The following is a 72,089-nucleotide window of genomic DNA, read 5'->3' as shown; positions in this document are numbered from 1 at the left end:
CTCGGACAGAGCCCAAAAAATGTTTCCCAGGTTTCCCCGGCCGAAAAAGGAGCGGTTGGGTGTCCCGCCCTGACCTCCGGGCGCCCTTTCAATTGCATTTTTTCGGGTGACTAGGTTGCCGTTTAAAATGCAGAGGTTGCCCTTTACAAAGAAAGAAAAAGACACTAACCGGCGGGAGCACGCGCTCTCGGTTGACGCCGGGTGAAGGCAATTGACACTTCCCCATGATATTTTCAGACAGGAAAAGTGTTTCGATCTCTTTGGGGGAGAATTCAGGAGCTGGTTTTAAGGCAGGACGGGGAGTGATGCTTAAAGGAGTTGGAGACAATCTTGAGCTTTCCAAGAATCACAGTGTTAATTAGTGCCGGTGGCGCATCGTAGGTCCTGAATAAATTAGAGAATGAATGAATATTTGGAGGAGGGATTTAAATGGTTGTCTGTAAACCAATGCTTTCATTTTGCAGATGAGGAAATCTAGAGGTTAAGTGATTTGCCCAAGGTCATCTACCAATTAGTGGTGGAAAGCAGTAAAAGAAACTGTCTCAATGTTTCAACTCCAATGCTTGTAATTATGAGATGGGTGTATTTTTCCTTCTTTATGAAAATAAAATGCCTTCTGCCGTAATATCTGCAAAGTCTTACTCCAGGCCCTCTTACTCCAGCCATCTAAAACAAAACAAAACGAAACAAAACAAAAATCTCCAAATTCAATACATACATGCAAAAGGTTAAATGTGACAATGCCAAAGGCATATGTGAGAGGCATTTTTGTCTTATTCCCATAAGCTAAGAGCAGTTCTTAATCACACAAAATATGCCAACAAACACAAACAAACAAACAAAACAGTGCTTCTGGGACTTCCCTGGTGGCACAGTGGTTAAGACTCTGTGCTCCCACTGCAGGGGGCCCTGGGTTCCATCCCTGGTCAGGGAACTAGATCCCACATGCATGCTGCAACTAAGAGTTCACATGCCACACCTAAGGAGCCGGCGAGCCACAACTAAGACCAGGCGCAACCAAATAAATAAACAAACAGTACTTCTCCAAGATGGTGTGGAAGACACCAGGTTTCCACTAACCTTACTTTTCTAAGTACAGTGTTTTGGTGTTTCGAATGGGAACTGCTAGACCCATGAGTGACCATCGTTGTTGCTCTGAGATTGGTCAGTTGGTTTACTCAGGCTTGGAATAGATTTGTTGCTCATCTTTCAAAGTAGACAAGCTGCAATTTGTGAGAACACAAGGGACTTCAATGACAGTCTTGCAGATGGCTGGACAGCTTGTTGTCTTTGAAGTTTCAAGGCTGACCAAGTATACCAAATGTCTAATTTAGGGACCAGAATTGCCCAACAAGTAGATGCGAAGATCAAAGGAATCAAAACTATAAGTGGCAATCATGAGTAAAACTTGATTCTTTTGTGGGTTGTCAAAAATGGTTTCCACAATGATGATTATGATGTCCTTATAGTAATACAATTTGAGTGCAAATTCTTATCCAAGAAAATGCTGGGTTTTCCAGTGATGGACACAACAGCAGATCAAACTATGAAATGTCTCATTTTTTAGGTCAGCCAGATACACTCTGAAATGGAGTAAACTTCTTCTGTAACTTTGCTCTTTTATCTACCCTTCTCTACATCTGATATCTTGAAGGTAGGAACAAATACAAATTGCTAGAAAAATGTGAAATTCTAGACTGCTAGGTAAAATATATTAATTCCGGTTTGATAATCCTACACAATGTTCATGAAATCAAAGCATTATCTCCTAAAATTCTAATAAGCCATTCTATTCTTCAGTAATAAAAATGTTGAACCTTAAAAAAAAAATCATCTCCTATATTTTTCCCATATAGCAATTTCTGATTTGCCATTTTACCAGACTATAAAACCTGAACTCTAGAAACACAAATTGTTGGCCCCTATTATTGCCCTGCTTCGCTGCTTGAGAAAAGATATCTGATCAAACAAAAAAACACATCTTTTCCAAGTCAGATCTTACCAATAACAACTTTGGATGCAAATGATACTTTTTAATATATTATGTATTTCTTTCAATACCATTACATAACTGGTGTTGAATTTTTTTGCAAAGAAAATATCTCAGAACAATTTCAATTGTTATCAACATTAATTAGTTTAACTATAAGATGATATTTATCAGTTATGGTACAGCATTTTGGAATTGGTTGGGTCATTAGAGAAAATGCAATTATATTCCTCCTTTTTACAGATGAGAAACTGAAGGCTACTGAAATTAAGCAATATATGGAGTTCCTGACGGTCAAAAACAGAACTGAGGATTCTGATTTGCCATGTGTTTTACAAAATCATCACCATAGCCTTCATTTCATAAGTGTGTGGTTCATACCATGTGTAAGGCATGGTGCTTAAAGCTGCGGATATGAAAAGGTATAAGAAGCTCTCAAAGATTTTTTTTTTTTTTTTTTTTTTTTGCGGTACGCAGGCCTCTCACTGTTGTGGCCTCTCCTGTTGCGGAGCACAGGCTCCGGACGCGCAGGCTCAGCGGCAATGGCTCACGGGCCTAGCCGCTCCACGGCATGTGGGATCTTCCCGGACCTGGGCACGAACCCGCGTCCCCTGCATCGGCAGGCAGACTCTCAACCACTGCACCACCAGGGAAGCCCTCAAAGATTTTTTATAATCTAATTGGTGATCTAGGCCAATGCTTCTCAAACTTTAATGTTCATAGGAATCACACAGGGATCTTGCTAAAATGCAGATTCTGATTCACTGGTTCTGGAATGGGGCCTGAGATTGTTTTGCCACTGATATGCCCCAAGGAGATGCCAATTCTGCTGGTTCACAGACCACACTTTGAGTAGTGAAGTGTAGGAAATATAAATAGAAAGATAATTAACAGTCTAGTAACCTGAAATTTTTGTAACACAAAATTTTGTAACACAAAATGATAAAAGCTTCTTAGCATCAGAAAATGGATGTTACAAAACTCATGCTGGTTACTTCTAGGAATGTCCCTCAGACACTCAGAGCATATTTACTGTTACAAAATAATAATCTATTTTTGTCTCTGAGAGCAAAACATACTAGAAATAACATAAATAGTGGAGCAAAGAGAAAGAAAGGAAAAAAGTGATGGCAAGAAATAACATCAAAGGAAGAGAGAGAAACAACATAAATTTTTTTCAAAAGAATTTAAAACCACCACAGCCAACTATCAGTACTTCTTGAGAATATCAATGAAAATGTGGTGCTGTACAATGGATATGAAGTCAGGAAGTCTTGATGAGTTCTGGTCTGCCATTTAGTGGCTATATAATCTTTAGATTTATATGTAAGTTGTTTAGCTTCATTTTCCCTATCAGAAAAAAGAAAAAAAAAAGAGATAAATGCTTCCAATCCCCCTGGACTGAATAATTAAATGCATTGAGTAAGATGATAATGCACTTGACACAGAACTTCAGAAGAATGTACAAACTTCAAAATGCATTTTAGGGCTTCCCTGGTGGCGCAGTGGTTGAGAGTCCGCCTGCCGATGCAGGGAACACGGATTCGTGCCCCGGTCTGGGAGGATCCCACATGCCGCGGCGTGGCTGGGCCCGTGAGCCATGGCCGCTGAGCCTGCGCGTCCGGAGCCGGTGCTCCGCAATGGGAGAGGCCACAACAGTGAGAGGCCCGTGTACCGAAAAAAAAATAAATAAATAAAATGCATTTTAGGTTTAGAAAATGTAAGCAATCTTATTAAAACCACTGCAGTGACAAATAGTTCTAATCTTACACAAACTATTTGAGAGAACAGAAAAAGCAGGTACCCTCTGTGACTAATTTTATGAGGCTGTTATAACCTAGGTATTATAACCTAATAAGGACAATGCATACAAAAAAGGAAAATAAAAGGCCCATATCCCTCATTAGCATAACTACTAAAATGCATGACTAAGTTTGGTTTTTCTCAGAAGTGGAGGTTGACTGAACATTAGAAAATCATTAATATAATTAATGATATGGACACATTAAAGGAGAAAATCATATGATAATCTCAATTTCAGAAGAAAAAAGTCTACAGCAAATATTATGCATAATGGTGAAATGCTGAACGTATTCCATCTGAGAGCAGAAACCATATAGGATTGCCTGATATAACCCATCCTATTGAACATTATACTGGAGGTCCTAGCCATTTTTTAATTTTTCCAGCCATTCTTTTTATTGTACCTTGGCCTTAAAGGTGGGGGAAAAGATACACACACACACACTAATTGGAAAGGACAAAAGTGTCATTATTTACAAATGATTTGATTGTATATGTAGAAAATCTAAAAGAACCTGTAGATAAATTACAAGAATTCATAAGAGATGTTAGTAAGATTGCAAGATACAAAATCAATAATACCATAGTAGACAGAATGATGCCCCCTACCCCCGCAAAGATGTCTAGATATTAATCCCTGAAATTTGTGAATATATTGCCTTACATGGCAAAAGTGACTTTGCAGATATGATTAATTTAGGGATTTGAGATGGGCAGATCATCCTGGATTATTTGAATGTAATCACAAGTGTACTTAAAAGTGAAAGAGGGCAACAGAAAAGGCAAGGTAATGTACTATAAGAAGTACATTACTTCCCTGGTGGCACAGTGGTTGGGAATCTGCCTGCCAATGCAAGGGATACAGGTTCATGCCCTGGTCCGGGATGATCCCACATGCCACACAGCAACTAAGCCCGTGCGCCACAACTACTGAGCCTGCACTCTAGAGATCGTGAGCCACAACTACTGAGCCTGAGTGCCACAACTACTGAAGCCCGCATGCCTAGAGCCCATGCTCTGCAATAAGAGAAGCCACTGCAATGAGAAGCCCATGCACTGCAACGAAGAGTAGCCCCCGCTCGCCGCAACTAGAGAAAGCCCTCACGCAGCAACGAAGACCCAACACAGACAAAAATAAATAAGTTAATTAATTAATTAAAAAAAAAGAAGAAGAACTTGACCTGCTGTTGCTGGCTTTGAAGATGCAAAAAGGGGGCCACAAGCTAAGGCATGTAAGCAGCTCTAAAAACTGGAAAGGGGGACTTCCCTGGTGACACAGTAGCTAAGAACCTGCCTGCCTGTGTGGGGAACCCGAGTTCGATCCCTGGTCCTGGAAGATCCCACATGTCGGAGGGTGACTGGGCCCGTGCACCACAACTACTGAGCCTGCGCTCTAGAGCCCACGAGCCACAACTACAGAGCCCACACACCGCAACTACTGAAGCCCACGTGCCTAGAGCTGGTGCTCCGCAACAAGAGAAGCCACCACAATAAGAAGCCAGCACACCACAACCAAGGGTAGCCCCCACTCTCTGCAGCTAGAGAATGCCTGTGAGCAGCAACAAAGACCCAACACAGCCAAAAAAAAAAAAAACAAAACTGTAAAGGGCAAGGAATAGATTCTCCCCTAGAGCCTCCAGAAACGAACACAGTCTTTCTAACACCTTGATTTTAGCCCAATGAGACCCATTTCTGTCTTCTAAACTATAGAAATGCAAGATATTAAACTTCTGTTGTTTTATGGCACTACGTTTGTGGCAATTTTTTACAGGAGCCTTAGAAAATAATACAATTATAAAACCATTGATTTCTAAATACCAGCTCATAAATGAAAATTAAGAAGATAATATCTATGACATTTGTGGTAGCATCCAAATTTATTTTAAAAATCCAGGAATAAATCTAACAAAATATATGCAAGAAAATTATAAAACTTTATTGAGTGTTGTTAAAGAGAATGTAAGTAAATGGAGATATACTATGTTCATGGATTGGAAGACTTAACATTTAAGGATGTGAATTCTCCCAAATTGATCTATAGATTCAATTGCAATTCCAATCAAAATCCCAATAGACACTTTTTCGGTGAAACTTGACAACTTGATTCTAAAATTTATATGTAAGTGCAAAAGGCCAAAAATAGCCAAGACACTCTTGATGAAGAAGAATAAGACAGAGGACTTGCTACCAGATATTAAAATTTATAAAGTCATAATAATTAAGATAGTATGACATTGGTCCAAGGATAGAAGAATACAACAATGAATTTGTAGAGAGAGCCCAGATCTAGATTAATATGGACAAAGAGGCACTACAGAATAAAGGAGAAATGACAGACCTTTCAGTAAATGGTGCTGGAATGTTTCGGTATTCATTACAAAAATGAAATTGGACACTTACTTCATACCATACAAAAAAATAATTTCTAGGTGAATTAAAAATCTACTGTAAAAGGCAAAACTATAAACATTAAAAATATATATATAGGAGAAAATATTCATGACCCTATGGTAGGGAAAGTTTTCTTAAGACATAAAACATATAAACCATAAGAGAAAAGATTGGTAAATTGGACTGTATTAAAATTGAGAACATTTTTCCATCAAAAGACTTCATAAAATACCTACCATCAACTGGCAGAAGAAACATTTGCAACACATTTAAGTGATAAAAGAGTAGCATAAAAATCAAAACTACAATGAGGTTCCACCTCACACTGGTCAGAATGGCCATTATTAAAAAGTCTACAAATAACAAATGCTGGAGAGGGTGTGGAGAAAAGGGAACCCTGCTACACTGTTGGTGGGAATGTAAGTTAGTGTAGCCACTATGGAAAACAGTATGAAGGTTCCTCAAAAAAACTAAAAATGGAGATGCCATATGATCCAGCCATCCCACTCCTGGGCATATATCTGGACAAAACTATAATTCAAAAGGATACATGCATCCCTATATTCCTAGCAGCACTATTTACAATAGCCAAGACATGGAAACAACCTAAATGTCCATCGACAGATGAATGGATAAAGAAGATGTGGTACACATATACAATGGAATATTACTCAGCCATTAAAAAGGTTGAAATAATGCCATTTGCAGCAACATGGATGCAACTAGATAATATCATACTAAGCAAAGTAAGTCAGAAAGAGAAAGACAAATGCCATATGATATCACATATGTGGAATCTAAAATATGACACAAATGAACTTATCTATGAAACAGAAACAGACTCACAGACATAGAGAACAGACTTGTGGCTCCCAAGGAGGAGGGGGTTGGGGGAGGGATGGAGTAGGAGTTTGGGGTGAGCAGATGCAACCTCTTACATACAGAATGAATAAACAGTAAGGTCCTACTGTATAGCACAGGGAACTATATTCAATATCGTGTGGTAAACCATAATGGAAAAGGCTATGAAAAAGAATGCATATACATATAACTGAATCACTTTGCTGTACAGCAGAAATTAACCCAACATTGTAAATCAACTATACTTCAATAAAAAAATGGAACAAAAAGAAGAACATAAAAAATATACGAAGTATAGTTATGAATTAGTAACAAACAGACAAACACAAAATAGGAGAATGGGCAAAAGACTATCAAACAGATACCTCATGAAAGGGGAAACTCAAATAGCCACTAAACACATGAAAAGATGTGCAACCTGACAAGTAAGGAGGAAAATGCAAAGTAAAACCACATTGAAGGGACTTCCCTGGTGGTGCAGTGGTTAAGAATCTGTTTGCCAATGCAGGGGACACGGGTCCAAGCCCTGGTCTGGGAAGATCCCACATGCCACAGAGCAATTAAACCTGTGTGCCACAACTACTGAGCCTGTGCTCTACAGCCTGTGCTCCGCAACAAGAGAAGCCACCGCAATGAGAAGCCCACGCACAGCAACGAAGAGTAGCCTCGGCTCTCCGCAACTACAGAAAGCCCACGCACAGCAATGAAGACTGAACGCAGCCAAAAAAAAATACATAAAATAAATAAATTTAAAAAAAAAACAAAACCACATTGAAATATTTTTACATACCCACCAGACTGATAAAAAATAAGTCTGACCATTCCAAATGAGATGCTGTGGAACAATGGGAACTCTTATTCACTGCAGATAAGAGCGTAAATTTGTACAAGCACTTTCAAAGAGAGTTTTGCATTACCTCCTAAGACTGAATATGTACAATCCTATGATGCTAAAATTCTGCTCCCAGTTATGTACCCTAGTCTAGAAACTCTGGCACTAGGAAACATGTACATGCGTGTTTAGAGCAGCATTGTTCATAATGATAAAAAACTGGAAGCAATCCAAATATCCACTAGGGTAGAATATATAATTATTATTGTATATTTATAAAAGGAACTACCATACAGCGATGACAACAATGAGCTAACAGCTACACACATCGACACTGATAACACAAACACAATGTGCAAGCCCCAGAAGAAAACATACAATATGATTTTATTTATACTAAGCTCAAAACAGATAAAACTAAATACTATTTTATTTAAGGATGCACAAAGGAAACTAAAGAAAACCAAGGGAATGATTATCCTAAAAATCAGGACTTTGGTATTACCCCAGTGATGTAGGGAGGGAGAAGCAATTGAAGAGGCCTATAAGGGGAGTTTTCTTCCACAAGGTCAAAGCTCTTTTCCTTTTTTAATTTAATTAATTTATTTATTTTGGTTGTGCTGGGTCTTTGTTGCAGCAGGCGGGCTCCTTAGTTGCGGCTCACCGGTTTCTTTAGTTGCGGCACATGTGCTCCTTGGTTGAGGCCAGTGGGCTCCTTAGTTGTGCCATACAAACTTTTAGTTGCATCATGCATGTGGGATCTAGTTCCCTGACCAGGGATTGAACCTGCGTACCCTGCATTGGAAGCCAGATGCTTAACCACTTCGCCACCAGGGAAGTCTCTCAAAGCTCTTTTCTTAACCTGGGGAAGGTTAGACAGAATGCTCACTTTATTTTATTCTTCAGAATGTACATTTACGTCTTATACATTCTCATATGAGTATGATTAATTTTTTAAAAAATACTCAATTAAAAATAAAACAAATTAAAAAAAATCACACTGGAAATTCTGTAGGTGGAAACAAGGGGCTTAGCTCTAAACCAAAACAAACAAAATAAGATCATCATAAGTTTAACAGTAAATATTATTTACAAACTCTCTTGATTGGACACCAGCTATACTCATTTTAGGACACCCCACAACTAATATTTCACCAACCTTGATGTGCATACTAACACAGAGGTAAACAATGAGTATGGGCTTTCTAGCAAGAGAGATACATATATACATATCATATATGTCTGATACATATATCAGACAGATATATCTGTCTGAAATATTTCAGACAGACTGGAATATTTTACAGTATAGCATCTGAATTTGAAAATATCTTTAGGCCTAGGTGGTTTGCTTTATAGCTTTTCTTTAATTAAAACAGTTTCCATTTTGAAAGAGAGACTCATATCTGATATCATATTTTCCTTTTCAAAGAGGGGGCTTCTTTTATTCTGTTTTAGTAGCAGGTGCTCATTATGTCAGTTGAACATGTAGACTTACTGAACTATGCCTGTGTATAAAATGTTTGATCTTTATAATCTTTACATTGAATCATCCAGAAATGATGAAATAGTAATGCACTCAATTTAATAAGCTAGGTAATTTTTGTCATCTGCCTTAAAAAGATGCATCCAAGATGATTAAAAGTTTAAAAAAGGAAAGATATTGACTTTTATCGTCCTTACCTAGAATTCTTCTTTGCACAGTAATGTTAGATACTCATGATTTTGAAACAAATTGGCCAAAATAACTGGTGTAAGTTCCAAGTGAGTGGACCTAACGGCCAATGCCTACAGGTTCAGGCTAGGGCTAGGGTGGTCAAGGAAGTCCTCTGATATCAGAGTAACTGGGGCTCGATCTTGAAGGAAGATACAATGGGACCCATGTTTATGAATATAAATAGGGAAAAACCAGCTCTAGCAGGCCCAGTATCTAGCAGAATCCAAGGCAGGAATGTAACTTGGTCCCTGAAAGGAAGATCCAGGTACCATCTTGGGAAAATACCCAGACTCTGTCTCTCATCTCCTCTCTGTAGGTCTGTCTCATTCTTTTGTCTCTGCCAGCCAACTGTGGCTGCACTTCTGGCCCTCATGGATCAGATAACCATCCCATAGCTCCATAGTGACCCAAGTCTGGCTGCCTGGAGAGAGTCACCCTCACTTTTGGCCCCAATTCCAAGTTCCCACAGGAGAGACTATGATTCGCACAACTTGGGACTGGTGCCAACTCCCAGTCCAAAGAATTGTGATCAGGGAAGGAAACCAGGAAGCCACCCCCATAGGAGGGACAGATCACCCAATGGTCACCCACAGCTGTACAGGTTCAATGAGTGTAACAGTTCTTAATCAAAAATATTTATATTCATGAAGTCTTTGAAGGTTAGAAAGTCTGTTTAAAAGTTTATACTTATTATACAACTGTTTATAATAGTAAAAAGTTGGAAACAACATGGATGTCCATTAACAGAAGAATGGTTAGAGAATTGATGGTATATCTATCCTATAAAATTTAACATAGTCATTAAAAAGAATGATATAAAGCTATAGTCACAAACATGAAAAGATCTATTAAATTATTAACAGTAAAATTATTAACAGAAAAAAGCAAGTAAAGTACCAGATATGTATGATTCCATTTATATTAAACTATTTTTAAAATACATAGCTTTTAAATAGAAAATTCTGAAAGAACGTTCATGAAACTGTTAAAGTGGTTTCCTCTAGGGAAGGAAGTGGGACTGATGAGTGGGTAAGGGTGGAGGTGAAGAGTGACATTCACATTTTACTACACATTGTATGCTTAAAAAGAAACAAAGTAGAAATATATCATTACAAATTAAATCTTTTTTAAAAAGTTAATTTCATTTTCAGTTAGATAGGCATAAGGATATATACCTATCTCAGAAATTAGAATAATAATTCCCTTCATTTCTGAAGCAGCCTGCAGTTTACAACCGTGGTAACTAAATCTTGCTATGTTCCAGGCACCTTTTAAGACTTTTCCAAACGTTAACTTATTTAATGCTCACAAGGATCTTATGAATTGAGTACTGTTACTCTCCCACCTTACTGATGAGGAAACTGAGGCACAGAGAAGATGAGTTAGTGGCCCATGGTCAACTGGCCAGTAAGTGGCAGAGCTGGGATTTGAATGTAGACCTTCTGGCTCTTGAATCTCAGCTCTTGATCACTTTGCTAAACTATACTTACACAAAAGCATTTTCACATGTATTGACTCATGCGCCCCCAAGCACCTATTGTCCCCCATGTCACATGGGAGAAAACTAGGACTCACAGCTCAGTGTACAGTAATTGCTTGTTTTCAGGTTCACATACCCACTAGACTTTCAGCTCCATTATGTAAGAAAAATATCTCTGTTTTGTTGTTGATTTTTACACTCTGCACATAGGAAGTGGGAAATAAATGATTTTAATGTTTCGGTGGTTTACAACATCCACACATTCTTTGTCACTACCTTTAAGAGGTGGAGCCTAATTCCCCTTTCCTTGGGTATGAGCTGGACTTAGTCACTCATTTCCAATGACTAGAATAAAGCAATGGCAGTGGTGACCAGAGACTAAGACATAACAGGCATGACGACTTCCTGCTCTCTCTCTCTGATTACTTGCTCTGAGGGAAGCCAGTTGCCATGTCATGAGGAGAGACCCATGTGGTGAGAAACAGAGGCCTCTAGCCAACAGCCAGCAAGGAGCAGTAGCCTCCTGCTAGTAGCTATGTAAGTGAACTTGGACGTTGACCTCTGCCTCAGTCAAGCCTTCAGATGACTGCAGCGCTCATCTGGTCTGTAACCTCCTGAGAGGCCCTGAGCCAGAATCACCAAGCTAAGCTGCTTCCAAAATTCATGATCTATAGAAACTGTGAAATATTAAGTATTCATTGTTTTAAGCCACTAAAGATTGGTATAATTTATTACACAGCAATAGATAATTAACACAAATGCTTTTGATTAAAAAACAATATACATATATATATATGTAACTTGGATATTTATGGAACATATTAATATGCTTTTCTCTTTTGCATTTTCATGAATATGATCTCTTCTTTGGTTGGCCTCAAGCCTCCATGTGCCTAAGGGTGGTATGTGGAGGGTGGGGTTAAGACTGTTAAAGCAGGAATTAATTTTTTAAAGGGTTAAAAATTAGCTTTTGACATAAAAAATAAGATTTTTGATCAAAATAGTTATCTAGAAAGCCAAAAAAAAAAAGAGGCAAGAGAGAAGGTATTCTCCACATTCCTTTTACCACCATTGACATATCAAGGGTTAAACCTGATAGCCTAGATCATGGAGTTTCTCTTATAGTATAGGGAAACAACTTTGTCCACATATGATGACCAGGCCATTGAATTCCTGTCCCAGGATACAGCAAAGAGACGACGTTGAAGAAGTGGAATGTTCAAGCCTTCTACCTGTTCCAGTGGATTGTGGGGAGAAGTTGGAGTTGGATTTTGGAAAGCCAGCCAGTGAGAAGTTTTCTTGATCCCAGGAATAAGTCTCAGAGAGGGAAGGTGTGTTAGAAGGGTTAAGGGGAAGGCTAAAGCCAGAGGGATTCTCCTCTACTTCCCATTTGGGATACCAGAAGGAAATCAGTGTTTAAGGTGAGCCAGCAGCACAATGGGATGGGCAGAGAGGAGGAAAGAGAACAGAGTAGAAGAGAAAGCAAAAGAGGGCCCAATCTGAGCTTCCATTAGCCCCTGTGTGGTGAAGAAGGGACACAGATCCTCCCACATCTCTTGTAGAGGACAAAGAACATGGCTCAGTTAAGAGATAGTAGTTCTGCCATAAGGAGGACAAAGTAGCCCCACAGCAGAAGTGGAGGTGAGGACACTGAACAGAGAGTGTGGTGCAGATTCAAAGAAATCTGTAGTGCTGATGAGATTGATGGTGGGCCTGAGTCAGCTGAGGCATACCACCAAGTCCTGAACAAGTGGAGAAACATGACCATCCATGAAATACACCAGCTATACACAAGCAACATAGAAGAGCAGAAAACCAGAGAGAGCACCTGTGAGACCTAGTGGACACCAGTTGAGGAGCGGGTCCACGAGTAGCTCACCCCAGCCACTTGACTGCAGAAACTGACAATTAAGAATGCTAGATTGAATATTAAAAGTATCAAACATTAAAGGTATTAAACAATAAAACTATATTAAAAGTATCAAAGCACTAATGAGATGGATAAAATCTAAGATTTACTGAGTACGGAAGCCCCTTTTGCCCTGAGGGCATTTGTTAATCCAGCTAATTTGAGCCTCTGTCTTCTTAAAGAGTAAAGTACAAAAGGAAATCCACCAGTAGATATTGGGAATTCAAAGGCTACATTTTCTCCAAATCTCCACCTGCAGGAGACTACTGAACAATTCAATAGGGAAACAATTTCATCCTTGAAAATTTGTAATCACTTGCTGGCGTTATGCAGCTACAAACACTTGGTGGTCCAAAATGATTCAAGCCATAAACTTAATTTAAATTGGTACCGTACTGGCAAAGCCCTTAGAGACTGAAAGTGACAAATACAAATCCATTTTGAAAAGTCATCTTTGTCCTGTGCCTCAGAATATTTACATAAATAATTTTTCAAGGTCAATAAGCAGCACACAGTAAAAAACAACGAGGCACAAAGAAGCTTGAAAATATTCTCAGGATACTGGAAATTATAAAAAGTGACCAAGAAGTTTTTAAGAAGAACCAAATAAAACTTCTAGAAATGAAAATCACAATTACTGATATTAAAAACAAAACAAAAACCAGTGGTTTAACAGCATATTAGACATAAATGAAAAGAGAATTAGAGAACAGGAAGTTTATGTCGTAAGATTTTGCAGAATACAGCACAGAGATTCACAGAAATGATTATATGAAAGAGAGATTAAGATTCATGGAAGAGAGAGTGAGAAGTCTCAAATGTAACTAAACTCTACATTTAGTTAGAGTTCTAGAAAGAGAGGAGAGACGTGATATGACAGAGGTAATATTTGAAGAAATAATGGTCTCTACTTTTGCAGAACCAATGAATAGTATCAATCCACACACTCAAAAAGTCTAACAAATTCTAAATAGGAAAAGAGAAACCAAGAAAGGAGGGAGAGAGGGAGGGAAGAACTAACTAATGAGTGAACTTCACCCTAGATTCACCATAAAACTAATGAACACCAAAAAAAAAAAAGATATTGGGGTAGGCTGTGGGGTGAAGATCATTATCAAAGGAACAAGTTAGACTGACAACTGACTTCTACGGCAAGGTAGACCAGACGACAGTACAATGATATCCCTCATGAGGTGAAAGAAAATAACTGTTCACCTATTATTCTATTCCTAGTGGAAGTATCTTTCAACACTGAGTGTACAATATAGACATTAAAAAAAATAGAAGCACAGAGAATTTGCTACTATCCAGACCCTTGAAAAAGGGAATCCCGAAGGATGTCATTCTGGAAGAAAGAATGTGATCTCAGAGGGAAGCTCTGAGATGCAAGAAAACATGAAGAGCCTAGAAAGTGGTCAATAAATAAATAAAAATTAAATCTAATCAATGCATTGTTGTTCATTACACAACACTAATAATGTCTTATCAGATCCAAAAATAAGTTAAATACACAAAAAAATAAAAGCATGGAAGTTAGGAAGAAAGTACATGAAGTTAGTGTTTAAAGCCTTTGTAGTATCAAGCACAAAAATAACATTATTGGCTAACTTTTGACTTGATAGATTATGTCTATATATAAATTTTATCTAACCTCTAAAAGAACAGACAGAGAGAATACACCCTATAACTCAGTAGAGAGCGAAAAATGAAGTGGCAAAAATAAACAATATCACATGTGGTGATGGATTTAAAATACATTAGTTATTAATATTAATTAAATAAAATATCAATAGGTTAAATGCATAAGTTAAAAGACAAACGTTTTCAGACTGGATAAAAACACTATAGGGACTTCCCTGGTGGTGCAGTGGTTAAGAATCTGCTTGCCAATTCAGAGGACACAGGTTCGAGCCCTGGTTCGGGAAGGTCCACATGCCATGGAGCAACTAAGCCGTGCGCCACAACTACTGAGCCTGTGCTCTAGAGCCTGCAAGCCACAACTACTGAGCCCTCATGCCACAACAACTGAAGCCCGTGCGCCTAGAGCCCGTGCTCTGCAACAAGAGAAGCCACTGCAATGAGAAGCCCGTGCACCACAACGAAGAGTAGCCCCCGCTCACCACAACTAGAGACAGCAACAAAGACCCAATGCAGCCAAACATAAATAATAACAACTAAATTTTTTAAAAATTAAAAAAACAATTTCAATTTACCAGGGAAATATAAAATTTATATGCACCTAAAAACATAGCCTCAAACTATGTAAGAGAATACCAGAACTACAAGGAGAAATAGACAAATCCACAATTATATGGAAAGTTTAAAAATACATCTGTTAGGGCTTCCCTGGTGGCGCCGTGGTTGAGAATCTGCCTGCTAATGCGGGGACACGGGTTCGAGCCCTGGTCTGGGAGGATCCCACATGCCGCGGAGCAACTAGGCCTAGGCCCGTGAGCCACAGCTACCGAGCGTGCGCGTCTGGAGCCTGTGCTCCGCAACGGGGGGCCGCGACTGTGAGAGGCCCGCGCACCGCGATGAAGAAAGGCCCCCGCTCGCCACCAACTGGAGAAAGCCCTCGCACAGAAACGAAGACCCAACACAGCCAAAAATAAATAAATTAATTAAAAAAAAAATACATCTGTTAAAAAAAGTACATCTGTTAATAATAGAATAAGAAGACCAAAAAAAATCACTGATAGATAATTCAAACAATGATGCTTAATAAAGTTGACCTAACTGAGATTTTATATATGTATTACATTCAACAACTGCAAAATAAATACTCTGAAGTCCACACAGAACATTTCAAAAATGGGCTCATACTAGATCATTTAAGCAAGCCTCAGTAAATTTTATTAAAGGACCAAGTTAACGCAGAATAGGTTTTCTGACCATAATGTGATCAAACTACATCAATAATAAAAAGGTAAACAGAACAGACACAATATTTGGAAAATTACTCATAATGGAAATTTAAAAAACTTTTTTCAATTGAATGATTAAAAAAGAAACCCTACCTATCAAAAACATGTAGGATACAGCTAAAAAGTACTTAGAGGGTTGAATTATAGCCTTAAATGTTATATTAAAAAATGTAAAAGGCTAACAATTAACAAGCCAGTCATCCATCTCAGGGTATGAGAAAAAAAACAGTAAAATAGAAAGAAAGTAGTAAAAAAGATATTATAAATAAGAACAAAAATACATGAAATAGAAAAAGTACATAGCAGAGAGGAACAATAAAGCCAATAGTTGGTTCTTTGAGAACACTAAGTAGGGTGTCAAATGTCTGGTGAGAGAGAGAGGGCACAACTATCAGGAATGAAAAGGGGCATATTACTCAAGATGTTGCAGACATTGGAAAGATCAAGAGGATGACTAAATGTAGTCTATGTGGACTAATTTCCTAGCGGAAAAATTAGCAAAGCCTATAGTAATATAAAAAACTTGAAAATTCTTATAACCATTAAATAAATTGAATCATTCATAGGAAATCCACAAAGAAAATCTTAATGTGAATTTTTTTAAGAAACAAAGTATTCTAATATCACATAAACAGAAAATAAAAAAGGAAACGACTCCCCAACTTCATAATAAGATACTAAAAGTTATCATGGACAATATGACAAAATATAATTTAGAGTAATTTGATTTACAGACATTAATTTAAAAATCTGAAACAAAACTTTAACGAACTGAATCCAGCAATACGAAAGGATAATATGTAAAACCAAATTGGATTTATCCTAGGAATACAAAGTTGGTTTAACATTGAAAATGAATCAATGTAATTTGTCATTATTAAAGGCAAAAAACCATATGGCCACCTCTATCTATTTATAAGAAGCAAATGGTTAAAAAAAATCAACATAGATTCTTAATTTTAAAATTCAGCAAACTTGAAGTACAAGGGAACTTTAAAGTCAATTAATACAGTAAATCTACAGCAAACATCATACTAGTGAAATACTGGAAGCTTTCTCTTTGAAAGAAGGAGAAATGGAAAGATTCCTACTATCATCTCTTCTATTCGCCATTACACTGGTAGTTTCTTAAAGATTAGTTGCGATGTAGAATCTGAAACCATATCAGTGCACTATGTATTCTGTTATATTAAAATCCATTGCTCTTTCTTTTTACTTTGAGTGTAACTTTTTTCTTAATTAATTAATTAATTTTAATTTTTGGCTGCGTTGGGACTTTGCTGCTGTGTGCGGGCTTTCTCTAGTTGCAGTGAGCGGGGGCTACTCTTCCTTGCGGTGCACGGGCTTCTCATCGCAGTGGCTTCTCTTCTTGCGGAGCACGGGCTCTAGGCACGTGAGCTTCAGTAGTTGTGGTGAGGGGGCTCAGAAGCTGTGGCACACGGGCTTAGTTGCTCCACGACATGTGGGATGTTCCTGGACCAGGGCTTGAACCCATGTCCCCTGCATTGGCAGGCGGATTCTTAGCGACTGTGTCACCAGGGAAGCCCCACTTTGAGTGTAACTTTTAACATAAATCAAGGTGTTTAAACATTACACATCAGTCATTTGGAAAATATTAGTAACTGAGTTATGCAGATTTTCCAAATGTTAGCTCATGTTTCCTAATATAATATCAAAAATCTCACATTTGTTAATATCACTACTGATCTCACCAGAAAAAAGTACTCAGTGTACAATATACTTGAAATTTAATAAAATTAATTTTTACTGCTTCATTTATGATATTCCTTTTTTTTTTTTTTTCAAACAGCTGGACTCCAGTGGATAGAAACCCTGGGGAGATGTGCTCAGAGTAACCAGTTCATTATAAAGAAGTTTTTTTCTTTTAATTTTAAATTTATTTTTTATTTATTTATTTTTGGCTGTGTTGGGTCTTCATTGCTGTGAGCGGGCTTTCTCTAGTTGTGGCGAGCGGGAGCTACCCTTTGTTGTGGTGGGTGGGCTTCTCATTACAGTGGCTTCTGTTGTTGTAAAGCACAGGCTCTAGGCGTGCAGGCTTCAGTAATTGTGGCACACAGGCTCAGTAGTTGTGGCTCACGGGCTCTAGAGCGCAGGCTCAGTAGTTGTGATGCATGGGCTTAGTTGCTCCGCGGCATGTGGGATCTTTCCAGACCAGGGCTCGAATCCGTGTCCCCTGCACTGGCAGGCAGATTCTTAACCACTGTGCCACCGGGGAAGCCCCCATTTATGATATTCTTAAGTGAAACTGGCATTTTCTTTGGTAAGTGGTATTTAAGAATACAATGACTACCAATACAGTTTGCTACCATTGCCTTGATTTGGGCTAAGCTCTCAGAAGTTGTTCCCCACCATTGCTTTTGCTCTGCTCGTGCAGATGTTAACACAATGAAAAAGGCAAATAACATATAAGTTTTATTGTAAAAATAGTTTTGTACTCACAGACTCCCGAAAGTATCAGGGACCTTGAGATGTTCATGGACCATTCTTTGAGAATCACTGCTCTAGGATACAAGCCTAGAAGTGAAACTGCTTTGTCAAAAGGTATGTATAACTTTATCTTTACTGGACAGTGCCACACCCTTTTTCAAAATAGTTGTACTAATTTATATTCTCATCAACAGCTCAGGAGATTTCCCACCACTCCACATTATCACTACCAGTTGGTACTGCATTGGTACTTTATTGTTGTTTTATGCTGCATTTGCAATGAAGGGAACTAGGTGGAGGAAGTAGTCATACATTTATTGGCTTTGTGGACTCAATCTTTTATGAGGTGCCTATTCAAATCTTCTGCCTGTTTTCTATTGGGTTACCTGACTTTTGCGTAATGACTTGTATGAGTTTTTATATGTTTTACATTCAAGTCCTTTGTTGGTTATATCTGTAGCTAATATCTTCTCTTAGGCTGTGGCTTGAGTTTTCACTCTCTTAGGTATCATTTCATGAATAAAAGTTCTTTAATGTCGTCTAATTTATCCATTTTTGTAGCTTTGCTTTTTGTATTATTTAAGAGCTCTTTCTCTATTCCGAAGTCATAAAAATTATTCCATATTTTCTTCCTAAAACTTAGTTTTTAAATTAAAAACACATTATTTATGGGACTTCCCTGGTGGTCCAGTGGTTAAGACTCCACCTTCCAATTCTGGGGACATGGGTTCAGTCCTTGGCTGGGAACTAAGATCCCACCTGCCACAGGGCAACTAAGCCCACATGCGGCAACTAAGCCCACACACTGCAACTACTGAGCCCATGCACCTCAACTAGAGGGAAGCCTACGTGCCGCAACGAAGATCCCATGTGCTGCAACTAAGACCCTATGCAGCCTAAATAAATAAATAAAATGTTAAAAAACACATTTATGTTAACATGTAATGAGTTTATTTTTAATAAAATAATTTAAAAATTAATAAAATAATAAAAAATTTTCAGTTTCAATTTCTAATGCAATAAATAGTCATAGATATAACTTTATAAATAAAAGCTCCATGGGGTCCTCAATAATGTTTAAGACTGTAAAGGGGTCTTGAAACCACAAAGTTCAAGAACCACTGTCCTAGAGAAACTTCTGCATTGTGCCCTAGAGGTAAGCACAAGATTTTCTTAGTAGCATTGTTCTGAATAGCCTGAAACTGGAAACAATTCACATTTATCAAAAGTAGAATAGATAAATTATGGGTTGAATATAGTTACTATGGGACAGTAGACAGCAGAGAAAGTGAACAAAGTATAAGACATGGATGCTGTATACAACAACATGGATGAATCTAACATAATATTGAGCAAAAGAAGACAAAATAATGTCTATAGTATGACTCCATATGTATAAGTTTTATAACAGGCAAAATGAAACTAGATTTAAAGGGTGCTTGCATCAAGATGGATAAACAACAAGGTCCTACTGTATAGCATAGGAAACTATATTCAATATCCTGTGATAAACCATAATAGAAAAGAATATTTAAAAGAATATATGTATAACTGAGTCACTTTGCTGTACAGCAGAAATTAACACAACATTGCATATCAACTATGCTTTAATAAAAAATTTTTTAAACATAAAGGATGCTCTTGCATAGCTGATAAAATACACATTAGTTGGTAAAATGCAGAAAAGCAATGAAATAATTTCCATAAAACACAGAATAAAGGTGATTTTAACTGGGGGTGGGATGGAGAGTTTGTGTTTCTAGGGAGCCAGCAATATTCTATATCTGGATCATAGTACTGGTTACATAGGTGTTCATTTTATAAATTATTCTTTAAACTATGCATATACATTTTATGCATTTTCCTATATATATTACATATGTTTCCTTTAAACTTCTACAAAGTCCTTATATTCTTCATAGAAATTTCACACACATTTTAAACAAATGTCATTTGATCTTTCAATTACCACCTGTGGTTCCTGTGAAAACCCTGTCTACATTAGTCAGGGCCCCACCAGAAGAGACATCATTTATTTGTGCAAATTTGGTAATTTGAGGAGAGTTTAATAAAGGGATTCTTTACAAAAGTGTGGGCAGGATTTAAGGAACCCAAAAGTGATAATAAAAAACCCTGGTATTAATAACTTAGTAGTTCCATTACCACACATAGGCTTGAAGGGGCAAGGAGAGAAAGCCAGTATAAGAACCAGGAAACAGAGCTGCTTGACAGGAGCTAGGACATCTAGTGGAAGGATGCAGCCTGCTCACAGTACAGTGACTATAGAAAGAGCGTGAATACGCTGACTGTACTCTTTTCCCTTCTTTCCTCTGATCCTCTCTCTGTGCTCCCTTGTTGATGAACCGGACTAGAAATCAGAAGGAAGTGATGCAGTGCATTTAGGTCAACCTCCCAGGGAATGTACCAGAAAGAAGAAGGGTAGAGAATAGATCTGGAGTGATGAGAAGCTGGTCACATGTCTACCTGAACCTAAAATGTTAGCCACCTCCATTATTTTTCTTTTAAAGCATGTGGTCTAGGGGAAAGGGAAACATGACTAAGTGAAATAAAACAGAGCTTGTATAATCCTTGCTTCTGCAGCAGGTCACAGGGCCTAAGCTGGTACTCAAGGCTACCTTCTATGTCCCATTTCTATTCTTTTTCTTTTCATTTTTTTGGCCATACTGCGGGACTTGTGGGATCTTAGTTCCCCAACCAGGGATCAAACCCAGGCCCCTGGCAGTGAGAGCATGGAGTCCTAACCACTGGACTGCCAAGGAATTCCCCTCCCATTTCTTTTCCTGTTATTTTCTTTTTTTTTTTTAATTTTTATTTATTTATTTATTTTTGGCTGTGTTCGGTCTTCATTTCTGTGTGAGGGCTTTCTCTAGTTGCGGTGAACGAGGGCCACTCTTCATCGCAGTGCACGGGCCTCTCACTGTCGGGGCCTCTCTTGTTGCGGAGCACAGGCTCCAGACGCGCAGGCTCAGTAGTTGTGGCTCACGGGCCTAGCTGCTCCGCGGCATATGGGATCTTCCCAGACCAGGGCTCGAACCCGTGTCCCCTGCATTGGCAGGCAGATTCTCAACCACTGAGCCATCAGGGAAGCCCTCCTGTTATTTTCTATCAGCACTTGGGCTGAATGTTTTTGTTCATTTTTTTTGTTTTGTTTTTTACCCATCTCCTTGTTCCAGGCTGCAGGAATAAAGATGCTTTTGCCTGCTTTTCTAAAACATGTTTGGAGAGACCTAAAATTCATACATATGGGATATGAGGCATGGTAGTCTTGTCTTCATTAGGCGAATGCACTTTTCCAGTGACCAGACTTGGCCCCTGGGCCAAAGAATGCTAGGAGGTTGTCCCCTGCATCCCTGAGTTCTTTTTTTTTTTGTCAGTTTTTTAAATTGAAGTATAGCTGATTTACAATGTTGTGTTAATTTCTGCAGTACAGCAAAGTGGTTCAGTTATATATATACGGTACATTCACTTTCTTTTAATATTCTTTTCCATTATGGTTTATCACAGGATATTGTTTTTGTTTTGTTTTGTTTTGTTTGCGGTACGCGGGCCTCTCACTGTTGTGGCCTCTCCCGTTGCGGAGCACAGGCTCTGGACGCGCAGGCTCAGCGGCCATGGCTCACGGGCCCAGCCGCTCCACAGCATGTGGGATCTTCCCTGACCAGGACACGAACCTGTGTCCCCTGCATCGGCAGGCAGACTCTCAGCCACTGTGCCACCAGGGAAGCCCTATCACAGGATATTGAATATAGTTGCCTGTGCTATACAGTAGGACCTTGTTGTTTATCCATTCCATATATAAAAGCTTACATCTGCTCACCCCAAGGTCCTACTCCATCTCTCCCCCAAACCCCTCCCCCTTGGCAACCACCAGTCTGTTCTCTATGCCCGTGGTTCTGTTTCTGTTTCATAGATAAGTTCATTTTTGTCATATTTTAGATTCCACATGTAAGTGATATCATGTGGTATTTGTCTTTCTCTTTCTGACTTAATTCCATTAGTATGATAATCTCTAATTGCATCCACGTTGCTGCAAATGGCATTATTTCAACCTTTTTATGGCTGAGTAGTATTCCATTGTATATGTGTACCACATCTTCTTTATCCATTCATCTGTTGATAGACATTTAGGTTGTTTCCATGTCTTGGCTATTGTGAATAGTGCTGCTATGAACAAAGGGGTGCACGTATCTTTTTGAATTATAGTTTTGTCTGGATATACGTCCAGGAATGCACTGCATCCCTGAGTTTTAAAAAGAGTCTTCCTGGGACTTCCCTGGTGGTCCAGTGGTAAAGAATCCACCTTACAATGCAGGGGAAGTGGGTTTGATCCCTGGTCGGGGAACTAAGATCCCACATGCTGCGGGGCAACTAAGCCCGCGCACACCACAACTACTGAGCTCGTGCGCCTCAACTAGAGAGCCTGTGTGCCACAAACTACAGAGCCCATGTGCCCTGGGGCCTGTGCGCCACAACTAGAGAAGCCTGTGCACGGCAATAAAGAGCCCACACACCACAACTAAAGATCCTGCATGCCTCAACGAAGACCTGACGCAGCCAAAACTAAATAAAATAAATAAATAAATAATAAAAACAAAAAAAGAGTCCTCCCTGGGGCTTCCCTTGTGGTCCAGTGGTTAAGACTCCGTGCTCCCAATGCAGGGGGCACAGGTTCGATCCCTGGTCCGGGAACTAAGATCCCACACACCACACGGTGCAGCCAATAAATAAATAAATTTAAAAAGAGCCTTCCCTATGCCATCCCCATGTAGCAGCAAGCCAATTACTGCTTAATATCAGCCCTTCTCTATATATTGGCTCTATGGCCTGAGGAACCCCTAATGAGCAGGGGGAAGTCAGCTTCCATGTCATTGGAACCACGTCTACTATACTTCCTATCTTCCATATGAAGACACTGAAGCAAAGAGAGTTTGAGATATTTGCCTAAGACTGCGTAATTAGTACAAGAGCTGAAGCTAAAAGCTCAGCCTCCTGACTTGATTAATTTGTTTCCCACACACTGGAGGAGTACATCTGTGTCTTATCACTAACAGGTGGACATGGAAAATAGCAGTAACATAATATTAGACTGTAATAAAGGTGACTCATGGCGGGGGGAGAAACACATAGTAGCAGATGTCCTCTATGTGTTAAGGCGCCATAGGGAATAAGACATTTGTCATCCTGCTGTCTCACTGTGCCAAGCTCCAGCATGGAAGATGTTTCTGCCCTATGTTTTTCCAAAGCAGGGCCTTTTCTAAAACAATTCAGTGTGATGACTACTCAAGTGCATTTTAATGTGTTTCCTAATGAATTTCCTTGGTATTGAAAAATAATACCATTTTTCTTTTGTACTCTCTCCTCTCCACTCCCCCAAAGGAATTCACATTGCTTTTTTTTTTAAGTTACAGAGGGTCCATACTAGCGAAGCAATAGGGCTCTTTCTAATCCATAAAACACCATCAAAACAGATATTTCAGAAGTCTGTAAGTGACTATGCATTTTAGGATTTCCATCGTCTTTCTGGAGTTAAACTGATCAATAGGCAGTAAGTGATGAGGCATAATGCTGGAAGGTGGGATGAGGCAAAGAAAGAAATAAAGAAGTGAGAATGAGTTACCCAAAGTGGAAACTTAGTTTGTAAGGGTTGGTGGCTCTTTACCTTAGTGATTTGAAGATGGTAATCACTATTTTATTGCTTTCATTATCTTTTTAATTTCTGAATTTTTAGATAGAAATCACCTGCTCTCTTGAACTTTGGCACAAAACTTTGTAAAAAAGGAGTGGAATTTGGGAATTCATGTTTTATAAATGTTCTCCATTCTGAGATGAGGGATGAGGCCTTGACTAACTTGGTCACCTTAGTCAACAGTGGGTTGAGATGCCTTGCTAAGAAGAAGAAGAAACAATGTTGCAAATTAATCCTGTGCTAAAACACTCATTGGGGAAAATTTAATATAACATTTAATTTAGCACTTCAGTACTCTATATCAAAGGAGAAAATAATGGGGGGATGCAGTCCATTCTTAAGTTGGTGGGGAAAGATGTTTTTGGATAGGAGAGCTTTTCACACATATCAAATCATGTAAGTTTGGTGGATGCTTTTTTCATCAGAAACGAAAAACCAGTCTACATTTTAAAAAATGACATCATTTTGATCTTCTTTGCTGTTATCTCATTAACTCTCTGACTCTGTACATTGAAGACCAGGATGTCTACCCTCATTCTCTTGGTGATCACATCCACTTTCCTTGCCTTAAGTACTGTCTATATCAGTGTTTTTCAAACCTTTTTTCATTATTGCCTTTCTCCAAAGAGCCATTTTAGATTTTTTCCCCTAATCACACTGTCCCGTGAAACTCTGACACTACATACACTCTGTATTTGTTTATGTGTTATGTGCTTCTGTGACGCTTCTTTGTATACCTTTTGCTCTAGGCAGACTGAATTTGCTATTCCACATTTTACCTTAGTGGTAAAAGGGTTTAAAGGAGTGATTATCTGTTCTCTTAATCCACATTGGCCAGGCATTAAAAGTAGAAATTTCCCTGGGTTAGAGCCACTACCATCATAGGTTTCCATAGTAGAGTGGAGCAGAGATTGATTGTGATGACAGATTCCCGGGAGAAGTAGTGACATTGCAATCAGGGATTGAGATTTTGGCACAGGGCGGGGAATGTGCCCTGTTTATCTTTGTGTTCCTACTTCCTGATTATGTCCTCTACCATTTGAAAGAGGACATATTAGTCTGCATAGGCTGCTATAACAAATAATGTTATAATGCTTTATAATGTTACAATGTTTTATTATGTTTCGGGCAGCTTTCTGAGTTATGTTTAAAATATATGCACAGATCTAAAAAAATTAATAAAAATAAAAGTGAAGTGCACAGATCTTAAGGTTCAGTTCAATAGGTTTTACAATCGTACACACCCATGTAATTAGCACCTGAAGTTCCAGAAAGTTTCCATACCCTTTTGTTCCTTTCTTCTTGTTTTTCCTTTATGATAGCATTTTTTTTAACTTCCTTTCTAATTAAATACCTTTCCTTCTCACTTTCTGATTTCTATCACCAGAGATTAGTTTTGCCTGTTCTTGGATTTCATATAAATGGAGTCATACCATGTACTATATTATTTTAGGTCTGGTTTCTTTCATTCAGCGTATTTCTAGATTCATTCATGTTTTTGTATGTATCACTAGCTCATTCCTGAGTAGTATTCATTTGTATGATTATGTCACAATGTGTTTATCCATGTCCTGTTGATGGATATTTGAGTTGTTTTCCATTTTTTAAGCTATTATAAATACAACTGCTATGAACATTTTCATAGAAGGCTTTTTGTAGACATATCTTTCACTTCTCTGGGGTATATACTGAAGAGCCAAATTGCTGGTCACATGGTAACTTTAATTATTTGAGAAACTGCCAGACCGTTTTCCAAAGCAGCTGCATCATTTTACATTCCCAAATGTACACAGGTTTCAACTTCTCCATATCTTTGTCAAAACTTGTTATTGTCTGTATTTTTTAAAAACATTTATTTGTTTGGCTGCATTGGGTCTTAGCTGCAGCACACAAGATCTTCATTGCCACGTGCAGGATCTTTGTTGTGTCATGCAGAATCTTTAGTTGCAGCATGTGGGATCTTTAGTTGCAGCATGCGGGATCTAGTTCCCTGATCAGGGATCAAACCCAGGCCCCTTGCATTGGGAGTGCGGAGTCTTAACCACTGGACCACCAGGGAAGTCCCTGTCTGTATTTTTGATTGAAGCCATCCTAGGAGGTATGAAATTGTAACTCATTGTGGCTTTGGTTTGCATTTCCCTAATGACTAATGATGTTGAGCATCTTTTCAAGAGCTTATTAGCCATTTGCATGTCTACTTTGGAGAAATAGCTATTGCCTTAGTCAATTCAGACTGCTATAACAGAACACCACAGACTGCATAGTTTATAAACAACAGAAATTTCTTTCTCATAATTCAGGAAACTGGGAAATTCAAGATCAAGGCACTGGCAGATTCGGTGTCTGGTGAGAGCACGCTTCCTGGTTCAGAGAAGGCAGTCGTTTCATGTGTTCTTACATGGCAGAAGGGGTAAGGGAGCTCTCTGAGGTCTTTTCTACAAGGGCACTAATCCCAGTCATGAGGGCTCTGCTCTCATGACCTAATCACCTCCCAAAGACCCCACCTCCTAATACCACCACAATGGAGGACTAGATTTCAACATAATGAATTTTAAGGGGATACAAATATTTAGTCTGTAGCATCTATTCAAATCTGTTGCCCATTTTTAATTGGGCTATTTGTATTTTTATTGAGTCCTAATTGACTTCTTTTTTTTTTTTTTTTTTTTCTTTTGTGGTACGTGGACCTCTCACTGTTGTGGCCTCTCCCGTCGCAGAGCACAGGCTCCGGACGCGCAGGCTCAGCGGCCACGGCTCAAGGACCCAGCCGCTCCGCGGCATGCGGGATCCTCCTGGAGCCGGGCACGAACCCTTGTCCTCTGCATCGGCAGGCGGACTCTCAACCACTGCGCCACCAGGGAAGCCCCTAATTGACTTTTAACAGTGGTTGAATTGAATGAAATGAGGAAGTCTGTTGTACCAGGGAAACCTCTTTTAATGGAAACTAACAGAAAATACAGCCTATACCAGCTTAAGTATAACTGGAATTTGTTATATCACAGAATTGAAAGTTCTTGGGATAGTTTTGGCTTTAAGAATGTCCTGATCCAGTGGGGTAAAAATGACAACAGGATCCCATTTCTCCCTATTCATCTCCTGGCTCTGCTTTTGCTGTGTAACACAGTTCTGGACAGACTTTTCAGTGATAGCACGAATATGGCTCCAGCAGCTCCAGGCGACATTGCCCCAGGTTCAGGTGAACTGGAAGTGAGCACTTGCTTTTCTCCCAGCAGCTTTGGCAAAAGACTAGTTGGTCCTGACTGACTGCAGATGAATCCCAGTTGCAGTGGCCAGGGGAACAGGTACACTCATAGTTTTAAGAGGAGTCATAGGTTCCATTCCTGTAGCCAGAGTTAGAGCCGACCCAAAGCTCATGGACTGCAAGTAGGGGAGGGGGAGTTCACCAGAGAGAAATTAGAATATGTTTACCAAAAGAAGAGGAAAATGGATGTTGAGATGTCAAAAACTAGCAAATGCCCATTACAGTGCTTCCCAACCATGGTCTGACTGAAAGTTGACATGATTTTATCATAGCAACTAAGCCAGTAGGTGTGGCTACAGGATAAAATATTATTGTTCTTATTATTATTATTAGGCCGCTCCTTGCAGCTTGCGGGAAGAAAGCACATTCTTTTTTGAAGACGGGGCTGAATTGCAGCCCCTACAGCTGCCACAAGCCCTGATCTCCATCTGGCCATTCTGCTTTTGCCAATATGCACACTCACAGAAGGGAGCTGGCGTGTTGCTGTGCTCCACAGAACTGCTTTGGCTTCTTTCGTGATTCCCTTGGATCAACTCTCAGTAAGTCATTCTCTTCCTTAGATGTCTTCTCTTTGAAAGATTTCCTCTGCCTGGAAGGCTTCTGCCTCAGTCACTCTAATGACTGGCTCTCTCATCTCCTTCATGTCTCTGCTCACATGTCCCCTTATCAGTGAGTTCTTCTCTGATCATCTAATAAAATAGCAATCCCCTCACAATCCTTATTCCCCTTCCTGGCTTTATTTTTTTTCCAAAGCACTTACCATGCATAATTGAAAATGTGGTTTTCTATATTTATCCTCCGTCTTCTTTGATTAGAATATAACTGATGACAGGTCAGGAAATGTTTGCTGCTGTCCCTAGGGCCTACAGTAGTGACTGCACATAGCAAATGCCATTAAATACATGTCAAATGAAAGGAAAGAAAGAGGAAGATAGGAAAAAAGGAAGGAATAAAACTGATATAACCACATGAATCATCTAAAAGTTGGTAGATACCACTAAACCCTTCTCTTTCTGATGCAGACTTCACATCTAAGAAGATCATCTAACTTCTCTATGCAAGTCAAGCATATCACCTCTCGCAAGTGAAGAAACTTGCAAAACCAGGTCACTAAAAATTGGAATTTTAAATTAAAGACAGAAAACGTATTTATTAACTACTTTCTTATATCAGATACCATGTTACAAGCTTTCGCATACATTATCTCATTACTCCTCCCACCCCCAACAACACGTTGAAACAGGTCTTGTCATCCTTTTTTAACAGGCAAAGAGACTGAAGTCCAAAGAAGGTACTCAATGTCACATACACAACTGGAAGTATGGAATTTAAATCCAGATTTGTCTGATAGCAACACATAAGAAACAGACTTTTGTGCTAAAACAAGAGGAGAGCGGCCAAATTCCTGAAGCACTTGATAATAAAAATGAGAATAGTATAAAAGGGTTATATCATAGAGCAGCGGCACCTAACCTTTTTGGCACCAGGGATCGGTTTCGTGAAAACAATTTTTCCATGGACGGGGCAGGGGGATGGTTCAGGCGGTAATGCGAGCGATGGGGAGCAATGGGGAGTGGCAGATGAAGCTTCACTCGCTCGCTCAGCCACTGCTCACCTCTTGCTGTGTGGCCTGGGAGGCGGGGACCCCGGTTACATAGGACAGAGTAAGGAATCACTTTTACTATGCATGGGCTGCAACGCTCACTATCACAGTTACCCAGCCCAAGGGAGACACCATCTTCTTACAATGGGGGGTATTTTTTTTCTTTATAAAGTCTGTTATGGACTGAATGTTTGTGTTCCCCCTAAATTTATCTGTTGAAGCCCTAATCCCTCAATGTGATGGTATTAGGAGCTAGGGCCTTTGGAAGGTAATTAGTTTTAGATGAAATCATGAGGGTGGAGATCCCATGTTGGGATTAATGCCCTTATAAAAAGAGGGAGAGTCATCAGTACACTCTCTCCACCATGTGAGGCTACAGCGAGAAGGTGGCTGTCTGCAAGCCAGAAGATGAGCTCTCATCAGTAACCGAATTGGCTGGCACCTTGATCTTGGACTTCTCAACCTTCAGAACTGTGAGAAATAAATTTTCGTTGTTTAAGCCACCCAGTCTATGGTATCTTGTTATAGCAACCCTACCAGACTAAGACAAAGTCTCAGAAACATACAGCCACTAGAACTACCATATGATCCAGCAATCCCACTCCTGGGTATTTATGCAAAGAAAATGAAAACACTAATTTGAAAAGCTATATGCACCCCTATGTTCATTACAGCATTATTTACAATAGCTAAGATATGGAAACAACCTGAGTGCCCATCAATAGACAAATGGATGAAGAAGATGTGGCATACATGTGCAACGGAATATTAATGATAAAAAAAAATGAAATCTTGCCATTTGCAACATGGATGGACCTAGAGGGCATTATGCTAAGTGAAATAAGTCAGACAGAGAAAGACAATCACTGTATGATTTCACTTACATGCAGAATCTAAAAAACAAAACAAATGAACAAACATAACACAACAGAAACAGATTCTTAGATACAGAGAACAAACATGTGGTTGCCAGAGGGGTGGGAGGAGGAGAGAAATAGGTGAGGGAGATTAAGAGGTACAAATTTCCAGTTATAAAATAAATGAGTCATGGGTATGAAATGTACAGTATGGGGAATATAGTCAATAATTATGTAATATCATTGTATGGTGATGGATGAAAACTAGATTTATCATGGTGATCATTTTGAAATGTACAGAAATATCAAATCACTATGTTGTGTACCGGGAACTAACAGAGTGTTATAGGTTGATTATACTTCAAAAACAAATAGACCAAAAACTCATAGAAGAAGAGATCAGATTTGTGGTTACCAGAGGTGGGAGGGTAGGGGGAGGAGGAATTGGATGAAAGTAGTCAAAAAGTACAAACTTCCAGTTATAACATTAATAAGTAGTAGGGGTGTCATGTACAACATGATAAATAAAATGAACACTGCTGTACACTATAAATGAAAGTATAAATGAAAGACGACTCGTCACAAAGGAAAAAATTTTTCCTTTTCCTCATCACAAAGATAAAAAATTGTTTTTCTCTTTCTTTAATTTTGTATCTATAGGAGATGATGGAGGTTCACTAAAGTTATTGTGGTAATCATTTCATGATGTGTGTAAGTAAAATCGTCATGCTATACACCTTAAACGTACACAGTGCTGTAAAATAAAAAATGGAAGAAAAAAAAGAAACTGGCTTAAGGGAAAAAAAAGAAACATATAGCCACACAGCATCCGAAACTCTCTCTTAGGAGAGAAACCTGTTTTCACAGTAAAATGACAACTAATGAAAATAGAAGGAATGATGGAATTTGGAAATCATCAGTGGAAGCTATAACTAGTAGATGAATATTGGCTAAGGAACAGAATATTTACATAGTTCCCAAAAACCTCCTATAAATCATTTATTCATTACAAAAGAAAAATAGTATCTTTACAGTGGAGAAATCTGGCAGACACTACTTTAACCAGCAATCCAAGTCAATTTCAGTGGTATTATTAAGACAAACCAATATCATGTGCCTTCTCATATAATGCTCTAAGAAGGACCGAGTACCACTTCTGTGGAATTCCTGCCAACAAGGTATAACCTGAATGTCATCATGAGGCAAGTTAGACAAACCCAAGCTGAAGGACATTCTACCAAATAACTATCCCATATTTTTAAAAATGTCAAGTTAGAGAACATTAAAGAAAGGCTGAGGAACTGTTCCAGATTAAAGAGACATGACAACCAAATGTGACACATGACCTAAGACTGGATGCTGCCCTGGGAAAATAAAACGGCTATAAAGGACATTACTGCGGCAATTAATGGAATTTGCCTAAGGACCATGTATTAGATAACAGTGTTGTATCAATGTTAACTTCTTGTTTTGATCATACTGTTGTGGTTATATAAGAGAATATCTTTTTCTCAGCAAGTATTCTGCAGTGTTTAGGGGTCTCCTAACATATGATATCGCCAATTTACTCTCCAAATTTCAGAAAAAAAGTCATACCTACATACTATAGAAAAAGAGAGGGGGAGGGGTGGGGGAGAGAGAGAGAATGATAAAGCAAATGGGCTAAACTGTAAACAATTGGTAATGCTGTGTATAGGGCATACAGATGTTCCATGTATTATTCGTTCTTCTAAATTTGAAAATACAACAAAATTAAAAATTACAAAATGTGCTTTTAATCTCAAACAAAGACCCTCTCTGGATGTTAATCTGTGGGCTGGTGAAACACTTCAGGTAATTACCATAGATATTTCTTAAAAGCGTTCGAATTATTTTGCAAGTCAAAATAAGAAACTCAGAAGAGCTGCAGAAATGCATAGCACTAATTTCTATTGGAAATGTAATCTACTCTTTTTCTCTAAGTGCTCATCAGCTATTCCCGAGTACTGGTCATTTTGTCAGTAGTGGTGGTTTGCAATGAGTCCTTCTGCAAAACAGAACATTTTATGATTCCAATTTTGTTAATGGAAATAAAATGTATGCAGAGAATGAAGGCTGAAAGAAACAACCATGAATCTAGTCAAAATAATTTCAAATGACTTGGCCTTATTTTCTTAATCTTGATGTTAATTTTTTAAGCATTCATTCCATACAGGAAGCCTGAATAACAGCAGTGTTGTTTAGGGAGAAGACAGTGGGTATTTTTTTTTTTTTTTTAATAAAAATACTTAGAGGGCTTCCCTGGTGGCACAGTGGTTGAGAGTCCGTCTGCCGATGCAGGGGACGTGGGTTCGTGCCCCGGTCCGGGAAGATCCCACATGCCGTGGAGCGGCGGGGCCCGTGAACCATGGCCGCTGAGCCTGCGCGTCCGGAGCCTGTGCTCCGCGACGGGAGAGGCCATAACAGTGAGAGGCCCACGTACCGCAAATAAATAAATAAATAAATAAAAATAAAAATAAAAATACTTAGAAATCGCATGTGGCTACCTGTCTCTTCAGTTTCTTCATTTATCAGTTTTCTAAATTACCTTTTTCCACTATTTCTCTACATTAGACTGTCCACCAGTGTTTACTGAACACCTTCTAGGTGCTATGCAAATATAAAAGAAGATCGTGACATGGGTCTCTGCGGCAGAAACTAGCTGCCTGTTCAACATCTGTATCCTTCTCGGAAACAGACTACCGTCATTGTTCAGTGCATCAGTGTACTCAGCTAAAAAATATTTCCCTTGCCTTTCCTTGCAGATGTGGTGCCCAATGAGATACAAACAGAAGTTGCAAGGTGAGGCTTCCAGAAAAGGTCTTTAAAATTCAACTGGGAGGCCTACTCTTTTCCCTTCATCCTTTCTTCCACCTTGCCTGGAACACAAAAATGATGGCTGGACTTCCAGAAGCCATCTTGTAAACACAAGGATAAGGCTCACACCCTGGGGATGGCAGAGGGAAGAGCTAAAAGAGGCTTGGACCATGATGCTCTCTTAGGGTCCACATTATCAGTCCTGGCCAGCTTTCTCTGGACTCCTTTGAAGTGAGAGAAAAATCAACTTCTATCTTATTGAAGCCATAGTAAAGGATCTCTGCAACCAGCAGTTGAATACAATTTTTAAATTATACAGTCCCTGATTTTAAGAGCCAGTTGAGGAGAAAAAACTAGCACACATAAAACACTTAGAGAACATATGTAGCTGGGTGGTATGTAGTTAGGAGACAGCATAGGTAGAAAGGGGGAGAGCTTTAGAATCAGTTATCCTTGCAGTTCTAACCTCAGCTTAGCATTTTAGGGTGTTTGACTCTGGGCAAATTACCTAATCTTTTTAAAACCTCGGTTTCCTCTTTTATAAAATGAGGATGACAATGATTACCTTGTGTATTTGTAATGAGAAGCAGAGATAATGGGACTGGCCCTTAATAGGTGCTCAATAAATGATGGTAGTAATTTATAAGCTATACAAACTCACAGCAGGATGAAATCTATATGGGTTAAAATGATCAAGAAAGGCGTAGAGGGCTTCCCTCGTGGCGCAGCGGTTAAGAATCCGCCTGCCAGTGCAGGGCACACGGGTTTGAGACCTGGTCCGGGAAGATCCCACATGCCGCGGAGCAACTAAGCCCGTGCGCCACAACTACTGAACCTGTGCTCTAGAGCCCATGAGCCACAACTAATCACCCACGTGCCTCGAGTCCGTGCTCCACAACAACAGAAGCCACCGCAATGAGAAGGCCGCGCACCACAACGAACAGCAGCCCCCTCTCGCCGCAACGAGAAAAAGCCCGCTCACGGCAACGAAGACCCAACGCAGCCAAAAATAAATAAACAAAAAATAAGAAATGAAAAGAAAGGCTTAGCGAATAAGTTGGATTTTGTTGCCAGTGAAGGACCGAAATGTTCAGGATGGATAAAGGGGAAAGGTATTACACATGGGTACAGGGAAGGCATGGGTAAAGACACAGAGACTGGCTGAATATAACATATTTGAGAGTTACAAGGAAATCAATATAACTGGTACCGTAGAGTTAAGGAAAATAGAGCAGCATAGATAGGGTGAGATCAGGGTGGCATAGATGGGGTGGGATCAGGCTGAAAGTCAAAGAGAAGATATGTGACTTGCTATGAAAGGGCACAGGAGAATCTGTAAGTTTCATACAAAAAGAATTATCAAAACAGACATAATGAAAGCTCATCACACTAAGGTGCTCAGTTATCCTGAGTGATTTTCTTTTAGAACAAGTGACAGGAAATGAGCCTAAGTGCCAAATGGAAGGCAAGCATCTAACCCAAAAAAGTGGTCATTACTTTAATGGAAACACTGCCTAATAGCAAACATTAATCTAGTTTCTAGAAAGGTGCTGTGAGGTAGCTTGAGTCCACACAAGCTTCCTTCCTGTGGTTTTTGTATAAAATGAAGACTTTTTATAAGATTTTTGGTATTTGGCAAAGGTCTTTTCCACTTTAATCTTTTCAATTTAATCCAGCCAATCATACACAGTATGTTTCTCTCTATGAACCATAAGACACCAGCAGACACTCACCCATTTTGATTCTAACAGTGCCTTTTTCACTATTGCGCTTTAAAAAACTCACTTAGTAATGCCATTGGTTTCCAGCAGATATTTCAGGACTTTCCCAAAGTAAAAATTAAGAGATCCGTTAAGCAATCCCTCCACTCTTTGGCTTTCATAGAGTCACCACAGTATACAATAAAGCTAATTATTGTTTTTCCTATATGTTAGGATGAAGACTGGTAAACTAAACCAGCCAACAGACCTCCTGAAGGCCTGTACCTCCCCGATAAAACCCACCCACAAGTTCCAATCTGAAATTCTTCTCTTCCTTCTCATAAGCTGAAATAACGTATGTAATAGGAACTACAAACAAATGGTATAAAGCTTGTCTGAGTAATCACGTCTCTGAGGGGTCATGGAGAAGGCACGAACTTGGATGAGAAGACTTGACCTTGAGTCCTGACTGTACAAGTAAGAAGACTGGAGAAGTTGGGCAACTCAGATTTCCTAAACCTCAGGTGGGTCTCCTGTAACATAAGGATTATAACCCCTTCCTACTTTAAGAAGTCCTTCCTTGGGAGGATTGCATAAAATAATGTGTAAAAGTGATCTGTAAGGCTTAAAGAATTTTAAGAGTGTAATATTTTCAGTAGACACGGAGGGTGCCTACCCACTATGTTCCTGTCTTTGGGGAACATCCCCATCACACCCTTCCAAAAGGTGGACCCAAGCAGTCATATCTGAATAATAATAACAATGATAATTTAAAAACAAGAGCTACCGTTTAGAATGATGAATAACTTCTAGGGATGGACAATGGTAGTGGTTGTACAACATGTGTATGTACTTGGGAATTCCCTGGCGGTCCAGTGGTTAGGGATCCGTACTTTCACTGCTGTGACCGCCGTTAGATCCCTGGTCGGGGAACTAAGATCCCACAAGCTGTGTGGTGTGGCCAGAAAAAAAAAACACACAAAAAAGGTGTATGTACTTAATGCCACTGAACTGAACTGTACACTTTAAAATGGTTAAAATGGTAAATTTTATGTTATGTATATTTTTCCACAAAACAAATTAAAAAAAAAGAACTAACACATATTGAGGACTTAGTGCCTTTCTTATAATCATTAACAAGGATTATTTTATTTCATCCTCACAATAACCTCTTGCAGTAGGTGCCAATGTACCCCCATTTTACAGAGGAACAAACAGAGACACAGAAAAGCTAAGTAACTACCACAAGGTTACACGGCTAGTAAGTGGTAGAGCTCTGTTTGAATCTGGACAGACTCCAGAGCCCTGTCCCCACTACCAATCCCTTCCCCCTCCACCCATCAGAGGAGAGCTCAGGTCACAAAGTCTCAGGAGCTTGGCTTATCAGACTCTTACTCAGGAATCTGGTATAAGAGATACTGAAATTCTGGTCAGAGAGTGCTTGGCTCTAGACTCTTGATAAAAACCTGAGGTTTCTGGCTCCAAGGCAAGTCAAAGCCTCATGTGACCCAAAGTTATAAGGGAACAGGAAACTAAGAGCAGGCAAAGAAGAAAGGCAGTCCAAAGAAAACAAGAGCCCGGGGAGGGGAGATGGGGTGTGTTGAAGACCTTTCCAGTTCCTACGTGTGTCTTGCACTTTGTATCTTTTATTTTTTTTTTTTTGCGGTACGTAGGCCTCTCACTGTTGTGGCCTCTCCCGTTGCGGAGCACAGGCTCCGGACGTGCAGGCTCAGCGGCCATGGCTCAAGGGCCCAGCCGCTCCGCGTCATGTGGGATCTTCCCAGACCTGGGCACAAACCCGTGTCCCCTGCATCGGCAGGCGGACTCTCAACCACTGCGCCACCAGGGAAGTGGAACTTTGTATCTCTGTGATTGTTCTATATGCTTATCCACAAACCTCTTTTACTTAGGCTGCTCCAATGAGCTGTATAATTTGCAACCTAATGAGCTCGAATTATTCTAATAAAGTATTTCAAGAGGGAAGAGAAGTTGCATATGCAAAAGTATCTAGAGCATAGCTCTTTATAATAATTAAACATTGGAAGAATGGAGCCACCCAATAACTAGGGAATAATAAATTATACTATGTCCATTCAATGAAATATTATGTAATCATAAATGTGCATAAACAGAAAAAAGTGGAATAATTACAATAGGGAAAATATATGAAAAGCTGTGAATGCAGGAATGAATGGTATGTGTGTGTGAGTGTGTATGTGTGTTCTATATTGTTCAAAAACAGCATTAAATTTTTGAGAAAAGCTTGAGGGCTCTTAAAATCCCCTTTCTTAAAATATTTGATAGAATTATCAGGTATGAGAACTGGAAATAATTTTAGCAGTCATTTAGTATAATTTTTCATTTCTTCAGATTCTGAATACCTTTAGTCCTGAGGAGTCCTCTGTCCTCCAGTACAGTGGCTGCCCACCTTCAGCCTGAACACCTCTGGGGACAGAAGTGCCAAAGTTTCTCCTCTCTTCAGCTGGCTGGTTACAAAGTTCTCCCTTATGTTATGTCTGAAGTTTCTTCCCCTTAGTTCTAGTTCTCTCTGATGGGGGTCAAGTCTATCACTTCTTTTTTTCTCCCCGAAATGATCACTGCAGTAGACAATTGCTCTAAAAGTACAATCACTCTCGTAGCAGCCTCTATTCCCTCTCACCGACAAATACTTGAGAATTCCTTCTTGGAGCACTGTGGAACACACAAGCTTCCCTCCAGGTGGAACATTATTGCCAGTGTCCCAGGAAAAAAAGCACATACATGTGAACAGAAGGATGAAGAGTAGAGCCCTAGAAGGGAGTGGGGGCCAGCTGCAAATGGAAAACCCAGCAAAGCGGTCATGGGAAAACAGCCAAAGTGGAGACTGACTTCCAGTTCCCCAGCAGACCTTCTTGCCTTGGTTTCTAGAACAGGTGATGCCATACCCAAAGCTGTGTCATATCTCAGCATATCAGAGGCCCATGGAGTCAAAATAAATGGAAAAAATCCCTCAAGCTAGTTTGAAAAAATAGGTGGTTTGATTACATTGACTATTCAATGCCCCCCATTTAAAGCTGTTAGGCAGACTATCTTGGTGAACACTGTGGGTAAGATGCTGCATAAAAGGGATAACCCCTTGTCCTAACCGGCATAGAGTCAGCATGCTTCTGATGGGAAAAGATAACTTTCAAATACTTCAATGTCAAAGAGAAAGGAGAAACAGGAGCAGCTCTAGAAAACATAAGAGATTCAAAAATCTTGGTGGAGGGATGGATTGGGCGTTTGGGGTTAGCAGATGCAAACCATTACATATAGGATGGATAAACAATGAGGTCCTATGGTATAGCACAGGGAACTATATTCAATATCCTGTGATACAATGTTCATTGCAGCACTATTTACAATAGCCAGGACATGGAAGCAACCTAAGTGTCCATCGACAGATGAATGGATAAAGAAGATGTGGCACATATATACAATGGAATATTACTCAGCCATAAAAAGGAACGAAATTGAGTTATTTGTAGCGAGGTGGATGGACCTAGTGTCTGTCATACAGAGTGAAGTAAGTCAGAAAGAAAAAAAAATACCGTATGCTAACACATATATATGGAATCTAAAAAAAAAAATAAAGGTTCTGAAGAACCTAGGGGCAGGACAGGAATAAAGACACAGACGTAGAGAATGGACTTGAGGACACGGGGATGGGGAAGGGTAAGCTGGGATGAAGTAAGAGAGTGGCATGGACGTATATATACTACCAAATGTAAAATAGATAGCTAGTGGGAAGCAGCCGCATAGCACAGGGAGATCAGCTTGGTGCTTTGTGACCACCTAGAGGGGTAGGATAGGGAGGGTGGGAGGGTGGGAGACGCAAGAGGGAGGGGATGTGGGGATATATGTATACGTGTAGCTGATTCACTTTGTTATACAGCAGAAACTCACACAACATTGTAAAGCAATTATACTCCAGTAAAGATGTTAAAAAAAATCCTGTGATAAACTGTAATAGAAAAGAATTTTTAAAAGAATGTATATATATTTATAACTGAATCACTTTGCTGCACAGCAGAGGTTAACACAACATTGTAAATCAACTACACTTCAATTTAAAAAAAGAGATTCAAAAATCTTGAACAAATGAGACAAAAACTAAAAAAGCAAAAATACGGACAATGTACCTAACCACTTGGTCTGACAAGACCCTCGCTCATGAACACATTATACACATGTGCACCCATCCACACGCACACAACAGGAGGGCAAATCCAAATGTCTGTTCTCTTTGGAATGTTCATGGTAAATCTGAGCGTAGGCAAAAGTGAAGACCTCCCTGGGATCTAAACAAATCTTAGGAAGCAGACTTTGCTTCCTATTTTAGCCAGTATTGCTCCTATATTCGCCTGAGCCCTCCACGATTGTCTGGACCCCAGAATTCATTCTTTTTTGTGGGGGGGTGGCTACGCGGACCTCTCACTGTTGTGGCCTCTCCCGTTGCGGAGCACAGGCTCCGGACGTGCAGGCTCAGCGGCCATGGCTCACAGGCCCAGCCGCTCCGCGGCATGTGGGATCTTCCCGGACTGGGGCACGAACCCGCGTCCCCTGCATCGGCAGGCGGACTCTCAACCACTGCACCACCAGGGAAGTGCCCCAGAATTCATTCTTTATGTTCCTGGAGTTTATATCTTTGCCTGATCTTCTTATCCAACCTGACTTTATTTGTAATAGAAGCACCTCTATTTGGCCCCTTTACTCCTCTACTTTTTTAAGGAAAAAGCATTAATTAGAGGGTGTTCAGAAGTTGGAAAGTGAGAAGAAATTAATCTATACACAAAAAGGAAATGCCTGTCACTCTCATATCTTTCTCTGAGGATCCTCCTAGCCTTCAAGGATATGTTTTTAAAGAAAGTCTTAATTCAAAGAACTGCAATCTTCACTCACAAGAATCAAATAAGCTACTTGGAGGTTGCTGTATGACTCTTAATCATTACTTATTTGAATCCTAGGTGCTCTGATGAGAGGTCGTTTTAAGAGCATGCTTGTGTCAACCTTTAAGAGGTTTCTGTCTGGGCATTCTGGATCATCCTGGTATTTAAATCCTGGGTTTACCAGGTGATGAGAACGGGAGGTAGGTTTTTCCAGCCACTAGAGACAGGCACAGCCATGCGCATGACGGCACCCATCAAGGCCGCCTTTTCTTCAGATGTCTCACTTTCAGAATCACAGAATCTAGCAAATAAAACATTAAGGCCACCATCAACCAGCTTCCCATTTCCCTTCCTCCAAAAAGGGGCACGCAAGAGCCCACGGAAACAGGCTGGACACACAGGCCCTGCTCACCTGGGAAAATGATTTCAGTCGCTGTCTTCAGCTCCAATTCCTGCACTTAGAACACGCATTATAATCTAGCTCCTAATCTGGCTGGATTCTGCTCCAGTTTAATTGACCAAGGCATCATCCCTTCCAAGCCGCCTCAGCGAAACCAGTGTAGCCCACTGGATGGAATGCTAAGTGCAGCCGCGCCTCGGAAGGAAAGAGAGCACCACCGCAGGAGGGAAGAAGGGAGGGCATGAGCAGAGACTGTACCAAATAAGAAACACATTTTTAGAACATGGTGGGCTTGGGGGAAGAGGGGAAAGAAATCAACAAAACGTCCCAGTGATTTCATGGCAGAGCTAGGAGAGAGCATTTACAGCTATTCCAGGACACTCCAACAGAAAGCTTTTCCTGGACGCACAGACCTTCGCAACACTGACAGCCCTCAGGTGACCGTGCTGGTTCATACGTGTGGTCATGATGTCACAGCGTGAGAAGAACACAACAGAATGCCCAAGAGGCATCTGGACAGCACATAGCAAAAAAGAAGAAAAAAAAAAAAAGGCTGAACTCCCCTCCACAGAACCCCATTAAAAACCAAAGTGTGTCTATTACAAAGTCACATTTTCCGTTTTTCTGCTTTATAAAGTCAGCAATGCTGGAGGGTAGGAATGGGTGCAAAAGGGGAGTGTGAGGCTCATAGATGTCCCTTCAGTGAGCAGAAGGAAGGACTGGCTGGACACCTCCCACCCATTTCGGACACACACACACATGTCCAGATTCACGCTATGGTTCCTAGGTCACTTCCAGTCTTATGCTATATTGAAATAATGTCTTCCTGAAACCACACAGAGACCACACGCCCACAGATCTCCCCCCCAACTGTGAAACTATTCCCGCAGCATGGCCAGGATGAGATTCTTCCAGCAACAGGATGCCAAACCCTTCCACAGGAAAATAATTCACTTGCCACTATTTTTATTTGCATCATCCCCCAGATAGGATTAGTTCCTTCTCTGAAGAATTCCTACTTGGAAGAAGTCACTGTGACCTGTCAGAGTGCAGGGAGCTATCATGTTGCTGTCAAACCTCCAGGACAGGAGGTATCAAAGGTATCAACCTGGCTGCTATTCTGTTCAAAGTTCTGTGAGCGGGTGGGATGGCCTGGGGTTCTCCTGAAGTACCAGAAAGCGTAGTTGTACTGCAAGGGATGCTCTCAGATCCAGGACAACAGCCTTCCTCTTGCTGCTGCTCTGACGCCTGTCCCATTCCTACGCTTCCTTCTCACCATCTTTCTATGTGATGTTTTCTTCATTGTGATCATGGTCCCCACTGTCATCATCTTTCAAGGCCTTGGACTTGTTCACTTTCTTGCTGCTTGTCGCCACTGCCTCACAGAGTGAATCTATCACTTTTACATGATGATACTCAGGGCCATGTCATGGGTGTGTGAACTGTGCAGCAGGGCCCTGTGCTCATTTAATGCTCTGTTGTCATCATCTTGAAATTCTTTTTTTTTGTTTGTTTTTTGTTTTGCAGTACGCGGGCCTCTCACCATTGTGGCCTCTCCCGTTGCGGAGCACAGGCTCCGGACGTGCAGGCTCAGCGGCCATGGCTCACGGGCCTAGCTGCTCCGCGGCATGTGGGATCTTCCCGGACCGGGGCACGAACCTGTGTCCCCTGCATCGGCAGGCGGACTCTCAACCACTGCGCCACCAGGGAAGTCCCTTGAAATTCTTAATAATTTTTTGAATGAGGGAAACCACTCTTTCATTTTGTACTGGATCCCACAAATCATGTAACCAGTGCTGAAAATATTTCAAAGAGCTTCATGTCAAACCTCCCCATTCATTTGGCCATTCTTTTTACAGAACCTGATTTAGGGTCTTTTAACCATCCTGGTTGTTCTTCTCGAACTTCTGTTCCCAGAACTCACCACAGCCTCTACACATGACCTAGTCAGTGAGGAGTACAGTGATACCTCAAAGACTGCTGTTATAAACATGATTGTATGTATATTTGTAGCAATAGAAAGCAGTTAGTGTTTACCATGTGACTGGCATTATGTTAAGGACATTACATGTGTTATCTTAGGTAATCCTCACATCAACCCTGCTAATTAAGAGACAGATTTGTCCCCAGTTTGCAGATAAGACGACTATGGCTTAGAGAGGTTACATAACTTGCTGAAGACCATACAGTTACAGGTGGCAAAGAACTCACACCCAGGCCTGACAGACTCTTTTACAGTAGATGTACTAGGGCTTCTCCCGAGTTATTAGAGACACTCACTACCTAGGTGGCTAGAGGTGGCACACACTGAGCTAGTAACCAATTCCGATTGTACTGTCAACTAATTTTGATCTCTGGTGATTCAGCCGGGAAGGTCTCTTTGGATGTTAACTGAGCTATTCCCACATGGCCATTTCCTTTTCCAGGCTCATGCCCTCTGTTAGGTTCTTTCCACTACGATTAGCCTCTGTATTAGTTTCCAACTGCTGCTGTAACACATTATCACAAACGTAGTGGGCTTAAAACAATATAAATGTATTATCCTGTAGTTCCGGAGGTCAGAAGTCGGAAATGGGCCTCACAGGGCTAAGGTGAAGGTGTCGGCAGAGATGCGTTTCTTCCGGAGGCTCTAGGGGAGAATCTGTTCCTTGCGCCTGTCCATCTTTTAGAGGCTGCCTGTGTTCCTTGGCTTGTGGCCATGTCACTCCAATCTCTGCTTCTGTCATCATGTCCCCTGCTCTGACCATGACCCTTCTGCTTCCCTCTTATAAGAACCCTGTGATTGGGCTTCCCTGGTCACGCAGTGGTTGAGAGTCCGCCTGCCGATGCAGGGGATGCGGGTTCGTTCCCCGGTCCGGGAAGATCCCACATGCCACGGAGCGGCTGGGCCCGTGAGCCACGGCTGCTGAGCCTGCGCGTGCGGAGCCTGTGCTCCGCAATGGGAGAGGCCACAGCAGTGAGAGGCCTGCATAACGAAAAAAAAAAAAAAGAACACTGTGATTACATTCAGCACTTGGATAATCCACAATAATCGCCCGATGTTCAGGTCAGCAGGTTAGTAACCTTAATCCCACCTGCAATTTGTAATTCTCCCTTGCCACGTAACAGAACATATTCACAGGTGCAGGGGATGAAGACGTGGACATCTTTGGGCGCCCGTTATCCTGTCCACTGCAGCCTCCCGACACACCGCACACACCAGCTCCTCGTGTGACCTGGATTGCAGGGCTTCCCCCTTCCTATGGATCCTGCTCACCTTCCTACGGACGCATTCTGGTTCTTCTGTGTTCAGTCAGTAAACATTTATAGAGCACCTATTACGTGCTAGGCATTTTGCTAGGGGCAGGAGAGACCAAGAAAAAAAGACATTGTCCCTGCCCAGAAGGTGCTCACGTTTTAGTGAAGCTGACAGAAAAATCATAAAAGACAAGAAAATATGGCAATTACTGGGATAAAAGGGAGCATAGGTGGTGAAGGGGCCCTCAGGACTTGGGGTCTAGGGTGGGAAGGGATATGCAAAGACATACCTTACTGCTCCTATTCCTATCAAGATCCACAAAATCAAAACGGTAGGATTCATCATGAAAAATGAAGATCTGTCATCTGGTCTCAGGCATCGCTACAGTGTCAATGCCCAGTGATTCCAGGCAGGGCTGGGCTGTTCAGAAGCCAAGAAGCAAAGGGGCACACAGATCTCCTTCTGTGCTCTGAAGGCCTTGCTTCAGCCTGGGGTCAGCAGCAGCCAGCAGGAATTACTCATTACCAAGGTGAGGAGGACCCCTGCCAAGTGGAATAAGCTATTTACAGTCTTCAAGTGGGATGGGCTCAACCCAGGGCGGGTGATACTCTCATTTCCCCAGGCTCAGCCTGATCTAAGAAATGGGTTATTTTAAAAGTTGAAAAGGGAAAAAAATTGTTAGATTAAATATACAAAGATGTAGTTTAGTTCCTCTCTGCATCTCAAATGTGGAGTCTGAGGAAGGAGCCCGAACTCCTAAGCTTTCAATGATTTATGTTTGTTTTTAGATACTGTATCACAGCCCAGGACCCCGGATGTGCCTGGACTGACCTTTGTTCCTACCTGCTGGCCACTTTGTAACTGTTATCAGAAGAAATCCGCAAGCTATCATGGGAGTCTGTAGGTTCCTGCCCACTGACATTTCAAAGGAACCAGCTGGCTTTGTTTCCAGCTCTATACTGAACTCTGCTGTCTCCTTTCAGAAACACAAGTAGATGTGTGTGTGAGTGTGTGTGTCTGTGTATGTGTGTGTTTTCATTTTCCTGTTTAACCTGAATAGCTATGACAAACCAGGGTCACTTATTTTTAAAAATCTGTTTCTCTGTCTCTCTCTGTCTCTCTCTCTCTCTCTCACACACACACACGGAAATTTCCTTCCTAGTGGAACATAACCAAAATGCTACTTAGATGACACTGAATTCATGTTAAATCAGACGACTTTGTGAAATCACTAGTATTTGTAGAGGGCTTTATAGTTGGCCAAAGGTGTTCTTGGCCGTTGAATTCTGCTCCTTATAAATCTTGTGAAACGCTGTCCTGGTTGGGGGTCCATTAAGCCTTAAGGTCCTTTCACATGCAGAGACCCTTCTGAACACATGGACTGAATGGGGACTTCGTGTGTTTTACTCTGAATGAAATATATCTGCCCTTCATCTACAAAGGACTAAAGCCAGGGGTCAGCTGTACTCTCTGGGGAGTCCCATACCTGATATGTGGCCATCAGCCTCAGACTGAATACCTCCTGCAAAGGGGGCATCACCTCCCAAGGCATCTTTGCTTGGTTCTGACAGGTGGCCAGACAGAGACGTTAATAGATTCCCCTAGCACATCGACAAGAGGGTCTCGAGAGGACACCTTCAAGGGGTTTGGTGTGGGCCATTACAGGTTCTCTATATTGGAATCAGCCAACCAACCCGTTCAGATCTTTTCTCCTGGATAATAGGAATGACAGGGAGTCACACATAAACAATGCACAAGGCCTGCTGTTTATCCCAATACTTGAAGTACTGAGCTACCCTGTGGCTAAAGAAGACGTTGTCCTGCATCTTTGCAATAAACTTCACTAGTGAGGGGAATATGGACGCTTCTCCTCCTTGAAACTTTAAAAAGTCAAATATAAAGTTCTAATTATCATGCTCATTCTAAAAGGGAGGACACCAAGTCTCAAAAAGATCAAGCTATCAACAAGGGCTCCTGGCTAGGAAGTAGCACATCTAGCTTCTGTAACTTCGGCTACAGATGTTAGTGAATTAAAAACACACGCACTCACACCCCCATCAAAAATCTAAGTGAGGCACTTCCCTGGTGGCCCAGTGGTTAAGAATCTACCTTACAATGCAGGGGACACGGGTTTGATCCCTGGTGGGGGAACTAAGATCCCACATGCCGCAGGGCAACTAAGCCCACACACCACAACTACCGAGCACGCAAGCCACAACTAGAGAGCCCACGTACCACAAATACAGAGACTGCAGAGCCCACGCACTCTGGAGCCCGGACGCCACAACGAAAGATCCTGCGTGCTGCAACTAAGACCCGACGCAGCCAAAAATAAAATAAAATATATATATATATATTTTAAGTCTAAGTGAAAATTTAAAAAAATTAATTAAACCTAAACTTAAAATTTTTTTCAGTTAATGTATGGACTTTATTTTCTTTTTTTTTCTTTTTTTTTTTTTTGGACTTTAGATAATAAACCAAAACAAAAATCTATATCATGACTTGGATGAACCTCCAGGGAATTATGCTGAGCAGAAAAAAGCCATTTCCAAAAGGTTACATACAATCTGATTCTAATCACAGAACGTATATGAAATGACAACATTTTAGAAGGGAGGCTAGATTAGAGACAGGACGGGGTGGGGGTCAGCAGGCTTCAACTCTGAGCTGGGCGGTGTGGAGACCGCAGCCTCTGCCCATTGGCCAAGCGCAGAGTGAGCTTTAAGTCAGATGATCTTCCCTGAGCCAATCCACAGGAAAGCCTTGGCTTCCAGGGCAATTTCTCAGTTTACTGTCCACCCTAGAGAAACCAAGTAAAGTTTTAAGATTTTCAAATGGTTAGCGTGACATTAAGATTAATACACAGGTACTTGCCTGGGGAAAAAGAACATGTATGGCAGCTTAGAGCTGCAGACTCAACTGGACTTCCCAAGTGATGGTGAAGATTGATGACAACCTGTAAACCATCGCATCTGTTCTGTAGAAAGTCAAGGGTGACCAGATGGCATGGGATGTGAAGCCTGAAAAAGAGCAGTCCCTGCTTGGCCTAGTGAAGTTAGTTCTGAGCTGGTGACTGTTCTTAGTTAATGGGCCAGTGGCAAGGGCAGAGATATACAAGAAGTTTGGGGCACAGTGTGAGAGAGGAGTAAAGGGAGAAGGGGCAGGAGTGCAAGGGCAGGATTCACAGCTTGAATGAACTGTGTCCGGGCCCTGCCCTAGAGACTGTGAGGCTCTGAGCCAGTCTCTGAGTCTCTCGGAGTTTCTGATTCCCTATTTGCAGAACAGGGCAATGAACCCCTGCCTGGCCTCTGTTACCAAGTTGGTGGGAGGAACAAATGGAATAATATAAGTAAAAAGCATTTTGTGAACACTTACATTTCATGCAAATGCAAAGATTAGTAATGTGATTTGTCAAGATTCTTACTGGTGGTCTCTAGATTTCTGGACCTGTGATTTGGCAAGTAAGTTAATTCAGTCTGAAGGCTGGAGGGTCCATGGCCCTCAAGTGAGCATCACTAATGATCAGGTCTTGACAGCAGCCATTGCACTCACCATGGATTTATGTATAGGGTCCTACAACCGGAGAAGGAAGCATGATGGGCCACATCTGAGCTGAGCTCTAATAACTTCAGCTGGCTCCTTACTTGGCTTCTAAGGCTGATCCTTGCCTCAAAGATATGCATATAGGAAGCCTTTACCAATGAGTGAATGCTCATCTAATTTCGTGAGGGTTTTCTCTTGTTTCCGCTTAGGTAATTTAGTAAGTCAGTAAGTCTGGTAATGCTGCACAGGAGAGGGGAGACCGTAATGGTCAGAGACCCTCTGGGAGGGAGGCAGTTAGGGTTGAGTTAAAAATCTCTGAGAAATGGCATAGTACGGCAGAAAGCATGTAGGCTCTGGGCTCAGGGAGCTATGTGAGTGACATAGCATTATCCTCTCTGAGCCACGGTTTCCTTCCCTGTCAAATGGTTAATGACAACAGTGCTCTCCTCATAGAATTGTCCTGAGGACTAAATGAGATAAACAGATATGGAACAGCAGGCAGAGAGTAGAAACACAATAACGTGGATCCTTTCCTCCTTCAGAGGACAGGAAGAAGATATCATAACTCCTTTAAAATACCTTCCTGTGCATGTTTTTCAGAGAGAATGAAACTTGGAGCCTTGAATTGCTAAGCCTGTCCTCTTTGTAATCAAACAGATTCCTATCCGTGCTCTACTAATTACAAGATATGTGATCTTAAGCATGTTAGTTAATCTCTCCTAATCTCTATCTCCTCAAGTGTAACAGAGTTTCATCATACCTATGAATGCGGTTGCTTTGAAAGTTAAATAGGAAGTATATGTAAGGTGGCTAGGACAGTGTCTTACACACAGTCCAAATGCAATAAATAGTTGTTCTTATCATAACTGTCTTGGGTGTGGCAGAAGTGCCCAAAGAAATGGAGGACAGAGTGTCTACAGACATCACCATTACTTTTCATAATCATCAGTAATCCTTAGTTGCATCTGTGCAATACTTTCTTCCCCCTTGCGTTCGACAATAGTCCACACTCAAGGATTTCGTGGGTGTGAAGGAGTCAACAGGGTGGTGCAGCTGCCAAAACACAATGGATGTCACCCCGACAGCACACCTGGAGCACTGGAGGACACAAACTGTACGTGAACAAGCTGGAGAGCGTGCCAACAGGAGGCAGCAGGATGGGGAAGTGGCTGGAAAGACGCCAGGCGGAAGGTCTGAGGGACTGGGACAAGAGCAACCCAATGCGGAGTACAGACAGACCAATATCTGAAAGGCTGACCGTGAAAGGATGATTTCATTTATTCTGTCATTCCCTGGACAGCAGAACGCAGGCCAATGGGGAGAAGTTACCTGAAGATACATTTCAGCTCAGCAGGAAGAATTTTCTGACAATGCAGACATCCAATAACAATGCTTCTGTACATCAGTGGAACGGGCTGTCCTGTGAAGGAGGACCTGAGTCCACAATCTGGCATCGGGGGGGAGAGGTGGGGAGGCTGACCTAGACAGCTCTCAGGCCCTTCGCCGCTCTGAAATTCTATCTCATGAGAAGCCCACGACTGCTTCAACAGAAGCTGTCTTGTGTTAGCGAGTCATTCATACAAAGCTTGTCCTCCACTCTGTTATAAAACCTGGGGGCACCCCAACAGGATAGAAGAAAAAGATATCTAATTTACCTTAATACTTGCTATCGTTACTACTGCAGATGAGAGGCCCAATATACGTATTTAACAAATACACACTGCTTATCTGCTCTAAGGAGGGTACCTAAAGTGTCAAAGCATCCTCTTCTTTTGTGTGTTAAGATTTTCATTCCAGCAATGTAGCAGGGAAAGGAAGCTATCATCACTCACATTTCAAAACTGATTTTGAAGTAAAAAGGAGTAACTGCTTCCCATTTAAGCACATTATTTAATACCACAAACCTCAGTTTGTGATGACAGTGATATTTACCTATAGAGACGGTTCATTCATTCACTCAACAAATATTTGAGCACCTATTATGTACCAGACCGGGTTTTACTTGCTGGGGACTTCTATCAGTGAGCTAAAAAGACACACAGCCCTCATGGAGCTTACATTCTAGTGGGGGAGAGGGAGTAATAGATACAGTTAAGTAAATTGAAGTATGCTAGTGTGAACAGACCATGTAAAAGTGCTGTAAGAAAATAAAGCAGAAAGACTTCCCTGGCAGTCCCGTGGTTAGGACTCTGTGCTTCCAATGCGGGGTTTGATCCCTGGTCAGGGAATTAAGATCCCGCAAGCAGCGAGGCACAGGGGAAGAAAAAAAACGTTATTAGAAAAAAAAATTGTTAATCAACTATTCTCCAATATAAAATAAAAATTTTTTTTAAAAAAAAATTTTGGGGCTTCCCTAGTGGCACAGTGGTTGAGAGTCCGCCTGCCGATGCGGGGAACGCGGGTTCGTGCCCCGGTCCGGGAAGATCCCACATGCCGCAGAGCAGCTGGGCCCGTGAGCCACGGCCGCTGAGCCCACACGTCCGGAGCCTGTGCTCCACAATGGGAGAGGCCACAACAGTGAGAGGCCCGTGTACGGCAAAAAAAAAAAAAAAAAAAAGAAAAAGAAAGCAGAAATAGGGATAAGGAGGAGGTGGTGTGGAAAGATTAAATAACAGAATGCAGGTAAAAACTACTGCATGGACAGGTTATGCAGAACGTCTTCAATCAATGCTAGCTATTATTACCATGGGCACTTCTGAGTTTGCAGGACCTACAATTATATATGCATCATTCCACTCCTGAATTATTCAATAGGTGGTGTGTATTCAAAATCAAAACCACAAGGAAGCGGGCCCCGATACTGTTTTCAGGTAGAAGGAATCAATGAAAATGTCATGACTTTGGAGTTCTGGCATTGTCTCACTTGTGCAAGGATGTTGATATGAATCTGCAGGAAATATAGAAATGCAGAAGCTGAGGACTGAACCAAATTACATCAGGTAAGTGACCTAATTTTTCTAAGCCTTAGTTCCCCTGTGCCCCCATTTGACCAGGGCTGTTGGGACACTTAGTATGTAAACACTAAGTAAATACGTACGTAAAATATAATACAGATGTAAAACACTGGGCACACAGCACGTACAGTTAGCTTACATTATTATCATTGTCCAAACAAGGTCATCTGAATTTTCAGAGATTTTCAGTGTGTTCAGAATGAAAAAACAAGGCAGTATTCCTCAGGAGGGAACATTCCACAATCATGTGTTGCTAGGAGTTGGACGAAGGTCACTTGTTATGAGAACAAACCAGGAAAAAAAACATAAGGAAGCATTCAACTGATTAAATGCTCAGTCCAGTGCTCAGCCTTGCTAACTCCTTGGCCGCAGTCTTCAGAATTCCAGAAGATGCAAAGACACAATGATTCACTCAAAACAGTTCTTCGTACAAATCTTAGGATTCAGCCAAAAAGCAGTCCCGCAGGATTTATGAAGTGTGCTTCCCTCTACAGAGCCTGCATGTCAAGGACATCCACAGGCTCCCTTTAATGGAGCCTTATTTTTCCAAAGACCTCTGTAGCATCATCCCTCTGCTCTTACCACTCTGACTGAGAGTCTTGGGAAATGAGAATTTAATTTGTTCTGTGTTGAAATTTTTCTCATGGGGCAACTTTACAAAGAAGGAGCTCTTTCTGCTTTCCCAGAGAGGGAAAGCATCCCCATCATTCCCACTTCCTCGAGTTCTGAAGTAAATGAAAGCTTTGGAATATTTATTGGCGTTAGTGCCTTTTCCACTAGTCATTCCCAAGACAAGGGCAGCTGTCCCTCATTGGCTCTAGATAACACAGTAACCCCTTCTCTGCTGCTAGGGGGCTTGCATCCAGCAATCTGCCTCTTCCAGGGGTATCTATGACAACCTGGCACTTCAAAAGGACTACAGAGGCCTCAAGGGACAAAGGTGTTGGCCTTGCTGGGTCGAAGTCAGTGCTTCTCAAACTATCTGTGGAGAAGAACCAGTTTGTTCTTATTCCTAGTCCATCATGGACCGATATTTTTATAAACTACAATGAAAATGAATTGCTAGAAAAGTGTTTATTAAAGACATAAAATGCAAGCCAATGTTTTTATTACTAGAGTCAACAGACATAAAATTACTGTGTCAAATTGCTATAAAAACTTTAAATGTTTACTCACAGCTTCTGTATCTGTTCTAGCCACAGCTTACAGCACTAAGTCACTGTTCAGCCATTAACATTTACTTGAAACAAAACACAAAGCCAAACAACCCCCTTTTCCTATGAAATAAGATGATGTGTTTAGTGCAGCGGCTGGCACATAGTAATTACTCACTGAATATTAGCTGTTACTATTGCTATTCTCTCTGGGCTGGTGAGAAGAAGGGGAAACATTAACTAAGAGACTGAGATGCAGGTCTGAGTTCCTACTCTTCCTACCGACCGTGGACGAGTGTCTTCACTGTTCTGGGCTTTAGTTTCCAAAATCTGCAATACATAATGAGATGATCTAGAATCTAACATCTAGATCAATAACTTATGAACTGAACTGAAACCCGAAGTGAAAAATAAAAAAACATTTGTGTCCCAGTACACACTCACATACACTCAAGGGGGCAACTGCAAAGTTTCATGAAGTAATATTACCCTACCACATGCTATGCACTCTGATATTTTCTATATTGTCTTATTTTTTTAAGTGCTGGTCAAGACATATTTAATCGATTTCAAACCCACAGTGTGAAAAATGCTGGAGCAAATGAGCTCTTGGGTTCCCATCCTCTATAGTGTACCGATGGGGCTAACGACTAGGAAGTAGGTCCCTGTCAGTCATCCACAATTTGGTGTCTAGTAAGGACTGACATTGTTTTGCTTTTAATTTTTATTGGAGTATAGTTGATTTACAATGTTGTGTTAGTTTCAGGGGTACAGCAAAGTGAATCAGTTACCAGTGAATCTTTTGTTTTTTTAAGGTTCTTTCCCCGTATAGGTCATTACAGAGTATTGAGTAGAGTTCCCTGTGCTATATACAGCAGGTTCTTAGGACTGACATTGTTAAGGCCAGGTTCATCTACAAGTTTGTTTTTTAAGCCTCCTGGTTCTGCATTGAGATATTCTTAATGAGTCTATTAGTGACAAAGAAGAACGGTCAAGGTTGTGGAATTCAAACCACTTGATGATTACCTACAGGTAACCCTGAATAACTCCCATCTAGCCTCATGCACGGTGCCTTCAGGCAAATGTGCCAGGAGTTGGGTTACGGGGCAATGTCCTTACTGGTTTCTACTTTCTCACTAAATTGCCTTCTGCTTTCTGGACAAGGGAGAGGGGACAGTAGTGGGAGGTAACAGGCTGCTAGAAGTGTTAGGATTGAATTGGCATTTCAACTCCTTTACACGTTAGAAGCAGCGGGTGAGGGGACTTAACTAGGGGAAGATACACGGACATGCAAACTTTTACCTGAAGGGATATATTTTTTAAATTAATTTATTTATTTTAATTTATTTTTGGCTGCATTGGGTCTTTGTTGCTGCGCGCGCGCTTTCTCTAGTTGTGGCGAGTGGGGGCTACTCTTGGGGGCGGTGAGCAGGCTTCTCATTGCAGTGGCTTCTCTTGTTGCAGAGCACGGGCTCTAGGCATGTGGGCTTCAGTAGTTGTGCCACGTGAGCTCAGTAGTGGTGGCTCGTGGACTCTAGAGTGCAGGCTCAGTAGTTGTCGCGCACGGGCTTAGCTGCTCCACGGCATGCGGGATCTCCCCAGACCAGGGCTCGAACCCGTGTCCCCTGCATTAGCAGGCGGATTCTTAACCACTGCGCCACCAAGGAAGCCCCTGAAGGGATATTTTATAGTCCTTTCATCCTTTTAACGAATAATTTTAACTTTTGACTTTCAACTCAGTGAAGAGTAAAACATGAAACTATTTTATGTCCAGTAGCTTCTTTTGTGCTCCCCTTTCCTCTTGAGTAGTAAGGGCCTCAAATTGACCTCTAACCAAGTCGAGTTGCCAAGCGTTTCACTTTGATGAGGATTTTAATCCCATCTTCATTACAAAGCTCTGTACTTCTCTCCAGCTGAGGCCAGGCCCGAGGCTCCAGGGGCTGGGGTGGAGGAGTGATGTGGTCTCTCCCTCACGCCCGCCTCTCCTTTTCTCCCAGAGCTTACTACTTTCTTGGCTGGTTCCTTTCATGACCACCGACAGTGAGTCTGAGAGCTGGTTCTGCTGAAATGACATCTTTCAAAAAAACCTCTGCATCAAACGGGGCTCCCCTCTTCATCAGTTCCACAGAGGGTTCCCACGTGAGCCATCCCACCTTGGTGGGGGTGAGTTTTCTGACTGGCCAGAGGCTTGTCTTTTGGGATACCATCCCTACCCTGGCTCACTCCTGGGATCCACTCATGGGTTGTGGCAGCTGCTCTCCCGCGAGGCATCAGCCAGAAGGCTTAAGTCCCAAGCCACCTTCTATAGATTCCCTTCCATTGACCATAGTGTCCAAGAAACTCACATCCTTGTCCCACCCAACTCAGCATCTCTCCTTTCCTCCCTCTCCCCATTCCTTCTCTTAGCTTTGCAGAGTCTGGTCGTGGGGAGCTCCTACTGGGATAGCTAGCGCCTCACCAAGTTCCAGATGAAAGATGAGCTCCAAGTGGAATGCTGCTCTCTGAGGAAGGTTCTCTCCCGCTCCCAGCCCTCTTTTACGGGGATGGGTGTGAGCGATAAGGGTCATCTGAGCGATAAGGGTCATCTGAGAGTTGGTTCTGCTGAATGGCACATTTTGAAGACGCTTTGCAGGAAAAAGCTGGCCACAGAGCTGAAGTTCTCTGATCAAAGAAGAGTGGGGATTTTAAACACCTTTTTAGCTGTGGACTCTTCTCACCCGTTCTTAGAAAACAGGAAAGACTCCACTCAGCATCTCATACCACATTAGATTTCTACTGTGAGCCACATGGCAGATTCTGTGCCAGGCACTGTGAACAAAGCAATGGATAGAGCCATGGTTCCTGCCCTCAAGGAACTCACAATCTAATGAGACATTAAACACACACACCCCAAACACGTACGTTTACGTAGTTCAGTTGTGATAAGTACATTGAAAGAAAAGCACAGAGTGCCATGGGACCGGACACAGTTGAGACTGTCAGGAAAGGGTTCTCTGAGGAATTAATATTTAATATTTAATCAGAGATGGATAAGAAAAGTGAAGGATAAGAGAAGTGAATGGTAAGGATGCCTCAGGCAGAAGGAAATGCACCGGAGGGGGAAAGAAGCTTGACTCCCTGGACAAAGGATGGGCTGGTCAACTGGGTACGAGACATGGGACCAGAGAGGTGGGTGGGAACCAATTTAAACATAAGGAACTCCAGCTGAGAATGTTCCAGGCACACACTCTCATACCTGGCATTCCCTTCCAATGGGTATCTTTACAATCATGGAGCATGTTAAGGACAGTAGTCTTAATCCCAAGAGGATCAAAGAAGCCATCAGAGGGTTTTAAAACAAAATTGTGCCATGATCAGATTTTCATTTTAAAAAGGCAATTATAGGGAATTCCCTGGTGATCCAGTGGTTAGGACTCCACACTTTCACTGCTGAGGACCAGGTTCAATCCCTGGTCAGGGAACTAAGATCCCACAAGCCACTTGGTGTGGCCAAAGAAACAAAAAATAAAAAAATAAAAAGGCAATTATAGTGTACAGCTAAGGAGGCAGAAAGCAGCCATGGTGGATGGGGGAAGGTGCCGTGTAAGTTTCAAAGCACTGTGACATATGCTGGGTCTAATTCCTCTTCAAAGCCTCATCTACTAATCTACATTCAAAAGCAAAGCAGAATTAATTTACATTAACTTCTCATACTTTTTCTGTTCTAGACTTATCCCCTTCCTCTACCACTTACTAGCTGTGTCTTGAAGACTCTGTGAGCTTCCTCAGGTTCTTCAATTATGAAGTGTGGAGAACGCTTCGTCAAAGATTTGAATTAGGATGAAACAAGAGTCTTGGTACACGTGCACTCAACAAATACTAACTCATTTCAAGCAAATAATCCTGACAACTTAAAAAAAAGGAGTGGGGGGGGGAAGGAAGTCCTCTTCTAGCCACTAGACCCAATTATGTACACAAAATTCTACATATATAAACTACGCAAGATTGCCCAAAATGCATTTACTGAAGTGTGGCAAATTTATGGTATTAGAATAGTATTAGAATAATTTTACAGAAATCAGTGAATGATAATAAAAACCGGGAAGATTTATGTCTAGGCATAATTCTACACATTATGCTGGTAGACATTTTAATTAGAAGCCCGTGCTGCCCTCCCCATAAAAAAGGGTGTCTAGATTCTCAATGACATAGCTTCCCAGAATTCTAGTCTATCAATGTAACTTTTGAGAATGTCTGCCTTCCCAGAGGATCTAAAGCTCTATACTAAAATCACAGTACCTGGAAAGGGGTCAGCAATGTACCCCTGCATCACAATCTGATGCCAATGACAGACACTGAGAGTTGACCACAGGGAGACATGGAAAGGTGGTTATAGCACTCCTTTCTGTGGAACCCAGATGTGGCCTCAAAAGTCTTCTCTGCAAATTGCTCCAGGCAGCTACGCCCACTGACCCTAAGATATCCCTGGTCCAAAGATACTCATTTTCAAAGTGAAAAAAAAAAAAAAAATCAAGCAATTGCCGTCTGAATAATATGTCTGGAATTTCATTTACAAAGACAGTGGCAAAAAAATGAAAATGAATTTCCCACTACATTGGAACTGTCCTCTCTGTCTTCCCACTTTTTAACAGAACTATCCATCTCCTCATAATCTCATGAAAAATAAAAGTACAGTAATAGTCCAAATGCATAAAGCAAGACATAATCAACTTACTTTACTCCATGTCAATTATGTGAATTGTTTCAACATCTATTACATTAGGGGCACACATTACAACACAAAACCCTTTCAACCAATATAAGGAACTCCAGCTGAGAATATTCCAGGCACACCCTCTGGTACCTGGCATTCCCTTCCAATGGGAATCTTCATAATCATGGTTTGGATAGAGAAGGAAAAAACAAAGTGGTTTTTTGGTGCCTCCCTTACTCTTGTTCATGCTTAATGAAGAACTCGTGTAATAAAAGATTCTTAACAGGTAATGGTGAAAATGAACTGTTTGGCGAGGATAAATTGTGAATATGAATGTACAGTTTTAAGGAAGCAATTTTTAGGGGAAAAAATCCTCCACATGAAGCACAGAAACATAAGAATCTTCTTGCCTCAAAAAGCAAGTGATTTGGAAGAAACAAGTCAGTTTAATAATGGTACAGACAAATTCGTGGCATATTTATAGTTGGTTGGTTATTCAGGGAAGCTCAGAACATACAAGGCACAGCAAAATATTTGAAACTGGCACGGCAGGGATCAGAGCTCACTTTCTGCTCCAACTCTGTGTGATATGATCAAGGTAGAACACTGCATGGGATCTGGTGGGGGCCATTCCTACCACCAAAATCTGATTTCCAGAGCATGAGTCCAAGTGAGAGCTTTGTGATAAAGTAGATACGATCCACAAATGATGCCTTTTACTCAGGGCTAATAAAACATGCGATCCCTTAGAGAAGGTTATCGCTGTCTATTTCTTGTCTCTATGCTTTTACTTCTCTTATTTTCAAATTTAAACATATAATAACAAATAGAAAAAAAAATCTTTCATGATGAAGAGCAAGCTACTCAGGGCTAATAAAACATGCAATCCCTTAGAGAAGGTTATTGCTGTCTATTTCTAGTCTCTATGCTTTTACTTACTTTCAAATTTACACATATAATAGTAGAAAAAAAACCTTTTGTGATGAAGAGCAAGCTATAGAATACTCCTTTTAATGAGGCTGGGAATAGCTGAGTGACAAGTCCAGGTAGGATGTTTATTAAAAGTTTATTTTAAAATATTAAAAGTTATTTTAAAATCTTTTCAGACATTGTATTTCTACATTTTGAGAAAAAGAAATAATATGCCACTTGAATGTTGCTTTGGTCATCAAAATGGTCATATATACATACATACATACACACACACACACACACATATTACGCATACGATACACACACACACAAAGTATCATCTTTACCACTACTCCAAAGAGGCAGGCAAATGAGGCAACTAGAGCATGGAAAGGTCCACTGAGTTGCCCAATTTCACCAGAAAAGGCATAAAGCCGGCACGAGATGCCCCATCATCTGCCTTCCTGTTGAGGCCTTTTCTTCACTCTACTTTTAGTACTTTCATTGTTATTATACTTAGTTTTCTTTATATTTTACAAAATTTTAAAGCTATGCTATGTGAGAAACCCTGGACATATGTCTAACAGTCTACAGATTAGAGAACTTTAAATGCATAAAGACATGGGAATTACATTTTAATTGCTTATTTGAAACAGCAATTATCTTCACACTGAAGACTGTCTAAAGAAGAGAGCAATCAATTCAATCCTGCAACAGTGCTATTACCTTGCCCTTGTTTTTTTGTTTTGGTGGTGGTAAAATAGACATAAAATTTACCATTTTAGCCATTTTTAAGCGTACGGTTCTGTAGTATTAAGTACATTCACATTGTGCAACCATCATCATCCAACTCCAGAAATTTTTCATCTTCCCAGTCACTCTGTTAAACGTGAATTTCCCATTTCCCCCTTCCTGCAGTGCTGGGCAACCACCATTCCTCTGGCTCTATGACTCTGACTGCTGTAGGAATCTCATATAAGACGACTCATACACTGTTTTGTGCCTGGCTCGTTTCACTTAGCTATCGTCAAGGTTCATCCGTGTCGTAACACGTGTCAGAATTTTCTCCCTTAATAATGCTGAGTAATATTCTGTGGTACGTATAAACACTTTATCCACATTCATCGATGGACACCTGGGTTGCTTCTACCTTTTGGCTATCGTGAATGATGCTGCTGTGAACACGGGTGCAAAAATATCTGACTCCATTCACTTGGGTATATAACCAGAAGTGGAAATGCTGGATCACGTGATATTCCTGAGTTTCATCCCAGTCCTCCCATTCTCACATACCTAAACTGAAGAATACAATGAATACACCAACCAAACACACATCGTGTGTATGTGTGTTTTAAACAAAAACCCCATCATATTTTGCTTGCATCACGTCTCACTTAACCCACTGGAAACCCCTTACATCTATGAACTGCCCCAAAGCGCCAAGGACCTCCAGGCCTAGGCAGGCCCTCTAGAGCTCACGCCCCAGACTGAGCCCAGGATTTCCTGTTGACAGGAAATGGGACCTCTAAATTTTGTTACGGAAAGAAACATGACATGTCTCTATCCACTCTTCAACACAAAGACGTAATTTTATTCGCACGATAATATGAATACTGTTCAACACGCAGGGCTTTTTTCTCCCTGTTTAAGTTGAATTTCATTCTGAACGTCTAATATTGACAAGCATCAAGATATTTTAATCAGGTTACTTTTTACGTTTACAAAAGTGGCACAATGTCTGTGAATGCCACTCCAGAGATACTAATCCACACTTCGCACTTATCCCAAATCAGTCTCTTAAAAGTCCCAAAAGATCTTAATAACATGTCTGCTCAGTACAACAAGGCAAACAACTACCCAACTCCTCTTTAGTCGCATATCACAAAACAGGGCAAAGACAGATGGAATAACATTCCCTGTGCTCTAGGGAAAGCACAATACAGGAACAGGGTAAGAGGGTTTCTGGGTCCCTGCCACTGTTTCACATGCCTCTTTCATCTTCTGTCTTCCTTCCCAGGCACGACAGAGCTCCTCTGATGGAAGGCAAGATGGCTGCCATCCTTCAGTTATCACAGTACTGTACCTTTAGAATGGACAGCATCAGCACTGTGATAACTGAGCCAGGGCAGCCTGTCAGTCACTGTGTCGGCCGGCAGCATCCTTTCCGGGTGGCTGCATGACTCCCTCTGAAGGCTCCCCAGGAAGTGGAAGACTACAAGATCCCCTTCTGGTTCGAGATTTGGGGAAGCAGAAGAAAAAGTAGTGTCACAGCCCAACAATTAGTGAGGCTGAAATAGTAAAACGCCTGGTTGAATTATATTAAGACAAAAGCTGAACATATGATTTATACATATTGATGAGCAACCACGAATACATCACATATGCTTTCCAGCTCTACTTCACAGTGTTACCTCTTCGGTGCACGGATTTGCTGATTCCATCTCCCTGACCTCAATCATTCATGCAATAAATATTTACTTAGGGTCTACTATATTCCAAGACCTCTTCTAGATGTCCAGGAAATGAAGATAAATAAGACCTGGTCCCTATCCTCAAAGTGCTCGTGATCAAACATGGCAAGAATACTTCATATCTGCCTAACATTCAGTAATTTTCTATGGCTTTCTGCTTTAGTTTTCACAAGAACCCCTATGGGGTTGTCAATGAATTACACATTAATTCATCACAAAAGGATTCTGGAATATGTTAGGTATCATTAGCCCATTTTACAGAAAGAAAATAAAAATCTAAGAGAGGTTAGGTGATTTACCTGATCATACCACTAAGTTACATTGAACCTGAGTTCAAATCCATGTCAAATGACTGAACCTAGTGTTTTTCTCTACCCCAACCTAGCCATTCAACTCCATCAAGGGAATATTCAGTTTACACAATTTATGCAAACAAAGTTTCTGAAAACATCTACTTTTTGCTTAAAATTTTTAGTTTTCTCAGCATCTCAGATCATGAAGCAGAAGCTTGTGGGAGTTTTATGATTTAAGAAAAACTAGCAAAAAGAATAACTTTTATTGTTCTTGCTCTGAGTGCTAAGAATATACTCAAATTGATGACACTAATGATGATTACATATTTATCACACCTGTGAGGTGTTTTCACTAAAGTTACGTCAATTTTACAGTTAGGATGAAGGATTGTTAACAACCTTTGGAATGCCTTTTAAAAAATCAACACATACACATCACTTGCTTTAAAATTATCTGTACCTTTGAGATGTACCCTGAAGTCATCTTCAAGGATGATGGACATTTTTTTTTAAAGATTTATTTATTTTTATCTCTCGCTGCGTTGGGTCTTGGTTGGCACGCGGATCTTCGTTGAGGCACGTAGGATCTTTCATTGCAGCAAGGCACAAGGCTCTTCCTTGTGGTGTACAGGCTTCTCTCTAGTTGTGGCATGAGGATTTTCTCTTCTCAGGTTGTGGTGCGTGGGTTCCACAGCGCGTGAGCTCTGTAGTTTGCAGCACGCAGGCTCTAGTTGAGGCGCGCAAGCTCCGTAGTTGTGGTGCGCACGGGCTTAGTTGCCCCGCAGCATGTGGGATCTTAGTTCCCCAACCAGGGATCGAACCCTTGTCCCCTGCACTGTAAGGCGGATTCTTTACCACTGGACCACCAGGGAAGTCCCAGGGATGATGTACTTTTAACAAAAAGGACAAAAAGATTCTGAAACTAGAATTCAGGCTTCAGAATAATCAACTTATTAAAGCCATGAGTCACTAATTTTTTTTCCATATCAGTCATAAGTTCTCAAGTTATTTCAATGTGAGTGTAACTTGACAGATATTTGAAAAATAACTGTTTTCAATTAGGCATTTGCTCAGTTTCAAAGACTCATTATATGCAAATTAGATACTAGCTCTCTACTTCAAATAAGTCAGAGAGATCAATCAATTCTTTAGATCAGCACAGGTCAGAAAATAGCAGAGTACAGTGAGCCTAGCTCAACTGTTAAGTTTATGCACTATGAAACTGACCTCATCTTCAGAAAAGGAATATCCAGTGAAACAATCCACCCACATACAAATTAAAACAACATTCTCTGAAGTGCAAAAATATGTAACAGTTAAAGAGGTCATCGCTTAGGTCTTAGCCAACTGATGTAATACAGAGTTGAAACACGAGAGGGCAATGAAGATTAAAAAAAAAATTGGATCCCTTAACCTAAGGTTCCTGGAAATAGTCGCACATTTTACCCAAATTATAAACATCTGTTACATGAACAAAGATATTGTGATTATTTGAGAATGAAATTTTAGATAGCTGATACATCAAAAAGGATAAAAAGATTACCACCGAACAATTCCCAGCCACAAGTTTTGTCAGTTTTGGAAAAGAGGAATACTTACTGTGAGATACTAGAGGGTAAGTAAGTATGGGGACAAATAAATAACTCTGATATACTTAGTAGTTATTAGACTGTTCTTCACAAAGACTGAGTACTAATGCAACTGAATGTCTAAATATGAAGTCAACAAACCCGAACTTAATGTTTGTAATGTGCTACAAAGTTGAAATTCACTCTATTAGCCATGACCAAAAATCAGACAACTAAAGATTTTTGGTACAAAAAGTAATGGGTATTTCCTTTACTTCCTTATTTTTCTCTCATTTATCTACCTAAACTGGGCGTGGGGGGATAGGGCAGGGAGCCTAGAGGCCAAGTAATAACAAAAAGCAAACTGCCATTACTCTGTGATCTTCTCAGAATAACTCTAAAGCAGTTTCAAGGAAGAAAAAAATGTGGGTTTTCAGAACTGTATTTTATAAATACTAGTAAACACTTAAAACGTTTTCTTTCTTCATGGAAATTATTTCTTATAAATGCGCATTTAAAAAACTAAATCTATCAGAAACACTTCTTTTTCAGTAGATTTTTCTTAAAAAAATTGACTTATTTTCATTTTAAAACGAATGATGGCAGGTGCTAATGCTACAGTACGGAAGTATACTGCACAGTGAGAGGGGAAGAAAAAGATAATGACGTAAAATGCTTTCCTCCAGAGATCAACCTGATTTTACACTCAGTTCTTCTATGATGAAAATGATACAAGAACAATTTCTTCGTGATGCATGCACCAAATATTATCAACTAGAAAACCAAGTACTACTGGCAAACCAAGTATACTAAAACTGTGCACACACAAAAAACATGTCACGTCTCTCTTATCAACAGACCGAAAGTGAAAATACAGTGATTTTGAACTTTTAAGTATCTGATTATAGATTAAATAACTGGAGGAACCATGAAATGAACTGCTGGCATGTAAAATATCTGACAATACTTTAAAATTAAAATAGTTTAAACAGGTTAATTTCAATCCACTGGTCTTTTACTAAAGTGTGATGTTTTTTTCTTCCCCAACTTGAAAACCACAATCCAACTCAGTGACATTATAAAATGTGCGCATTTGACCAAACTGTCATGTTATAAAAATGTACTGTCAACAGAAAGTGCTAAATGTCAACTACTGCTTTGTCAGAAATACAGAAAACGCATACCTGCGTTTCGTGGCAAAGCTTTGCTGGTAATAGTGTTCGAAAACTAACTTGTGCCAAGATTAGTAGGAAATCAGGAATAAGGGGGTTACACAATTTTTGCTTTCCTTAGGAGAAATAAATCAGCTAAAACGGCAAGGAAAAGCCAAGGACGACTGCCTTGGCCAAGTCAGCCCCAATTCTCACAGAGAAGCATTAACTGGGAGTAATTGCAGAGGGGGTGACATTGTTTTACCCATTCCAAGCACTGGCCTCTAAACAGTCATGCTGCATAACCTCAGCAGGTCATGAAGAAAAAAACCTAACACAGAAGGTCTCTATACGATAATGGAGAGAGAAGGAGGAACGAACTGGTGGGGATTTTAGTCCAAAAAGGCTCCAGGAGACTAAAAATCTAAAATAAATGGACCATCCCACTTCATGCTTAATAGAATATAATATTCTATTCTATGGGCCTTTCCCCTTTACATGTGCACTCAGAATACACACCTGTAGTCCAACTGTCTACTTCTTTCACTGTTGGATTTTGCTCGAGATTTAATTTTTTTCCCCAGATTTTGGATTTCTGTCTGCTCACAAGTCAATTTTATTCCGTCTCACCTCTGTTATCATACCCTTTTAGAAAAACCAATCAAAAATACACCAGCTGACTTCAAAATGACCCACCCCTAGCTAGTCTCTCTAAAAACCCTGGGTGTCTCCAATTAATCTATGATTTCCTCATTACTGGCAGCACTGCCATTTAGAAATGCTGGGTCTTACCTCTCAAATTCCCTTAACGGACAGCTAAAGGGGGCGATACCAAAGACGTGCACTGACCTCTACTTCTAGAGCCTTGGGCTGTTCCGGAAATACAATCACACTCCTCTTTTCTGCAGAGTCCACCATTCTCAGAGCTTCTATTCCTACACCTGGAAAAGGAACACATTTCTACTTGTAACACATAGAAAAGGAACACATTTCTACTTGTAACACAGAGGTACTGCACTCATTATGAAGTGCTATATCTTAAACTGTGATTTACTTTGGTACTGTTTACATCTGATTTCCTCAAATCAACAGCATTGTTCCTGAAGTCAGAGACTGCTGTCTTCATGTCCTTCCACAACATTCATCACAGTCCTTTCCATAGAGTGCAAGCTCAACAAATACTTGCCTAATTCATTGACAAACTTCTTCATTTCCCAGGGATTCTCGAAATAGCTTATCAACAAACGTACATGCTTAATTCCTCTCTCTGTATGTCAACCGGCAAGATACTTGACAGTTTGTCATCTACAAAATGAGGGGAGAGTACTAAAGGCCCAAGTCCCTTCCACTGCCATTACTGAATCTCATTAGATAAAACCAAACTCCAAAGATAGCAACATCTCCATTCAGGTCGACATTATACTTTTTTGTTGAAAGAAAAGGGTCAGGAACCTTGTGGGCCCAATTACCACCAATGGAGCTATGAAGTGAGGGCAGAAACTGAATGCAAAGAAAGAGAAAATGAACAAAGGTGGGTGGCATCACTAAGATGCCACCAGGTGTCATGACTGTTACAGTACCACGAACTGTTCTCTGATATATTTTGGCATGCCCAGGAACCTTTTACAAAAGCAGCTCTGGCCAGATATGTGGATCGCTACGTTTTCCCAAGACACCCCTACCAGCCCTTCCAGCACCCGGGACGTCTTTATTGACCTTCCTGCGCAGGGCACGCCTCCTGCGTAGAAATCTGCAGGGCAGTCACTATTAGTCTCATATACTGTGATAGTTAACTCTTGGTGCTCCCAAATCTCCAAATGGAAAATAACAGGGGAAAGTAAATGGTTGACAAACATGAAGGAACTGTATTTCACGCAGTCACCTCTTCTGAAATTAATCCAGGGAGAAAAAGGAGCAATGCTACAGGCCAGCGGTGTCCCAGAAAAGTAAAAAGCAAGCTATGTATGTAATTTTAGATATTCCAGTAGTCACATTTTGAAAAAACTAAAAAATAAACAGGTTAAAGTGACATTAACCATAAATTTCATTTAACACAATATACCCAAAATATCTTCATTGGAACATGTAATCGATATAAACATTAGTGAGCTATTTTACTCTTTTTTTGTACTAAGTCTTTGAAATCCAGAGCATATTCACTTATAACACATGTCAACTCGAACACTAAACCTTCATCAGAAATACTCAATCTGAATTTAGATTTCATAAAAGTTACAGCTTAAAAAGTAGATGCACATATCCAACTTGTTTCCAAACACAACGAAGTTTTCCAAAAACTGAATGGAACACCAATTTTTGATTTAAAAATCGACTTATCACCCTACCCAGATTTCAGGTGCTTGACAGCCACACGTGGCTAGTGGCTACTGCATTAATGCAGGTAGAGAAAGTCCTGTCATCCGGACTTTTTTTCAAACCGGAACCCTTCACCCAGCAAGTCATTCTACAGCACCCACCAGGTACTCAAATTATGCCAAGTATTTTCTGCCTTACTTCTAATCCTTATGGTCGTTAATACTTCAGTGATGATCATTTATTAAGCAGCCCTTCCTAAAGACTGAACAACTCTTTCTGCTCAGAGAATTCAGGGAAAAAAATGGAGACATCATGATTCAAAGATATGGAGTTAATTTTCGAGGTAAAGGTGGAAAATCCTGACATCGTTAATTCTTTGTCCAGGATATTAGTCACCCTGCAAAAGTTACAGGCATTGTTTATAGTAAGCCTCTCAACTTCCATACTCACAACAGCTGTCACTGCATCCTCAGATTCCTCGCCTTCAAAAGCTCCCTCCCCACCAACAACCTCCTCTATCTCTAGCAGACTCTCTAGAGCACATTCTAGGAGCCCCTCTTTAATTCATTCTGAAAAGTACTTGTTACTGTTGACATACCGAAACACATGAATAATTCAATAAAGAATCTAGAACCATCTGATTAATCATTCATCGGTCTAGGTACCCAACTGACCTTGAGAAAAGCATTTCGTGAATATACGTGGAAAGTATCCCCATACCCTGCCCCCAAAGAACCAATTACTACAAACACTATAGCTTTCTCTACCCATGTCAAAGTTCAGTGTTCCTCCTGCAGCTGATTTAAAAGTTGATCTTCTAAAAGGAGCTGGATTCCTAAGGTAGTTCTATTTTGAGCCTTCTTCCTGTTCTGAAGCTAAAGTTGGAAGGGCTTAGGTGGTGATGTCATGGAAGGGAGACTGTTGGCTTTCACAGAAGGGTCTCCTCCTGCAACTCTGGGGATGTTCATGTGGGGGACACCAGCGGGAATGTGCACCTCTCGTCGCTTTCCCCTCCCTCCCTTTTGAGTCCCAGCTATTCATTAGCCAGCAAGAAAACAAGTTCAAATAAGCATGCAAACATATTTACATATTTTACTTGTTAAGCGTCTCAAAAATGAAAAGACCAAGGAGAAGGAAAATGCCTCGCACCAGGAAAAAGGGGTGACAATCCACCCCCCCCCATCCGCACCTCCCTAAGTATCTATCATAGGACTAGGGTCAAAGGGTGGGGGGGAGCAGCTGATAAGAAGAAAAAAGGGATTATAAATCCAGCAAGCTTGAAGAGGGAAATGCTGTTGGGGATACTCAGGACAGAAGGAAGACCCCTGGCTCCCTTCTCTTCCACTGTTTTCCCCTCCCTTTTGGAATGGAGGAGATTTAGGGCAGGGTGTGCCTTCTGCTTGGGAGGCGTGCTTGGCTCTGGAGAACCAAGAGGGGCCAGGGTGGAGCCCAGAAAAAGAGAGCCAGAGACTGGCTGCTTAGGCCAGATTCTGGACTAAGCTCTTAGTGGAAGAATAAAGGGGGCTGTGGCGGAAGAGCAGACGATTCCATTGGAAGACCCACTGGGGAATGCAGAACGCACACTAAATCCAAGGGGATCACTTCTCTCTCAATCTAAACCCAGCAGTTAGTTGCCGGGTGGTGGGGTGCAGGTCCAGAGGCAAGAGAAAATCCCAACACACCTGTAGACCACTACTTGCCGGGGTGGGGGGATGGGCGTGCCCAGCGCAATCAGCAGGTGAAAGCAGCACTTTCTGGCCAATTCTGGGATGGGATGGTTGGCTAAGAGCTTTGGGGAACACAGGATTTCCCGGTTTCTCAGCTCACCTCTCTTCCAAAGCGAGGAATAAACACAGGTGTGGTCCTTCTCCAAGAAGGTGGCAGCCGGCCTGCGGGTAGCTGAGTGAGGGAAAAGATTCCTTGGCCGCGGGAAGGCAGGGAGAAGCCCTGGGGTTAGCTACGGCCGGGAACAGGCGGTCTCCGCCAAGTCCCCTCCCCCTTCTTGAAAAGCGACCGGGACCGGCATAAATTACAGCCACGCACCCCCCTCCCCAATTACGCTTCTAATAAAAGAAACAGCCTCTCATGTCTAAATAAAAACTGAAAGCTCTGGCTGATGGAAATAAACAGGTGAGCCCCGAAAGGAAGCGGGAAAAGATTGGGGATAGGAGAATGAACGTGCAGAGAAATCCAGTCCTCCCCGCCCTCCCCGCAAACCCCTCCTCTATCGCTCCGGAGAATCTGCGTGGCAGGTTGTAAGCTAAAAATGCCACTCTGACAGACCCCGTCTCCCCGCCCCGAGCCCATTCTCCCTCCTACCCCAGGGTCCAGCGTCCCGGCCTCGTGGTAGCGCCCGGTGCCCGCGCCGCGCAGGGCTCACCCTCACCCCGGACCGCCGCCGCCGCCGCCGCCGCCGCCGCGGGGACTCCGGTCTTCCTCTCTCCTCCCTCCCTCCTCCTCCTCCGCCTCCTCCTCGCAGACTCCTCCCGCCGGATCCTTCATGTAAACAACATCCAGGCTCTATTTACAGTCGCCGCCGGACGGCGAGGGACCCACGCCAGCTGCCTGGAAGCAGGCGGGGGTGGGGGAAAAGCGAGTGCGCAACATTTACACATACCCGCCCCGCCCCTCCGCGCCGCCGGCCCGCCAGGGGACCTGAGCGGGGCACCGGGGGTCTCCCCGCGCCCTTGTCCAACCTGCGTCGCTCCTGACACCCCAGAGAGGGCCAGAGAGAAACCGCGCAAATGCCGATGGGCGAGGTCACCCCCACCCCCACCCCGCAGGAAAAAAACACACCCCAAGCACAACAGACCCAGCCCAGCAATACCCTCCAAGTCCGTGCGAGAGTGCGGGGTCCCAGCTCGCTCAGTGCCGCCGCCCCGGCGCCCCGCGGCCGCCCACCCCGAGGTGGCGAGCTGCGTGCGGTCCCCCGCGGCGGCTGCAGGCAGCCGCCCAGCGCCGGACAGCGGCGCGCCCTCGGCCCCCGCCCGGCCCGACCTCGGCCCGCCCCCCGCGCGGCCGCCGAGCCGGCCGAGCCCCGCGGCGGCGTGTGCGTGTGCGCGCGTCGCGGCCGGCCTCGCCGGAACAGCTCTCCTCGGCCCCCGGCTTCCCGTGCCCCCGGGCGGGCGGGTGGCGGGCTCTGGCGCCGCGAGACCCGGCCAGGAGCGGCCCGGCCAGCGCTCCACCGCGCCGCAGGGGCGCGCACACGGACGTAGACACTCGGCGCACGGAACCCCGCGCGGCCGCACGCCTCCCGCCGGCGCTCGGCTTGGCGCACGCACCGCCACCCCCGCGCCCGGCACGCCGCCCCCACACCCACCTGCGCCCCCGGGGGTCTCGGGCCCCCCTTCCTTTGTTCTTCAAGCTATTTGCATGAGGATTATCTAATGACGCAGCAAGGATACAACGTGCTCGCCACAACGTGACCGTCGCCATTTTTCTGTTTTTATTCTATCTCTGCCATGTGATAGATTGGGGGGGTGGGGGTTGGAAAAGAGAGAGACAGGATTAAAAAAAAAAAAAAAAACTTCCGGGTCTCATGACCGGGAAGGGAGAAAAACAAAAGAGACAAGACACAACTCCAGGGGAATGATGTGTGCGCGCGCGCGCGACTGCGCGCCCTTGCCTCCTCTGCTCAGAGAAGGGAGGCTCCCGCAGTGGGCAGGGAGCATCCTCCCACCTCGGGAGCCCTGTGCCCCCGGAGGGTCCAGCTCGAACCCTGTAGCCGTGGCGGTCGCGGGTCCCGGTCTCACACCCGCCGCCAACGCTCTGCGAAGCTGTCAGCCTTGTCCCTTCCTCTGGCCGCCTTCACTTGCCGGTCCACCCCAGAGCTCGCGCTCTCCCTCCCGGGCGGGTGTACCGTTCTGGGTTACGTGCAGAGAAGTCTCACTAACACCGTGAAGGAGGAAATGATCAAATTTAAAGGCTACTGTATTTCCCAAGTTTTAAAATAGTTTGCTTCCATGATGTTCTGCATAACAACCGCGTGGCAACACACTAGGCAGAATCTAATATTGGTTCGAATCCTTCCTTCCTCTCTTTCTCTACCCCCTTTTCTCTCTCTTCCCAAAGCGGGACACACCCTTGTGTGGTGGTCCGTGGGGTTTGTTACGTGGGGATGGACTTTTCATCGCGGATTGACTTATTTAGAAAGAAAATTTTAATAAATGGTTGTTCAGGGTCATTGTTTAAGAAGACAGTTGCATGGAGCAAGGTGGATTCGTGTTACACTCATCTCATTCACATTCAGAGGGCGTGATAGGCATTTCATTCTCTCCCAAGTCTCGTGTTCACGGGTTGCTGAAAAAAGTATTTGGGAACTCTGCCACATTTTTCAGTGAGATATAGAATTTTGTGCTTTTGTTTACTACTGTATTTCCTTTGGGCACTTTCACTTTTGTTTCTCTTGAGTTTCCTTTCTGGTTTCTTGTCCTATTTAGTAATTCTGAGCAGAAATGGACTTCAGAGTTGGTTCGGGTGTCTCACTTTACAGGCGAAGAAACTGAGGCCCTGCGTAGTGAGGAGTTGCCCCAGGTGACACATTTAATTCGAATTGAGCCCTACTCACCTGATACATCTGGTAGTGGGGTGGCGATGGAAAGTGGGGAGGGGGGACGGGAGTTAACTTAGCGACGACGTATAGCAGCAATTCTGCTTTGTGAAATTCATAACCTAGAAATTAAAGATGGAGAACACTTACCAGATCATTCACGTCTTAGGACTGGTGTGAACTGATTGCTTCTTCAAACCCCCCTTCCTTGTGCCTTGACTCCAGTATATCTGTTAATTCAGGTTCTCCTTCCCCTTTCCATGCGACAGTTTGCCGTCTCACTAAACAACCCTACATGATTGCTATGAAGTAATTTTATTAGAATCACAGAGATGACCACTCCCCCTTTGTGCACCCACTGTGTCCCTTTTATATTTATTTCCTGGTGCCTTTCGCACTTCATTGTACAGGACAGTTGATGTACCTCCCTGAACTAGAGGGTAAGCTTTGAGGGTCACGGCCATGTTCATCTTATATCTCCCATGTTTAGCACCCTGCCTGGCAGTGAATGAACCAGTGAAGGTCTGAAGAGGATATTTTCTATAATTCCATCCTGACCATTTCTAGGAAATTTCTTCCATGTTTTTGGTGAAAGCGGAACACTGGAGATGCTTTTTGATTCTTACACCTCTGCGGACCATTTTTTGGCTTCTAATTTACAGAGCCAAGAAAAACATAATTTGCTTTCTCAATTTTTTTTATTAAACCAACTGCTATCTCCCCTCTTTTTACCATATTTGGTTCCTCTTCAAATTCCATCTAATTCATATAATTAGTTATGCCAACACTTGCCCTTTGAGTTTTGCTTTCATAGACTCCAAAAGTTTTACTTTCATAGACTTTCAGTTTGGTGAGGTTCAAACTGATTTTACTCTGCTCAGCCTGGAATTAAATGATCAGAGGCAGCATTCTTTATGAGACTCGGATTCTTCCTGGAACCCAGTGAACTAAGTAAGGAGGCTGGCAGTTGAGCAAGCTGAAGAGGGCTTCTGGAAAGATGTCAGCATCTGGACAAAAAGTGCACATTTGCAACTTTAAAGGATTGGAGAATAGCTGATATATGTAATTACAGCTTGGAGAAGGATCTGGACTGTCACAGGTGAGCTCAGACACATCCAGATCGATGAGGTTCCATTGCATATCTGAGCATGAACTGAACGTATTCCTTTGGATAGGGCAGACAAGCTGATATTACTGATCGTAACATCTAAAGTTCATATGTTTCATCCCAGATAATAACAGTGTGATAATAATTTTAAGGGCAACAATAACAACTTCCAGCAAGGTGGAGATGAAGCCTAATTATATGTCATGTCATGTGCTCCCTTAAATACAAAGCTCAACAGAGAAAAAAGGGACACAGCTCAAAAATATAGGGAATACCTCTATACCTCTTGTCTTCCACATCCGTGCACTCACATCATTATATTCTTTATCACACTTTAGTCCTCTGGGGTATTACATAGTTGCTGATAAAAGAGAACTCTTATAGGCACTCCAACAATCTTCTTTCATCTCTCCAATACACACTTGCAAAATGCCAATTCTTGGTGTGTGAGATGAACTTTGGAATCAGGTCCTAATCTCAGCTCTGCCAAATCTATTAGCTGTGTCATCCTGGGTAAATTATTCATCAGTTCTGATTCTCTGTTTCTTTATGCATAAAATGAGGATTACAACACCTACCTCAAAGAGGAGTTTTTAGGACTGAAATTTAATAAAATATATGTAAAGACCTCTCATGGTACTTGGAACATAATTTTTAATAACAAGTAGCTGTAATAATGTTGTTATTGTATTTACCCCATGCACTTTTTAGAATTATTCTATCCCTTTTGGCTTCCTACTCTTGACCCTTCAACAAAACTGCTATTAGTAAAAGTTATGTGACTATGAAGATAAATGAGAATAAAGTCCTGCCTTCAAGTTCACACTTCAGCCTTGGAAAAGATACATATGCCAGTAACTATACTGATACTGGAGGACTGAAGACAAGTACTTGGTTCATACCACTTTATGATGATCTACCTGAGAAATACTTAATTAAGATCTAGATTTATTAACAGTCAGGCACTGACAATACTTGTGGAAGCAGTTAGGAAAATACCAAACAAAACACCTCAAAAGAAAAAAAAACCCCGCTCATTTTCACACAAATGAGGAAAATTACATTTAAAACTCCCTCTAATCAGCATCATTATGCAGCTTTCGAAAAGTTTTCTGGTCCCATAGATGAGGCAGGGCTTCTTTTGCCAGGTTGTGAAAAATATGCCAGGTTGTACCTTTGATGTAATGTTGGATAAATGTAGTTAATAGGAAGCACTTCTGGTTGTTAATTAATTAGATCGCTTTAATCAAGAACTATTTTGAGAAACTTATTCCCAGCCCTGGGTCAGATGCTAAGGAAACAAAGATGGTGAAGATAGACTTTGTCCTTAAGGAACTCATTCAACAAGTGTTTGTTGATTACCTTCTGGGATGTGGTGGTGAGCAAGACATGAGCTTACTACATGGAGCTGGATATATACACATATCTTTCCATCTTCCTCAAGAAGTATATGACAGGCACAGGGTTTGGGCAAGACAAAATATATCTATTCCTTGCCCCACCCCCAAAGTTTTTTGTTCCTTGAATCAAAGAGCAGCTCTGGAAAGAATAGTTTGGTCGCTGTTGCCCACATGAACCTGGAAATCTCGCTAGCATTAGGCAGAATTGTGAAGTGAGCAGTTATTTTCAATTCTCCTTGAGTCTGGGCTATTTAAATAGCTTTCTGGTCTCTCAGTTCCTGTCTTTCTGAACTATTTTGTTCTTCAAAGGGCTACTCTAATGGTGATTCTAAAATACAAACCCGATTATATTATTCCCCTGCTTAAAATTTTTCATGGTTCCTCATTATCTGCCCAGCATAGCACGTAAGATTTTTCGTGGTCTTGCCCTGCCAAGCCTTCTAGCCACATCCTCCAGAAGACCCACATGTAGGAGTGCCAGATTTAGTAAATACAACTACCGGCTGCCCAGTTTAATGTAAGTTTCGGATGAACAACAATTTTTTGGTATACATGTGTCCCCAATATTGCATGAGACATACTTATACTAAAATATTCATTGTTTATCTGAAATCCTGATTTAAAGGGGCATCTTGTATTTTACCTGGCAGCCCTCACTACCCATGCCAGCCAGATTAATTAACTTGCCATTCCCCACTGGTCTCTTCATGCCTTTATCAGTGCTTGAGAGCCTCTCCATCCTGCCCCTTATCCACATGATATTCTCCTGCTGCTTCTTCAAAAGCCGGTTATGGGATCTGTAACTCTGCAAGGGTGAGCTTAGAATCCAGTGTGCTGGGGATGAGCCTGGCCACCTGTGAGCCTTGTTTAATACCTGGGCTTCTGCCCTAGTTCCTGTTCATCTTTTCCATTCTCCCTCCTGAAACTGGAGTTCTGCCCTGAACCTCCGTTTATTTGGCTGGGACCCACACGTGGTTTTGCACCCTTGCCAATTCTCTCCCTGGGGCTGTGGGGCTAGATCTTTTCTCCCAGCTGCTGGCTGGGCTCCTGACTAAACTAAATAGATCATTGAAACCTGTCTGAGATTCTGTCACCTTCCTGTCTTGCCTA

General features: G+C 41.6%; 1 protein-coding gene and 1 pseudogene across 1 annotated transcript; both read right to left on the bottom strand.

The window, feature by feature from the left end:
* Nucleotides 1-17,782: 17,782 nt before the first annotated feature.
* LOC141278291 (eukaryotic translation initiation factor 4E type 2 pseudogene) lies at nt 17,783-44,416 on the bottom strand (annotated as a pseudogene).
* A 5,073-nt stretch (nt 44,417-49,489) lies between these two features.
* Nucleotides 49,490-68,935, bottom strand: LOC109547322 (uncharacterized). The gene is made up of 6 exons (XM_073802205.1): nt 68,896-68,935; nt 68,490-68,593; nt 66,750-67,272; nt 66,242-66,418; nt 62,456-62,547; nt 49,490-53,179 (listed from the first exon to the last, which is right to left on the bottom strand). Exons 1-6 carry the CDS (start codon nt 68,933-68,935, stop codon nt 53,054-53,056), a joined length of 1,062 nt encoding a protein of 353 aa, XP_073658306.1. The 3' UTR covers nt 49,490-53,053.
* Nucleotides 68,936-72,089: the final 3,154 nt, after the last annotated feature.

This window comes from Tursiops truncatus, chromosome 1 (assembly GCF_011762595.2).
Source record: "Tursiops truncatus isolate mTurTru1 chromosome 1, mTurTru1.mat.Y, whole genome shotgun sequence".
In the NCBI taxonomy this organism is placed as follows: domain Eukaryota; kingdom Metazoa; phylum Chordata; class Mammalia; order Artiodactyla; family Delphinidae; genus Tursiops; species Tursiops truncatus.
This window is presented reverse-complemented; position numbering and strand designations above follow the sequence as displayed.

Bases quoted from the DNA above. Each gene is read 5' to 3' on its own strand.
- LOC109547322 (XM_073802205.1), bottom strand. From the start codon at position 68,935: ATGGCCGTGACCCTCAAAGCTTACCCTCTAGTTCAGGGAG. The intron at 67,273-68,489 runs GTGAGTAGGGCT...TGAAGAACAAAG, and splicing joins CCCACTACCAGATGTATCAG to GAAGGGGGGCCCGAGACCCC. The intron at 53,180-62,455 runs GTCAGTGCACGT...TTCTTTGATCAG, and splicing joins CCAAGGCTCTAGAAGTAGAG to AGAACTTCAGCTCTGTGGCC.